At 41.5% G+C, this 72089-nt stretch overlaps 2 protein-coding genes, 1 long non-coding RNA gene and 1 pseudogene across 3 annotated transcripts; all 4 read left to right on the forward strand.

The window, feature by feature from the left end:
- The first annotated feature begins 274 nt into the window (after positions 1 to 274).
- On the forward strand, positions 275 to 820 carry LOC122656433 (annotated as a pseudogene).
- Positions 821 to 9409: 8589 nt separating this feature from the next.
- LOC122656652 lies at positions 9410 to 25994 on the forward strand. Its single transcript, XR_006332134.1, has 3 exons — positions 9410 to 9419; positions 16235 to 16239; positions 25818 to 25994. It is a non-coding gene; the product is annotated as an uncharacterized LOC122656652 (long non-coding RNA).
- A 9681-nt stretch (positions 25995 to 35675) lies between these two features.
- Positions 35676 to 36326, forward strand: LOC122656684 (uncharacterized protein At1g08160-like). The gene has a single exon (XM_043851298.1). The coding sequence runs from the start codon at positions 35699 to 35701 to the stop codon at positions 36299 to 36301; it is 603 nt and encodes a 200-aa protein (XP_043707233.1). The 5' UTR covers positions 35676 to 35698; the 3' UTR covers positions 36302 to 36326.
- Positions 36327 to 58114: 21788 nt separating this feature from the next.
- LOC122655523 lies at positions 58115 to 70033 on the forward strand. Its single transcript, XM_043849713.1, has 7 exons — positions 58115 to 59752; positions 60813 to 60931; positions 66594 to 67217; positions 67334 to 67637; positions 68604 to 68766; positions 69698 to 69797; positions 69896 to 70033. Exons 1-7 carry the CDS (start codon positions 58595 to 58597, stop codon positions 70011 to 70013), a joined length of 2586 nt encoding a protein of 861 aa, XP_043705648.1. The 5' UTR covers positions 58115 to 58594; the 3' UTR covers positions 70014 to 70033.
- The last annotated feature ends 2056 nt before the right edge of the window (positions 70034 to 72089 follow it).

The following is a 72089-nucleotide window of genomic DNA, read 5'->3' on the forward strand; positions in this document are numbered from 1 at the left end:
TCAGCAGGAAGGCACAACATTTGGGTGCAACAGCGATAGAAGGCAGTGACCAGGGGGTCGCGTTTGAGTGCAAAAGCGGCAACGTAGGCGACAGGGAGTCGTTGTGGTGAGTTGCAGTTACCATGGGAGTTACAGCGATAGGCGGTAACAAAGGGTAACGACCAACAACCTTGTTTGAGTCGTTTCTCAAATCAAAACACTACTACCGTCGGCATCAGAAAATCGAGCTTCATGGCTGAACCCACCAGATACTTAATAAAGTTAAATGGCAAAATTTTTAGTCCTCTTTTGGAACAAAATATCAGAACTGAATCTTGTTCCTCTCTCTCGGAGGAAAAGGAAAAGAAAAAGTAAAAAGGAGAGAACGAAGGAAGATCTCAGACATGGATGCGCTAGATTCCGTCGTCGATCCATTGAGAGAGTTTGCTAAGGATAGGGTATCGCCTCGTCAAGTGCTGCCACTAGCCAGATTGAAAAGAATTCACAAAGGTCGCCTTTCGTATGGCTGCTAGCTTCGTCATGATGGGATTCGTTAGGTTCTTAGTGAAGCTAATCCTCATCCCCATCAACAACATCATCGTCGGATCTGTTAGGTAAATGTGGGGTTGTAAAGGTAGAATGCAGGGAGTATTCCATTCACATAGATGATCATGTAGGGGAAGGATGTTGAACACTTTAGGCACTTGTTCTATGTATGCATCTCATTTGCTTAGCTAGAAAGAGTTTGAGTTTTATGGATTAGGGATTGGTTTCTCTTAAAGCATTATTTTTGTTCTTAATGAAGATCTACAACCTTGCGTAGAAGTTACCTTTAGTTGTATTTTGTGCAAGGTCAGTCCACTCATTTTTGTAACTATTTTAACCAATTGGTTTTGATAACCTGCTTTATGCTATAAAAAAAAGTTAAATGAGGGAAGAAGAAGAACCCAATTCAGATCTCACTCTCTTAATTAAATGAAAAAGAGCCTACTTCAGATCTCACTCTCTTAATCCCCAAATGCTCATTAAATGATAAAGCGATGGAGACACTGACCATTTCCCTTTCCCCTCTCTTGTACAGCCCCTGCAAATCTCAGATCTGCTCTTGGGGATTATTAAGAAAGATACGAGGAGTGATTCTTCTTCTTCAACACCGCCCTGTGCTCATCTCAGATGTGTTCTTGGGTTCAAGCCGCTCCATTCTTTGTACCTGGAAGAAGCCTGGAGTTGCAGGGTTGGCTGGAATGGCGGCCATGAAAGCAACGATGGCAACACAAAGGAGGAGAAGAAGCCAGAAAAAAAAAAAAAAGTCAAGAAGAAGAAAGAGAAAGGTTAGAGAGGAAAGAGGATTTGAAGAGGGCAAGGTTGGCATTTTACATTGTATTATTTAACAATTTTTGGTTAATGATATTAGAAGAGGGCAAAGTTGATATTTTACATTGTATTATTTAACACCGTCCACTCAAGGGGTGCGACTGTGTATTTTTAAAACACAAGGGGTTGCTCTATATTTAGGATAAACCTTAGGGGGTCACAGTGTAATTATCCCTTATTAAAATCATCCTCCTCAATATGAAGGAGAGAAAAATCAATATAAGCGGAATCAATACTAGCATTAACAAAATTCTCTAGAAGTTCTTGAAATGAAACTGACACTTTGGAAGAAATAGAAATCCTAAACCTAACCTAGACTTGTATTCTAGTGATGACGAGGACAACGATGATGACTCTGGCCTGGATGATGACAACAACTTGGGTGACGAATCGAATTCCAACTCGACTTTCTCGTTCTCTCCATCTGTGACTATGCCTAACTTCATTTTGATGTTGCAATTTGGTATCATTCCTTCAGCTGGATGGATCAGATCTTGAGGTATTGGAACCTTTTCTGTAGGGCTATAAATGGATAACCGAAAATCTGAATTCGATCCGCATCCGTATCTGTTTAGGGGCATTCGTATTCTATTAGAGATATCCGGAAAAAAATCCGAATACTCCGATAAAAATCTGAATCCGAATACTTAATTATAAAAAATTAAGTAAATAACGATCTTGAGGGTTTTTGAAGATTCAACAGGTTCTACAATATGAGGAAAAGAGAATCATGATAAAAACTATGGATTGAGAGTGAATTGTATCCACTAGGGGGAGGAAGGTTCGGGTTACACAAGGCAGAGGTATAAACGGATGGTCGAAAATTCGAATTCGATCTGCATCCGATTACATCCGATCCGTATCCGAGCCGAATCCAATCCGTTGAGTCCAACATTGTCCTTAGCTAGCATGGTTATGTTTTCTTCAAAAATATCTCTAACTCCAAGGTATTTTTCTTCTGTCCAGGCAATGTTGGACTCAACTTCTTCAAGTTCTACAAGTTTCAACCAATCAAAATTATTTACAAAGAAAAAAAATAAAATTTTGGTATTAGATTTTTGGCATTCTCTTCAAACCAAGGTTCGTGGAACCCACAATAGGGGAGATTTTCTCCCTCTTTTACAAATTACCCATTGAGAGTCTTTTCGTATGGGGTAATGTTGATTACCTTTTCCACCTGTTTCTTGTTGAACTTGGGTCATGTGCTTGTTCTTGTGACCCTTCTTTCCTTGATGAGGGATTAGGTACTTGCCCTTTCACCCATATTCTTCTTGTCCTTTCTTTGGAGATTGTGTAGACACCTCATTTTGTCATCCCAGAGTGACCTAGACAATGATGAGTTTGGAATTTTTTGAAATGTGAAGTGATCTTCTAGTTATACTCAATAGTGTTCCCCCTTTGCCTTGGGCATTGTTCTTAGTTCTCATGATCAATTAATTTTCAAAACAATGGATACAGGTTTTGACATGTTTAGGCAGACCCAAACTAACCCTAGAGACCAAGACCATAGCCGGCTCATATTTAAACCTTTGTTGAAACCCTCCCCTTAGTGTCATTTCATACCAGATTAATGCTGGCTAGAAACGACACGGCATCGTTTGTTTTCAAACGACACCATTTTCTTTCACTTTATGTTGTTCAAAGAACATTCTATGTCATTTTGGCAACATTTCAGGGATTTGCATATAACCAGCTTGGAATTTGATTGAGCTTCATGCTTTGTGACCTTAGCTCCCCACTAGACACATTTTAGGACTTAAAAGACTTATCCAAGAAGATCATAGATACCTAGCTTTTGTGGGTGAGAATGATCTCCTTCCATCCAAAGCCAAGATAGACCCTTCTTCTTAAAGAAAAAAGATCCCTTAAGAATAGAAACTAAAAACACATGTTTATACGGTTTTTGAACCCTAAGGCTATAAATATGTGACCCCTCTCATATTTTAGGGGGATTCTGACAATTAGATACAAAAGAGACACATATTATGCCAATTTGGAGTATTTTTTGAGCTAGAGTTGCTAGTTTGCTACGCTAAGTCCGGCTTGAGCCCGTTATAACCAAAGTCTAGGCCTCTCTAACCACTTCAGCTTCTTCACGAAAGTTGTAGATAAGTAAGTGTTCCTCCTTTTACTTTTCATTTAGTTTAATTCTGTTACTTTCGTGGTTTTTAATCCCTGTTCTACTGAACACACATCACTACTGTCCTTAGTGGGGCAGTGGTGCAATGAACAGTTATATGAACTTTTAGTAGGGTTTTGTAAGAGATCCTTTACACCAAGTTTTCCTTTAGCTCTTTAGCTTCCTACAGCGATTTTTCTTTATTTTTTCTGCCCTTTTTGTCTTTCTTTTTTTTGTTATTTTTCTCTTTGTTTAGGATAGATTTCTGCCTTTTTTCTATTACCTCGAATTGCTGGTTTCATCATTTTAATTTGGGTGTCCTAGTTTATTTAGGACTATTTAGATGTTTTAATTGCTCTTTCATTGGGTTTTCCTCCTATTTTAGGTGTTAGATCCATCTCCCACCCCATTTATCGTGTTTCTCCCCTCTTAAGTAGAGTGTAGACATATGGGTATTTTTATGCATAATTTTTTGTATTTATTTTCTTATTTTCTATAATTGAATATCCATGTTAATCATGCCTAGACTTCTTGATAGATGTATGAAATAATGTTCATGCTTATTACATGATTTGATTGCCATATGTGATGGCATGAGTGTTGACGACAAATCTGTAATTTTAAACTGTATATGAAGTATCCCAAGCATGTTTAGCTTAGGATTTTCACTGTTTATGTTCCTTCATTTTCTAAGAACTTATTATGGATCTCTATGTTGACACCATATGGTTTTAATTTTTAGTTTGTTGGAACAATGTTTGAGAATATTAAGAACAATTTAGTTGTTGGTTCTGGATCTTTTATGGATGGATTATATTTAATTCATTTAGATTCCACGTATAAAAGTAATCTTCTACCTTCTTCACATAATATTGGCATTAAGAGATGTTGGACAAGTGTGTGTCCATCAAACCCGGTTCGATCCGGTTCAACCCGGTTCACCTTTGTATTGAACATTTATACATTTTAGTTTAATATTGTCACATGCGATATAAACTTTTTGAGCATTACGTGTCCGTAAGTTATACTTAAAATGGTAGTCACGACTAGGGTTTGGGCTGGGCACCCTTATCATATGGTCGTCGCATTGGGTATGCCTAGACATGTGATGTCAGGGTACGAATGCGAGTGCTCACATGTTTGATGTGTGCATTGGCGAAGAATCTACTTTGTCAATTCCCTCATGTATTCTTGCCGGATGTAGGAAGGGATAGACATGTGTCACCGGCACCCGTACTGAGGGAACCTGTCCTTTGCAAAGTGTGATCGCATTCTTTGGTTCATCAATGACTGAGACTCAAGCGAGTCAAAGCCGATGTTCTGGGAATGCGTGAACACTTTGTGAGTGAAGGAGTTATCCAACACGGTCACCACTGCCCGATTGGGGAACACCAAGATAGAGACTGCTCGTGCATGGTCGGATGAATCGGATCGAGTACCATTTTGGAAATGGTTTTGCAAAATTTATTTTACATAAAATGATACATTATTTATAGTTATTTCAAATAAAGTGTTTTATCGAGTTTTGCGGACCCGATCGGATGCACGATGCTCTTATATGGACATGTACTATGGATTGGGGTTTGGCAAGTACATGTGTACATGCCCTAGATTCCATAATGATGGTGTTGATTAGTGGGGGGTTGTATATGATAAATTGTTATCATATAGGGAGTTATTTGGAATTTACTAATTTAATTGGCTCTTTATTTAATTAATGGATTTGGTGCTAATTGTAATTATCCATTAATAATTAAATAAAGAATCTAATTAATACTTTCCCTATTAGATTCTACTTTTTCACCTGTGTAGCACTTTGAGTTTAAACAGAACTGCCAGACTGAGAAAGAGAGAGTCAGACTCTCACTAGGGCTCTATTAAATCTATCTAGGATTTAATTAAACCCAATTATTATAAATAGGGGACCAAAAATACGCAGAAGAGAAGCTCTCCATGTTTTTGGAGCAGACACTCTCTCTCCTGCGTTTTTGGTTTCTCTCTCTCCCTCTTGTGATCTCTCTTCTTCTTCTTGCTTCTCTCACTGTGTTTGAGAGTTAGGGTTTGTGAAACCCTAGATCGTGGCCGAGGAGTTTGAGGGCATCGGGATTGGCGTGTAGAACCTTGGTAGCACCATTGGAGGTTCGAATCTGTTTGCTTGGAGCGCTCATTGGAGGAAGAACCACTGTCTATTGGAGGAGCAACACTTGAGGCTCACCAGGTTAGCAGTTCTTTATTAATTCCTTCTGTTCATTGATTATTAATATTTATGGGATGCGAAAGAAACTCGAATCGATTATTTTCCGCTGCGCATTCGAGTATGGGATGGATCCCTCTTGCCATGTGATGGATTAGAGACGAGTTTCTCCGTCCCTATTGTGATAATTAATTTTATGAAATGCAATAGGGAAGGAGAAACCCTAATAGGGATGCACCAGGGTTCCCATGGGCGACCATGGAAAACCCTAAAATTAAAATGGGACACCATGGGCTAACCTAGGGCATGCAAAACCCTAAAGATAAATATCTTGGTCTCCCTAGGGAACCATGGTTTGATCCCTGGACCGTTGTTTAGCCAACAGTGTGGTATCAGAGCCACCTTTCCCACCCATGAATATTAGATAATTAATGGTTAATATGATTATCATGAGTGGGATGCAAGTTGGTACATGGGTGGTTAGGATATGGTTGTTGTAACAATCTTCCCATGTGCACATGGGTAGTTACAAGGTTGTTAGTGTAACAACCTACCCATGTGATGATGGATTTGGTTTGTTTTGTTTATTCCAATTATTGAAGCATGTATCCAATTAGGTTGTGATTACTAATTTTTATTTTAAAATTTTTTAATCATGTTCTATATGTGGGGGAGCGCACGCTGCCAAGCCTCGTGCACGCCCTTCCCCATGAACCTACCCTTGTGCGCATCCCCTTGTGGGCTCTGCTGCGGGCGCAAGCTTGCGGGCTGCGGGCCTGCAGCTGCTGTCCGTGGGCTTTAGCCTATGGGCGAGGCTGCGGCCTACAACCCAAGGCTGCGTCCGTGGGCCCTGTGCCTATGGGCTGCGCAGGAGTGCTGCGACTGCGCAAGTGGGTGCATGCACCCCCCTTGTTTTCCCTCCAGTTTAACCAAAAAAAAAAAAAAATTAGTTTTTTTCAAAACAGAATTTTCTTATTTTGTTTTGTTTTTGAAGGATGATGATGGGTGAAGAGATTCCCTCTTTACCCACTTGCAATTAAAATGTGATTTTAATTTTATGGGCTTAGATACATAATATCACATGCGATGTGGTGGTTCAATAATTGAAGGAATCCATGTTTTGAAATTTTGGTTCACTTGCTTTAATGCCCATGCATGAAATTATATTATGATGTGATTATGGGAATGACATTCTAATAAATGGATGGATTGTTTATGTATGTGATACATGGGGTTATGGGTGGATGTGATGTTTCTCTCTCTTTCTCTCTCTCCCCTTTCTTTTTATAAACAAATGTACTCCACCCCATGGGCAACCCAAATGGTGGGTTGGTTTCTCCATGCGGGGTTTCTTTATTATTATGGAAAGAAAAGTGTATAGAATTTTTCTAGGTTTCCATTGTAATTTTAGAGGAGTTAGGACTCCCAGGACATGTAGATGGTGATCCACATGTGGTGCTCAAAGCTTATGGAGATGCAAGTCACCTACTTTGAAGACGTGATCGGGCGAAGGAGATGATCGGCGTGGCATCCATGGCATGATAAATGCACCCAAAGTTATTAGTTTTATTTTTATTGGGAGGGTTCTTTAATTGCATAAAAATGCCCCATCCCATAATCACTTTTAATTAATGTTGATTAATTATATTGTTTAAATCTATCCATGTATGTGAGAGTTAATTAATCCCTCTTTATTCACAATACATGTATGATATGGACTAGTCTTAATCGGTAGACATGTCCATGGCCTCCTATTGAAGATAAATGTAGAAAATGTGTGACATGACCCCGCATAAGCCGACAGGACATTGCCAGGACTTCGTCACGCATTTATCTATATTTACCTCCATCTAGATACGTTAGGGTATGGATAGTGAGAGGGCACCTGCGACGTGGGCCATCTTTCATGATTCCATGATTCTAACTAATGCGAAGGTAAGTACATGACTTGGGTGTATGTCAGCCGATAGGATCTGGACATGACACCCAGGTGGCCGAAAATATTGGAAGCCCATGAGACGGACAGCTTAGTCCACACTACCATTGTGTGTATAATGACTCCCGACAGGGTAATTTATGCATGCAAGGGTTGTAGGTATCCAATTCATCTTTTGGGTTATGAGGGAAACCCAAATCATGAAAGACCATTGATGTGTATGTGCTCAATTTATTATTTTCAATGGTCATTAATTAGCATGTGGTTATTTACTTGTGCATGTGTAGATTAATATACGATGGCTGTCGTTAATTCCAACCTGTTAACAATCATTAGCGAATACAAACTTAATGGTACAAACTATGTCGATTGGTACCGAGCATTAAGTTGCTCTGATCTTGAAGGATGTACACAATTCTAGATGAACAAGTTCCTCCTCAACCCGACCCGAACGATTTTAAGGCAAATGAAGAGATGCAAGGGTTCCTCATGAGGGATTCCAAGGCATCACTCTATATCCTAGGATCGTTGGAAAAATCAGTTGTAGACTCAGTCAAGGATATACGCACTGCTAGGGGTAAAATGGATAAGCTTGCTGAATTGTTCAACAGGCAGTTGACACACGCACATTCTGATGCGGTGAGTCAAATCCATAACTCCAAGATGTCTCAGGGGACTCCAGTGATGGATCATATAATGAAAATGATCAATCTGTTTGAAAAACTGGAATCCATGGGGACTGATTTCAGCCTGTGATACAAGACTGATGTGATCTTAGCTTCACTAACTTCTGCCTACGCACCTTTTAGGATGTCCTACAAGATGTCCGAGAAGGAGATGGAGCTCACCGAGCTTGCTAATGCACTGGTAGAGGCTGAAGCGTCCTTGCAAAAGGACAAGGCTGAGGTCAATGCAACTGAGGTAAAACCTTCTTCAAATGGGAAGAAGAAGAAAAAGGGAAGTAAGGGCAAGACCCTGAAAGCCAAGGGTGGGAAGTCTGGTAATAAAGGCAAAGGCAAGTGCTTCTATTGCAAGAAGGAGGGTCACTGGAAAAGAAACTGTCGTGCTTACCTGGCAACTTTGAAAGACAAGAAGCCGGATGAAACAGAGGCTGCTAAAGAAGGTACATATGATGTTCACGTTCTTTATGAGTCTAATTTGTCTTTTGAACCGACCAATTCTTGATTGGTGGATAGTGGATCCACTGTTCACATTTGCAATGATTTGCAGGGGTTCAAGGAGACAAGGAACCTAGAAAGAAATGAAGTGCGTCTTCGGATGGGCTCTGGAGCTGAGACCATGGCTTTGGCTGTGGGAACTTTTATTTTAAATTTTAGTTCTGCTAGTTTAGTTTTAAAGGATTGCTATTATGTACCCTCTTTCAAGAGGAAGATAATTTCAGTTTCAAAACTTGTTTTGGACGGATATAGATTTTCCTTTAATTCTAAATTGATTATTCGTTTCAATAATTCCTTTGTGGCATCCGGATATATGCAAAGTGGTTTGTATTTTCTAGATTGCCCTATTAAAACGAATGTTGTTTCAAATGTTGATTTGAAACGGAAAGCAGCTCCAGTGAACTCAACATATCTGTGGCATCTAAGATTGGGTCACATTAATGTGGACCGAATTAGTAGATTGGTGAGGGATGGGTCCTTAGAGAGTCTGAGGGTGGAACCATTCCCCACCTGTGAGTCATGCCTTCAGGGCAAAATGACCAAGAAATCCTTTAGCAATAAAGGTGCTAGAGCCACAGATCTGTTGGAGTTGATACACACTGACGTGTGTGGACCCGTAAACATACAAGCAAGATATGAGTATGAGTACTTTATCACGTTCACCGATGATTACTCTAGATATGGTTACATATACTTGATGCGTAGAAAATCGGAAGCCTTTGATAAATTCAAAGAATTCCAAGCCGAGGTCGAAAGATAGCTCGATAAACTCATCAAGTCCTTACAATCAGATCGTGGAGGGGAGTATCCATCGGATGAGTTTAAAGAACATCTCATATCCCAAGGGATAGTTAGTCAACTAACTAATCCAGGCACACCACAACAAAATGGTGTATCCGAACGACGCAATCGGACCCTATTGGATATGGTCAGGACGATGCTCACTTATAGTGAGCTGCCTCTTTCTTTCTGGGGGTACGCTTTAGAGACGGCGATATATATCTTGAATAGGGTTCCATCTAAGTCTGTAGCCAAAACACCCTTTGAGTTGTGGAAAGGGCGAAAGCCCAGTATTCAACACTTTAGGGTATGGGGTTGCATAGCACATGTGCGAAAGCAACAGACAGACAAGTTAGAATCCAGGACTTCGAGATGCTATTTCTTAGGCTACCCCAAAGGCACGATAGGCTATTATTTCTATGACCTAGTTGACCAAAAGGTCATTGTAAGTAAACATGTCACATTTTTGGAGGAAGAAATGATGACCCAGAGGTCCAAACCAGTAGTCATAAAAGAGCTATCAGATGGCTCAGAAACGTCACTTCCAGAAGTGAGACCAACTGACATACCCGCTGAAATACCAACACCTGAGGAACCTCGACGCAGTGGGAGGACTGTTAGACCACCCACCAGGCTAACTCTTCTAACCGAAGAGGAAACAGTGGAAGAGTTCCACATGGTATCGGTTGAATCGGATGATGATCCGATGACATACTCTGAGGCTCTAAAGGATGTTGATGCCACTAGGTGGCTGGAAGCAATGCGCTCTGAAATCGATTCGATGCATTCCAACAAGGTCTGGACTCTAGTCGATCCACCACTTGGCGTCAAGCCGATTGGATGTAAATGGATCTTCAAGAGGAAGAAGGGCGCAGATGGAAAGGTCGAGAGATTCAAAGTGAGACTGGTGGCAAAGGGTTATACCCAGAAAGAGGGTATAGACTATGAGGAAACCTTTTCACCAGTAGCGATGATGAAATCCATCAGGATTTTAGTGGCTATCGCAGCACACTTTGATTATGAGATCGCGAGATGGATGTGCGTCGCATTTCTAAATGGGTTCCTTCAAGAGGAAATCTACATGGAACAGCCGAGGGGTTCTCCTCCTTGGAGGAAGAAAGAAAGGTGTGCAAATTGCAGAGGTCCATTTATGGGCTGAAGCAGGCTTTCAGGAGCTAGAACATTAGGTTTGATCAATCAATCAAATCATTTGGTTTTGATCAAAACATGGATGAACCATGCGTTTACAAGAAGATCAGTGGGAGGGCAGTATGTTTTCTTGTTTTATACGTAGATGACATATTGCTGATTAGTAACGATGTAGGATTCCTTTCATCGAGATCCGGTGGTTATCCACAACGTTTTCGATGAAAGACCTTGGTGAAGCTAGCTATATCCTTGGGATCAAACTCGTAAGAGATCGCCGGAAAAGGATGCTAGGCTTGTCACAGGCTACCTATATAGACAAAGTCCTGGCCAGATTTAGTATGGAGAACTCCAAGAGGGGAAGTGTTCCCTTCAGACATGGAGTCAGTCTTTCCAGATCTCAATGTCCTCAGTCTCAGACAGACATTGAAGAGATGAAGAGGATTCCCTATGCCTCAGCAGTAGGAAGTCTAATGTACGCTATATTATGCACGAGGCCGGACGTCTGCTATGCAGTAGGTATTGTGAGTCATTACGAGTTTAATGAGTGGAGGTGCCATTGTATAGAGGAGTACAAAATAGAAATCTATAGTCGATCCCTATTTTTATGAACACCTTGCATCATGTGATCGGCTAATAAGGTGTTTGGGTTAGGAAGTTCCTAACATTTGAGTAGTCCCCGATCTTGTCAAGGGCCCTATTCCTGTTATGTGACAACAGAGGGGCCATTGCACAAGCTAAGGAGCCTAGGGCTCATCAGAGGAACAAGCACATGCAGCGGAAGTATCACCTCATCAGAGAGATTATCCAGCAGAGTGACGTGAGTATCTCCAAAGTGGACACAACTGAAAATGTATCTGATGCCATGACAAAGGGTTTGTCACCAGGAGTGTTTGAGAAACACATGGAGGGCATGGGTTTAAAATGTATGGGGAATTGGCTTTGATGTACAAGTGGGAGATTGTTGGACAAGTGTGTGTCCATCAAACCCGGTTCGATCCGGTTCAACCCGGTTCACCTTTGTATTGAACATTTATACATTTTAGTTTAATATTGTCACATGCGATATAAACTTTTTGAAAGATCATGGGAAACCCTAAAATTAGGGAAGGAGAAACCCTAATAGGGATGCACCAGGGTTCCCATGGGCGACCATGGGAAACCCTAAAATTAAAATGGGGCACCCATGGGACACCATGGGCTAACCCAGGGCGTGCAAAACCCTAAAGATAAATATCTTGGTCTCCCTAGGGAACCATGGTTTGATCCCTGGACCGTTGTTTAGCCAACAAGAGAAATATTAATAATGAAAGATCCTCTAAGTTATGACACCAGAAATTATCACATATTTTTGTTGTAAGGATCCAAAGGTTTTTGAATAAATGGGTTTTTGAACCTCTAGATTTCTCTGACATTGTGTAAAGGGTAAACAAACAAACAAATATAAAAAGAGTACAACGAGGAGCAGTGATATGTTAGAAATCATGCACACAGATATATGTGGTCCATTTCCCACACCGTGTCCGAATGGTCAGAGATATTTTATCTCTTTTATTGATGACCATATGAGATCTATGTATCTTCATCTAATAGATCATAAGGATGAGACATTAGACATCTTTAAGAACTATAAAGTAGAGGTAGAAAAACAATCAAAAAATATATCAAAGTCGTTAAACCAGACAAAGGTAGTGAGTACTACAATAAATACACAGAGCCTAGACAAAAACTTGATCCATTTACCCGGTTCTTACAAGAGCAAGGTATCATTTATATAATCCCCGACACGCTAAGTCAAAATGGTGTTGCTAAAAGAAGAAACCAAACTCTTATGGATATGGTAAGAAGTATGATTAGTAACTCTAATCTTTCTTTGTCATTTTGGAGTGAAGCTCTAAAGAAGGCTGTATATGTTTTGAATCGAGTTCCTTCAAAAATTGTTTCAAAGATACCTTTTGAACTTTGGACAGGAAGGAAACCTAGTTTAAGACACATACGGATTTGGAAATGCCCAGCTGAAGTCAGAGCATATAACCCATATGAAAGAAAATTAGATGAAATAACAGTTAGTGGATATTTTATAGTATTGGATCTTTAATAATATAATGTGTTTAGGATATGAACACCATTGTGTGATGTATGTTTGGGTGTACTAACATGTGTGTTAATGTGCTAAGAGTTTGATGTTACCCAAGTATTTGAGGATTAATCATTGAAGACAAAGGTGTTATGTTGGTTGGAAGAAGAACTGTTGAGGACGGACTTTCGGGAGTTGAAGTCGGTCGTTCATGGTATTGACAGATTGAAGAGCTGAAAGCTACATCAAGTTAAAGAATCTTTCAAGACAAGATATTAGGATTGAGCTTAATTGGTTTATCTCTATAATCCTAATATACATGAATCATAAGATGTGAAAAGCCCAAAGAAAATGACATCAAAAGAACCTAAACGGGAAAACCCAAGAAACTAGGTGTTTTGACTTAAAAAAAATGCCTTAGTTACTAATCACAGTCTTCCATGAGAAGTGATGGACAAACGTGCCTAAATGAGAAATTGTAGAAAATTCTATGTCACTTCTGATCTCAAGACAGACGATCCCATAGTCTTCTGTAACCAGCTTTTGTTTGAATCTAAGAGCATTAGTCTAGTCCTTGCAGCCACTGTCTTCTGTGATAACTGTACAGTCTTCCGTGTGATAGAAGTTAATGCTATATCGTTAAGCTTTAACTGGGCTTTGGCTTGTTATTAATCAGCCACAAGGACTCTAACCACTTGTGTGAGATTCTTAAACATCTTCACTGATGTTGAGGAGCTCTAACGGCTAGTTTTTCTTAGTAAATACATATTGAATATTGGAGACCAAAATGATTTAATATTTCCAACAAACTTAAAATAGAAGTGGATCTCCAATAACTAGTTTTCCTTGGAAATACAAGGATGAATCAAAATCATTTGAATGGAAAAATTAGTTTTGACTTTAACAGCTAGTTTGTTGACTCCAATAGCTAGTTTGTTGCCTATAAATAAGCAGAGTTGTTTGATATTAAGAGAACAGATACACATAACAACAACAAAAAAACAAGAATGACCAAGCTTAAATCAATCCATCATCTTGAGAAGCTGTTGTGTCTGAGCTACAATGTTTACACCATTTTGAAAGAGCTATGAACAAGTGTTGCATCGGATTCTACATCTTTAGGGTATCTTGTGCTAATCAACTGGGCTGAAAGTGTGATAATTACAGGCTTGAAAAGAAGAAGCCATTTTGTTTTAAAGTGATCTTGTGTAGCTTATATTGTACTTCACGTACTTATGGAAAGGAAATCTTTGACTTGTGTTGTCAAGCCCCTATCCCAAGCTTAGTCCATAAGCACAGTCAAGAGGGTGATTAGGATGACACGCGTTACCCCAATTCTTACCAGGATCAACGACATAGTGTCCCAAGCCATAGTTAACAACCAAGAGCCCACCCAAATGATTACATTTGCGTAAAAGAGAGAAATATTCCATTAAACATCAGAGATAATATGAGCGGAAGCAATATTTACATAAAACAGTTACAATATGTTCAGCTAGCTAGGTGATACAGTAATAGTTTAACACCGACTACCACTGACCATGACATAACTACTCAGAATAATAATATATTATTACAAAAAGTGTTCATACTAGGCTCAAAGCCCCAAAAGAGTCAAAAGGTGGGGAAAATCCCCAAGCAACATTAGTGCCCGTAAGCACAATCATCACAGGGGCAACCGTTGCAGTGTTCATCTGACACAAACTCAGGCTCCTCTACACCAATACTGTCATACTCTGCCGGCTGAGCTTCTAAGCCAGCCAAGTAGCTACCATCTGCATCAAAATCTAAAAAATTATGTACACAGGGGGTTAGCTCCACTGAGCCAGTGAGGGGAAAGGGGAGTGCACATATACACAATCACACATAGTTTATGATGCATGAAATGTTAAATATATTTTTCACCTAACAAACAGTCTAAGTCATGGTGTATGCTACTGTGATAACTCGGGAGACACTGAAGGTCACTTAACCTATCACCCCAGTGAAACCTTAATTATCATAAGGGAGCCTACGCTGGTAGAAGCCATCAAACCACCCAATGACAGACCCCAATAGTCATCATTACCCCTGACCTGGCCTCTCCCACCTCCACAGGCAATAGGTGCTCAGACTATCCAACACATAAATCCCTGTTGGCAAGGATCATAGCATAAGGGAGCATAAATCCTAGCCACAGATATACTACATGCAAGTCCTATCGTCCCGAGAGGTATTCTGGGTGCATCAACGTCCCATTCCATCTAGTACCCGGGTACCAGCACAGCACGGCGCACACAGGTCAGCATGGCAAACAATAAATATAATAAGAATTTCTGGGGTTCTGGCTCTGGCATACCCAACACCGTAACCCGATATAATGAAGTAAAGTAAACATATCCACGTTTCACCAATTTGTATCCAACATGATTTTATATGCAAAGATGCAACATAGCAAGAATGAATGCAGGCATAAAAATCATCATGTAATCTATATAGTTATTTGTATATTATATATCAAGCCCAAACATGACCCAAAGCTCACTCACAGTTTGCTTGCTTGTCATTCGGTGTGTTTGGTAAGGTTTGCTTTGGTGTACGCACTCCCATACAGATTTCGAAGTCTGAGGACGCGTGAGAACAATGTTAGAAGTGTATAGGTGGGTCCCATGAAGGGTCCCAACAATTTATTTGAAGTTTGGGTCAAGACAGCAAGGGTGGATGCAGGAACGGAGGCAGCCAGGTGAGTCTGCTAGTAGATCCGTCCAAGCCAAACCCTGAAAATATATGGAACGGACTCATGGGCGGATGTGGAACATGAATCCGCTTGTGCATCCGTCCAAACCCTGAGACATTCCCAAGAGCGAACTAAGCTACAAGAAGATTTACCAAGTGAGTCCACTCGTGGCTCCGCCCAAGCTAGACAACTAGGTTATACCGGACGGACTGATGGGCGGAAACACGACAGTGGATCCGCTCGTTGATCCATCGACTTTCCTTTGAAATTCGAGAAGATTTCCACCTTCAGCCCTTCATCCATGGAACCACAAGGGTCCTAGGGTTAGGGAGGTGAGTCCAAACCTCCGTTGGAGGTCCAAAACACATAGTACTTTAAAGAACTTGGAGGATTCAAGGGATTGAATCCATCTCCAAGGTTTTCCCCAAACTTAAACTAGGTCTTTAATGCTTGAACGACAATTAGGTCATCACAGCCATGAAGGCAGCAAGGAAAAGGGATGTGGCTCTCAAAGGGAGCATTCATTAGGGATTATTGGGTTCCCAAGGGAAACCCCAAGCTTGGAATCGATCCCAAGGGGATCCCCAACTCGAAAATGGAAAAGAGAGGGAGAATGGTGAAGACATTCACCTCAAGGATGGATTAATGGGTGGTTTCCACCTCCACAACTCCCTTCAAGCTTCCCTCCTCCAAAGTCTTCAATGCTCCATGTCTCCAACATTCTTGGGTTGGTAGGAGAAGTAATGAGCCTCAAAGGCCAAGTCTTGCCCTTAAAACTAATCACCACTTAGGGCCTGTTTGGCTTAAGACTTTAAGGGTTAAAACTCATTTAAAAGCCTAAAATGCAATTGGGTCCACCTATATGGCACACCCACAAGCCAAGGAGACCAAGGGTGGAGCCCACCTTATCTAGGTGCCTAGATAGGATGCCCGGGGCATGGGATGTGGGTCCCACATAAGGAAAACACCCAAAAGCATAAAACAACACGAGCGGACTAACGGACGGATGTGGTCCTTATGAGTCCGTTCGTGTGTCCGTTGCTGCTGTTAAGGGTAGAACCCTAAAGGAATTGGCTAGGTTGTAGCCCACACTTCAAGGCCAACAAGGGGAAGGTATACTAACATTCACAAGGGTAGTGTCTTACCCCTCGATCGTCACGACGTATCCTTCGTGATCCAGAAGAGTTTTTCGATCGTGATGCTAAGCTCATCGCCAAAAGAGGTGTCTAGGTGTGGGGACACAGGGAACACATTCCGATACTCTTCACTCCGGGGACTCATGCTAGGAGGATGGTCGACGAAATCACCATCGATAAATCTTCCCCACTGCCGGTTAAGGAACCTCTCCTCCACAGACAGACCCGTGAACTGGTCAACTATCTTGTGGCTAGGTTTGACCACAAGTGAAAACAGCTCACCAGCGTACACAGCAGCAGAATCTACACGTCACAAGTGAGAGAAATTATAATTAATAGCAAATCCGGGCGCGGATGTAATATGTGTGGTCCGGGTGAAAATCCTTGGCATGTGTGACCTGAATAAGGAAATCCTTAGCCTATATAGCTCGGGTCCTCAATTGGAGGGGTTGAGATTGAGTGTAGAAGGGCTTGATTCCTGCTAGATAGGGATCCATGCTGGAGTAAAGCCTTGGTTCGTGATCAAACTATTGGACATAGGGTCATTTGGGTTCGAACCACTCTAAGATTGGTTGTGTGCATTCCACCCCCTCTCTCTGTACACACACACACACACACACACACACATTCACACATTAATCTCTTCCTTGCACACAATTTATCTTGAGCATTTGACAACATCTTCCATGACACTTATATGTTTGCTGTTTATTTGTTTCTTTTATTTGTCATCATGTGATAATTTGATTAATTATGGGTGCATGTTACATTGTGTTAAACTGGTCACAACCCTAATTCACTCATCTCTTGGGTTGCATTCGATCATACTCATAGAATATCCAGACTGGTCCAAGGGTTACAGATTTTATTGCCAACATACAAATAAGGGTGTCAAACGGTGCGGTTTTGGTTATTCGGTTCGGTTGCGGTGTGGTTTAGATTTTGATAAGGTGAAATCAAAACCGAACCGGATTGGAATCAGTCAAAATCAGAATCGTTTTACATATGGTCCGGTTTTACCGATTTCTATTCGATTTTCGTTATCCGATTCACAACCGGTTTACATGCGGTTTGTGTAGTATCGTTTTGGGAATCAGTAATGAAGACAACCTTGGTTTTCAAGGGCTTTATATTCCTGTGTTTCCCCATTCTCACCCGGTCTCCCTCATTCATCATATTTCCGATGCCTATGTGATAAAAATAAAAAACTTCCCTTCTTCACCTACCTTTTTCCTTTCCTACTCTTTGTTTTTCCATTTTTTTTTCTTCTCTACTCTCACATGATGAACAAACTATTTCTTCTATTAAAAAGTAGGATTGTGTTAATCCATTTTAATATCATCCATAATTTTCAATTCATACTTGAACAAATATAATATATAGTTAACACATGGCATTTTACTTATTTTATGTTTCTTGTTGATGCAATAATTATATTTATTAAATTAATTATATGTTATTAATTAATCCAACTGATGCATGGGTTAGTATTAAAGTAAGAGGTATCGGTTTCTATTCGATTTTTTTGGTTTATTATTCGGTTTAGAACCACGGTTTTATGGTGAAAATCAAAACCAAACCGGGAAGAGAACCTATAAAATCAAAACCGGATCATTTTTCTGCGGTGTGATTTGGTTCGATTCGGTTCGATCGTAGACGGTTGGTTTCGGTTCCGATTCCATTTTGACATCCTTACATACAAACCTACCATTATAGAGTCAAATAACACCAAATTTCGGGAGGATATTGAAATCAATAGAAGTTCATAGACACAAGATATAGAATTCATTACCAAAGGAAATTTCCACATGCGAGTGTGAAGGATCCATGATTCTTCCTTTACCTATGATATTTGATCCATTACATGTGGATCATGAGGAACTTCCTTATCAACAAATACCAAATCAAGATCAACTTGTTGATAAACCATTGGATCAATATGAAAATATTAATAATAATCCATTGGTTTTACAACGATCCTCAAGAGTAAAAACATCGGTGATTTCTTCGGATTATTTTGTTCACCTCCAACATTGTGGATTTGATATAGAATGGAAGAAGATCCAATATCGTTTTTCACAAGCCATAGATCTTAGTTTGCCACATGAAACCAAAAAATTCTTGACAAATAATTTCTATATGAAGGACATGGGATATGCTTTTTATGTTTTAGCCATAGAAATCCATAAAGATAGGTCAAATAAGTAGGGCTATCCTAAAAAGGTTATATAGATAACGTTTTGGAATGGCTCAATATGGACAATTCCAAACCAATTGTAGCACCATTGTTAAACGAGACAAACTTTGTCTTCAACAATGTCCCGTGAAGGCGTGAATGAATTAGAGCAGAATGAGACGCAAAATATCCCATATGTGTTTGCAGTAGGCGGCTTGATTTATGCTCAAGTCTATACAAGACCTGATATCTCCTTTGTAGTGGAAGCATTAAGAAGATTCCAACAGAATCCTTGTATGTCACATTGGATCGCGACAAAGAAGGTGCTAAGATATCTAAAGGGTACCAAGGATCATATGCTAACTTATAGATGCATTAGATGTGGATTATATTGGGTGAGAAAGTCTACTTTGGGACACAATTGCTTACTTGCTAGAGGAGCGGTCTCTTGGAAGGGTGTAAAGCGGAAAAGAAAAGAAAAAAAAAAAAAAAAAAAAAACCTTCCTCTACAATACAAGCAGAAGTTGTGGGATGCTATAAGGCAATATCTCAAGCCTCATGATTGAAGCACTTCGTTTTAAGGTTGTTCCTTGTATTGAGAAACCAATATGGGTATTCTGTGCTAGTACATCAATATGATTTTCCAACAACACATGTTCGACTCAATGTAAACACATTGAGATCAAATACTGTGTTGTTAAAGAATTTGTTCGAAATCATCAAGTGATTATAGAAGATATTAGCACTGATATAAAATGATTGCAAATCCTTTTCCAAAGGGCTTCTACCCAAGGTATTTTACATCATGTAGGCCAGGCTTCCACTCAAGGTATTTTTACATTATGTAGGTCATATGAGTCACACTATGAAACTTTGAGAGAAGGTTATTGAAGTCCGTTAAGAAGAAAGACTCATATTTCGGTGAATCAATTTGGTTTTATATTAGGTAGATCCCTAGTTATTTAATTCTCCGATTAATTCACGAATAATTCGGCCGAATCGAATTATTCCGAATAATACGATTATTTCTTGCCGAATTCGAATTAAAAATACAAATCGAAAAAAGTCGCGACTTATTAGAATTATTTAAAAACTCGCGTTATATTCGGCCGAACCGAATTGTATCCGAATAATTCGGTTAATTAAAAAAACTCAAAAAAAATCCCGTTACGTATTCCCCTAGGGTTGCACTTTCACCCCTTTAACAGTTTAACCCTTTTACAGTGACTCTGTGTCTGTGAGAGAGACAAAGAGTCAAAGAATCGACCAAGTCTGCCGTCTGGGACTCTAGGGCGCTTCTTCTTCTCCAACTCCGGCCACCGCTGCAAGCAACAACCTTGCTACCTGCAAGGCTGCAACAGCTATCTCGTACTTTCGTGACTTCCATCCCACATTCCCACATCCCATCTTCAAATTTGCTGCCTCGTTCAAAGATTGGAACACTCCATCTGAAGCTATCTTCTTCTTTTCCGTCTCTATTCAGATTTCAGCCAGCGAGACTGTCTCTCTTCTCCGTCTGCCTCTGTAAGTATTTTCTAATTTCTTAACCTTAGTGACTCAATGTTATTGATGGATTTTAATTTTACTTTAAAAATATTTTCTTCCAAAATCGAGATCAAGATCCATCGAAGAATTGGAAAAAAAAAATAAAGATAAATGGAAAGAGTCTTTCTCACTTGGATTATGTGTTTGGAACTTTGGACTATAGGTATAGGAGCCGTGGGGAGTTGGGGATAGCAAGATTCACATTAAAGAAAGAAAGGAGTTAGTAAGAAAGAGACTTTTTTTAACAAAAAAAAAACAACAACTACAGTATTCTCTATAGGAGGAATTTACCTAATGATGGAATTAGTAGATTATAAATGCTTGTATTCCCAATTTTATGTTACTTGTAATTTATGTAGATATGTTAATTGATTGATAAATAATGTCCGAATTTTTTGCCCGACTTTTATTTTGGTAAACGAATAATTCCCGAATCCGAATCCGAATCTGAATCCGAATTTTATTATGTCTGCTTTTTTGACCGAAATCTTAAATTAACAAAAAGAATCATTCCGAATAATTCTTTATTCGAATAATTCCCGAATCCGAATTTGCTAACTAGGGGTAGATCCACGACATAAGCTATCTATTTATTGTAGAGGCTTATGAAAAGCTATAGAGATAGCAAGAAGAATCTTCATATGGTCTTTATTGACCTTGAAAAAGCCTATGACCGAGTTCCTAGCGATTTAATCTGGCATGTTTTAGTGAAGAGAGGTATCGTGTAAATATTTGGATGTAATTAAAGATATGTATGAGAGTGTGGCGACTAGTGTGAGATCTATGGGAGGTCAGGGCAAGGAATTCCCAATTACGATTGGGTTATATCTGGGATTAGTCTTAAGCCCTTATCTATTTGCGCTTATCAGGGACGACCTAACCAAGAGTCAAGACAATGTCCAGTGGTGTATGCTCTTCACCAATGATATAATTTTGGTGGATGAGACAAAAACAAGGATTAACGCTAAGTTAGAGCTATGTAAATCAACCTTGGAAACAAGAGGCTTTAAGATTAGTAAAACAAAGACAGAGTATTTGATGTGTAATTTTAGTCACGCTTTGATGGATACTGATATGGTGTGAATTGGGGAAAGGGAGATACCGCAAAGTGACTATTTTAGATATTTGGGGTCAATCATAAATAAGGAAGGTGGCTGTTTGAGTTAAAACAAAACCGCAAGCGTACGGGTCAATCGTAGCTACTCGAACACGAGGAGATATACGCCACTCTATTTAACTAACTTAAAAGTAATGCAAAATGAACCAAATTAAAGTGTTAAATTAAACTAATTAAACTAACGAAAATCAATGCATCCTAACTCATAAGCATCTAACAAAATTAAGGGATTAAATCGGCGTCCTAACACATGAGCATCTAACCTATCAATCTAAAGCGAATTGAAAGGAATAAAAATGCAGCCACACATACTATCCACATAAAAAGAAATAAGGGAATAAAAATGTATCCATAAACCACAACCATATAAAATTAAAATAAAAGAAATAGAGGGGGAAGAAGAAGAAGATAGAGAGAGATAGAGGAGATGGAGAATGAGATTGAGAGTTTAGATAGTAAAACCTGGATGTGCTTCGTGAATGTAAATGAAAAGCTTGAATACTTGCATAAACTTGTGGCCTCCTCTTACTAAATCTTCAAGTCATGTCATCAACTTAAGAACTTAGACTAGAAGGCTTAAAACCTAAACTAGAATTAAGAAATTACAACCCAATTGAAGACTTAAATTGAAATTAAAGCATAAACTAAACCTATTATAAGCATTAACTAAAAATTATAAAAGCAAACTAGAACTTAGAAAAGCCAAAAATCACAAATTAGAAGGAGAAGAAGAGAAGAAATTTCACTAAGTGAATGAGCAAATTTTTACAAGAGAGGTAGGGGGTATTTATAGGTGGAAGAGAGGAGAAGAGAGAAGATGGAAGTGTAGGAGAAATATTCCTAAGAAAAGAGAATATTCTCTTCTCTTTCCTCTTTTACAATGCCTTGAATCCTAAGAAAAAAAAAAAATAGAAAGAAAAGAAGAAGAGAAGATTGTTTACATAGGCCTTCTATTTACAGAAAAATAAACTTAGATTCTAACAAGTCTTCCTTTCTTTGTAGATATCTTCTCAAGCAATAAAATCAAAGCATCTTTGATTTTTCAACCTTCCATAGATGAGAAAATATAAATCTATCCCAAGTAGAATTCGAAGTGCCCTTGAGAAGTTGGAGGAGAGAGAGAGTAAGGGTGATGACTAGGATTCCTTGAGAATAAATAAAATACCCATTCTGTCCTTGAAAACGTGGAGCATGGGGTGCTTATATAGGTCTCACCATTGTGTTCCTTGCGAAAAATCACACAAAATGGACCCAAATTTCATCCATTCGGAGTGGGGAGCCCAAGATATCTCAAGTTGAAGTTGAACTGTCCGAGATCCTTCCAAATGGAATCTTTCGGGTACAGTAAAGTAACTTCTGATAATTGCATTAAGGCCCCTAAAATCTGAACTTCCACTTCACTTTGTCCCCATCCGACTGTCAATAATTATAAATAAACCCCTGAGACCATTTTCACGCGCGTCGTTTAAACGGCCATAACTTCTTCGTTCAACTCGAATTAAGTGTCGTTTGAACCATTGCGAAGCGACTCGATGGGCTATGCATCTATTTACACTTTTAAAAAGCTTAAAACATCTCCTTAGCATCATCTCCTTCATTTTTACAAGAATTCACCTAAACCCCGAAAAGCACAAGAAAGCAAGTAACTCTCCAATGTGGTAAAATGTATAATTTATGCCTAAAATTTCACACATAAATGTGCTCATCTGGCAAAGAGGATGATGTTTCACAGAGAACTAAATTGGGATGGATGAAGTGGAGAGGTGCGTCTAGAGTGCTGTGTGACTGACGTATTCCTTTAAAGCTTAAACGAAAAGTTCTATAGGACTGTTGCACGACCGGCTATGATGTATGGGGCAGAATGTTTGGCAGTTAAGAAGGGTCATATTGAGAAGCTATGTGTAGCAGAGATGAGGATCTTAAGATGGATGTGCAGAAAAACTAGGAATGATAAAGTAAGGAATGAGAGTATTAGAGCTGACTTGGGAGTTGCCCCGATCAATGACAAGCTTCGAGAGACTCGTTTGAGGTGTTATGGTCATGTTCAATGGAGGCCTAGAAATGCCCCAATAAGGAGGAATGATATGATCCCGATTGAAGGAGTTAAAAGAAATAGGGACAAGCCTAAAATGACCATAGGAGAAATTGTGAGGAAAGACATGCATAGCCTAGATCTTGTAACAAGTATGGCCTCGGATAGAGCCTATTAGAGGGCAAGGATCCATGTAATAAACCCCATTTAGCTGAGATTCTCCTGGGTTGCTAGGCTATGCCTCGTTTCTCTTACTTCCATAGTCCATTTTTTTTTTTTTTTCAATCTTTCATTTGTCATTTTCCAATTTTCATTTCTCGTCTAATTTCTCATCCCTCTTTTCCCCATCTATTCATGCCCCTTTGTTGTTTAGACCTCAGTTTTCCCTATTTTGTTTTGTTTGGTTCCATGTAGCCGACCCCATTAAGTTGGGATAAGGCTGAGTTTGTTGTTGTTGTAGGTCATGTAGGATTGTTGAATTCATCATGTGACTAATTGGTTATGGATTCAAATTAAAGTAATATTGTCATGTTATTTGTCAATCTCATAATTTTTATGCACATATATTAGAGAATGACAATGACTATTAAGTTAAAGGACATTTAAAATTTGCATCAAGAGTTAACCATGGAGTTAATTCTATTAAGTTGTCAAATAAAGGTACATTTTGGGAATGACAATTCATTGTCATACATGGAAGGAATTAAATTTTGAGAACTTGGACCACCATGATCCATGAGTTTAAGTTTTCATTGTGAACGTAAAGTCATCGACATTTTGAATATACATAATTGAAATGGTCATATATAGTTTATAACTCTAAACACTACTTGGCATGTAGCAATTTTGTCCAAGTGGGAGAATGTTGGCTTATGTGGACATAATTGCCACTACTTTAAACGGCTATATAGGTAGGAGTTGTAACTCCCTCAACTACTTATCCCTTGATGGTGAGAAATATAAGTAGAGATTGAGTGCATATCTCTTCGGTTGATGGAACACAAAGAGAACCATCATCTTAGTGTTATTGAGAGAGAGAGAGAGAGAGAGAGAGAGAGAGACACAGAAGAGACAGAAGACAGGTCAATCACATACATCAAAGAGGAAACACATTGTTGTTGCAGTCATTCAAAAGGAAAGACAAGCTTCAACTATGAGCAACTTGGGATGCAATCTTGGACCTAATGAAGGTATGTATCTTAATCTCTATTGATATAATTCCACATTGTTTCCCCTCACCCCCCCTCTCTCTCTCTCCTCCTTTTCTTCTTATAGGCAGAAAAATAGAACAGAAATTGGTGACTATTCTTCAAGAGCCAAGGATGAAACTTTGACTATCCAATTGAATATTTGTGAGAAAAGAGAAGTGGGGTTGCAGGTTGTTGCAACACCAACCCCAACCCCAACCCCAACCCCCCCCCCCTCCCCTAAAAAAAGGGGGGTTTCTGCTTTGGTTCTCCTTTTCTAAATCCTTGAGTTTGAACTAAATCTCACGTGCTACACAGGCAGAAGTTAAAGAATGAGAAATATTTTACCCAAAATATTATCAAGTTACTAACTATTATTTTAGGTGGAACTCACTTATCTATCTGGATAATGCATGCAATTATTAGACCACTAAACATTAATTAAACACTTTGAAATCACTAAACATTTTCGTCTTCCTTATAATCCCTGCCCCCAATCCCCATCTTCAACAGATCCCTATTTACCACTGCACAAGTCTACAAGGAGAAACCATTAAAAGGAAGAGTGTGGGAAACACAAAGGTAGAACTACAGAAACCTCAATAATTCTCTCCTTAACTATTAACCATAATTATTAAGAACTCCTCCATAGAAAACCAAGAAATCATAACCTCCTTTCTCTCTAATATCTCAATTAACCATGGCCACTAACTACCATATTAATAAAGAGATCCATCCAGTACTAAGCCTTTAAATGAGTACAGAAAGTACTCCATATGTACATGCAATCAAGTGGAAAGCTGATTCCCCCAACATCAATAACAAGAAGACAAGCACAGAAACACAGATAAGAGAGAGATCGACAGAGAAGAGAAGAAATTATTCTTTGGCCCTTCATTCACTCTCATTGAAGAATGTTTACTCACACCAGAAATCATAAATGGCTAAATACAAAAGAAGATAGATATTGATAATTCACAAGGAACCCATCTCAAAATGACTAAATTATGTAGTTAAAAGGTTCAATTATCACTCAAAAGTTCCAGCAAAAGCTGGATTATTTCACAGAGTTACACACATATAGTAAAGAAAGGGAAGAAAGGGGAAACCAGAAGAAGAAACAAGAAAAGCAGAATCTGACTCGCCTTCACCTGACGTACATTAACTCGAAAGCACCTCCAAATCACTTAAGCCATTAAGACAATTGAAGAGGAAGAGCTTCCGATCGAGGAAATGAAAAAATGCCAAAGGATCCAAAGTTGCCCTATTGGAGAGAAACCACCTTCACCCCATAAGACTCAGAGAGAGAGGTGGCGATTCAGTTCCAATAATCCCCCAAGAAAGCCCTCCTCCACTTGCCGCTGAAGCAATCCACAATCCACATCGAAGAAGCAGGAGGGTTACAACTTGGGTTTGTTACAAACATAAAAAGGCTAGCTATGCCCATAGCCATCGACAACCTTACAGGCCACAACGATGCCTGGCCGGTCGACAAAAACAGAGATGTGATTGTGGAAACAGAGGCGACATGCGACCACCGGTAGACAGTAACCCCTCCCCCACCTCATCGAAACCAAATCATCGGTGGAGGATTTATAGCCATTAAAGGGAGGTGGGTTTGGGAGTAGTTAGGAAGAGAGGAGAGGGAGTGAGGTTGCTTGGCTTTGTTTTATAAAGGGACAGGGAAGGCAAGTAGGCAAAGCTCCTCAGGTGATGGTCATGGGGCTCATGGGAGCAATTTGAGAAGTTGGAGCTTGGAGGTGACATAAATAGTCAGCGATGTGACATTTAGTAGTAATTGTGGGGACCCTTAAGGAAAAGTTGAGAGCCAGTGAAAATAGGTTTGGGAGATCGCATCTTCCATGGGATATTCGGCGAGCACCTTCTCCTTTCTCCCCTCTTTTGCGTTACACCTCTTCAACATTTGCTGACACACTACCTTTCCGTCGTCCTTTCCACCCTTTCCCCTCTCTTTCTCTTAAGGGCAAGTGAATGCACTGAGCATAGGGGTGCAAGCTATGGGGGTGCAAGCTATGGGCTGTGTTTGGTCTATATTATTGGAGTAGATTTTCGGTTTAAAATTCATTTTAAAATCTGATTTTTTTTATTTTATTATTTCAGAATGGATTCTAGACTCAAAATCTATTCTAAAAGGCGAATACCAAGCACAGCCTTAAAGGTTATGCTTGGCTTTATTAAAAGTTCAATTAGGGGTCCATGAGGTGCTTTAGGAGTTAGTACTCTTACCTATTTAACAGTGATGGAATGGAGATTGGGTTGTTGTGTTCTATTCTTATAGGGTAACCTCAGACAACAAATAATGCCGGTGGTTGTTTTGAGTTTTTCTATGTTTTTTTTGGGTGAATAGTTTTTCTTTGTTATTGTTGCACCAAGATTATGAACTTGACTACTATAGGCACTAATGATCTTTTAGATATGTAAACACAGGAGGTGAGATTGCGAATTGACTGAATAGATTTGTGGTCGTTTGTGAACTGAGAAGAGCTATCGACATGTGTTGGTATCTTTGGAACAAATAGAAGCATATTATTTGATGCCAAAAGGGTATTTTGCTAGTGAGATGTTCACCATATCATGTTCTTTTGATGTGTACTTATTTATTATTGGAGAAAGTTTTTTTCAGTCATAGAGGATGGTTCACTCACCATCCGGGTTCACCCACCCATATAAGGTTTTAGTATCTTTTCAAAATGCTCTTCTGATGCCTTTTCCTGTCCTTCTCACCCTGCAATAAATGGATTGGTGAAGGAAAAATCATTAAACTACTCATTTTTTTAAAGAAAATTTTCCTTCACCGTGAGTGAAGGGTTCAACCCCATCATTCGAAGGTCTTAATTAAACATCTCTCTATTTACGAATGGTCGAACGTATCTCAACTATTGCACGTTACCCTCTCCTATCCATTCGAAAGCCATGGTCAATATATTTCCTTCACCATGGCTTAAGGAAAACTTGGTCCTTCTTTTTTTTGTTTGTTGGTTGGCTGATATCCATGTTCCAAAACAAGTGAAACACAAAAAAAGTGAGACAACAAATTATAAAACAAACAAGGTCGCATATATTGATTAGATTTGAATTTGGTTACTAGTATATCCTATTTGAATTCTATCCTTTATGGTCCTACTCATCAAAGCTGACCAGATGTATCTAAGGGTGCAAGTTTGGCCCAGCGAGCCCGAGTCCTCCAAAACCATTCAAAATTTTCAGAACTTGGTCTGAGGTTAGTAGTCAGGCCACATGGTGGGCTAGGGTTGAGATTTCAAAGCCTAAGGTTGGACCGGATCAGATTTGCTTTAAGGCCTTAGGTGGAGCTTGGCTTGACCTACATTACCGTACATATATACATAGGTAAAAATATGTATTATATATGTATAGATGAAATAATGTACTCAATACCTATAGTACACATCCTTTTTTTCTTCCTGACACTCTCTCCACCTTAACTATGTGGATCCCTTATATACAAATCGATCGTGAGGCACTCCCTATCATTAATTGGAATTGTGATTGATCGATTCCAAGTTGAATTATAAGTTTTAAAACCTTGGTTATAATTAAGATGGTACCTGCTTCAAAAGTTGCTGTTTAGCTAGAGAATTTACATGATTAGGAATTGCATTTTGGACCTCTTGGTGCCACAACTGTTAGTTGGTGAAGATCATCTATGAAAATCTAAGCCATGGAAACCATCGGATCACTTAAATTGGCTACCTTAAACATTAGGGTGGATTTTTCTAAATAATAATATTCAAAAGCAACAAATGGCATTTTGTGAGATAGCCTTTTCAGTAGATGATCTTGATCTTATGTCAGGACAAATTGTCATACTATCTTCAAACGGTGTATCTAGTGCACGAGGCTTTAGCTACTGTAACACATTGCATGTATGTCATGATTATTTTATTAATATTTAGATGAAATTGAATATTTTTATACTTCTGTGAATTAATATTTGTATTATGGTGAGAATGCCTTATTATTCTTTGATATCATTTATATGATGTTGTTATATTATTTTATTGAGTAGGATAATATTTTATATTATAATAATGTATTTGATATTGTTTTATAATATACTATTACAATAATGATTATTTTAATGATATTTATAATATTTGAAATGTTTTATTATTATAGTATTATGTGAGTTGTATGCTTTTATAATGATTTATATGAATTCATATGATTTATATTAGTAATTAATTTGTATTTAGGTGAATAGTAAAACATGAGGTGGCAAGGTTAATAGTAACTAAGTTTAATTAAGAGCTAAAATATATTAGTAAATTTAAGTGTTATTAATTAAGATTAATGGGGACTATGATTTGGAAGCATTCTATTGGAACATGTGTGTGCTTGTATGGCAGCCACCTTGTTCAGCCTAAGGAGGAGGTGGTTTAGTGGAAAAGCCACCTAACACGTGGAAGGAGGAGCTAGCCTTGGTTGGGATTTAGTGGCAAGTTAAAGGACAGCCACCTAATGATGCATAGTCTATGAGGTGTCAAACAAAAGGGTTGGTAATAAGGGTCTAGTAAGGATTTGGCTATGGTAATAAGGATTAAGAAATTAATTAGTATATGTTAATCAAATGGGTTAGTAAAGTTCAAATAGAATATATAGTTGGGTTAGTTTTTGTTTTAAGTAATGTTTTATTAGGGGATATAAATAGGTTAATTCAGTTTGGAGATTAGCCTACGCAGCTCATCAGAACCGACTCTGAATTTAGAAGGAAAAGAAGAAGAAGAGGAAAATGAAGCTGGGTATTATTAATTAAAACAATTAGTGGATGAAATTATAGAAGAAGAAGAATGGAGAAGGAGAAAAGAATGAGATTTGGGAAGGAGCTGCAATGAACTAATGAAATTAGTAAGAGAATTATGATATGGGGTTGTTGAACCATAGGGAATTTGTCTTACCAAGAAAAAAAAAAAAACAACCATAGGAGATTTTGAAGGAAATCAAAGTCTGAAAAGGGTACCTGGAAGTTGGAGCTGGGACTACAAGAGAAATATTACACAACAGCATGGACTTAACAGGAACATTTGAAATCAAAATTCTCAATTGAATTAGCATTTAATTATGAAAGATGAGTGGGTAATTGAAAGGGGTTTTGAAAAATAAATAAAGGTAATAAACTAATAAGCAACTTTGGAGAAGATGCAATTGCATCCGTTGTATATTGAGAATATTCTGGAGATTATATATATACAACGCCATTGAAAACCTACTAAAAGTGTTACAATGTACAAGGCTGTAATAGGGAATAGATACAAAGAAATAGAAAAAGAAGGTGCGGTCAATCTTTCTCAATCCCGCTAATGAATTGAAAACGTGTAACATGCTAAGGCTCCCCCTCAAGTTGGAGCGTGAAACTTCTGAACGTCCAACTTGGATGTGAGATGAAGATACTGTTCACGACCATGTACCAAGTGGTTTGGTAAATAAGTCCGCTAATTGGGATGTGGTGGAGATCTTTGTAGGATGAATAAGGCCTTGCTGCAATTTATCGCGAACGAGATGACAATCTAATTCGATATGCTTGGTTCGCTCGTGAAAGACTAGATTTGCAACAATATGAAGTGTCGCTTGATTGTTACAAAACAATGGAATGGGTTGCTGTATCGGAATACCAATGTCATGCAGAAGGTAGGATAACCAGGTGAGCTCAAAAGGGGCCACCGCCATTGCCCGATACTCGGGTTCCGTAGAGGAACAAGAAATTGTATTTTGTTTCTTTGTTTTCCATGAGATGAGACTGTCCCCAAGGAAGACATAGTATCCTGTTGTGGAACGAGGTGTCATAGGGCAGCTGGCCCAATCAGAATCACAATATGCACGCAAAGTCAATGAAGAAGACGTTGGGTAGTAGAGTCCCTGGCCGACGGATGATTTGAGATAGCGCAGAAAACGATGAACAACATCAAGGTGCGGTTGTCAGGGTTGATGCATGAACTGGATTAAAATGTTGATAGTGTGAGCGATGTCTGGCCGGGTCACTATGAGGTAAATCAGACGGCCGACTAGGCGTCGATAAGTGGATGGAACGGATAACAGAGTACCTGTATCATCTGTCAATTGAAGATTCTGTTCCATAGGTGTGGCAGTCAGACGTGCTTCAGTGAGTCCATAATTAGTGAGAATATCAAGGACATATTTTCATTGACAGAGGTACAATCCCTTGGATGATCTAGCAACCTCGATGCCAAGAAAATATTTCAAGGATCCAAGATCTTTAATTTGAAATTTGGTACAGAGCATTGCCTTGGTAGAGTATATTAAAGCATTATCAGAGCCAGTGATTGCAATGTCATCAACATATAACACCACAAACACAAAAGCATGATCCCGACAAAGAATAAATAGAGAGTGATCTGCAGCGGAGTGGGCAAAACCAAACTCACATAAGGTGGTGGAGAACTTGGAATACCATTGACGAGAAACCTGTTTAAGGCCATAAAGAGACTTGTGGAGATGGCAAACCAATGTCTCCCCCTTATGACGATAACCAAGAGGTGGGGTCATGTAAACATCTTCGTCTAAGTCGCCATGAAGAAAGGCGTTGGTGACATCCAATTGTGCAAGAGGCCAATGACTGGCAGCGGCAAGAGCAAGGAGAACACGAACAGTAACCAACTTTGCAACAGGAGCAAATGTGTCATGATAGTCAATGCCCTCAACCTGGGTGTACCCCTTGGCGACTAAACGGGCCTTGTACCTTTCAATGGACCCATCGGAGTTCCTCTTAATTTTGTAGACCCATTTGGACCTAATCGGTTTCTTGCCCGCAGGTAATGGGACAAGAGTCAAGGTGTTGTTGAGAGTTAAGACCTGAATCTCAGATTGCATCGCATCACGCAATTCCTAGTGTTTCATAGCCTCAGTAAAAGTAGCAGGTTCAGTCTCAGTAGATAAAGAGGTAAGAAATGCCTTATGGGTTTTATGAAAATGATTATAACACAAGGAAGCATGTAAAGGATGAGAAGTACCTGAACCAACACTCATGCTAGATTCATGCGATGGTATAAGAGAACAGTGGTAATTACTTAAATAACTGGATGGCCATCGAGTGCGCAGTGGAAGAGGAGAGGGGGAAACAATGGGTGGGGATGGTGCTGGTGGAATCAGAGGCGGGGGAAGTTCAGACATGGGTGGAACGTTGGGTATGTCATCATCAAGGAGGGGCAATGGCAAGACAGGGTGGGTAACCTGTGGCGGGTCTTGTAACTGAGAATATGGGAAAACATGTTCATGAAAAATGATATCTCGGGTAACATAGGTATGTTTAGTCATGAGATCAAAAACACGGTATCCCTTCTGGCCATGCGGATAGCCAATGAAAATTCCAGGGGAGGCACATTGGTCAAACTTATGTTTGGGGAACATATTGCGTCCAAAACACAAGCTACCAAAAACATGGAGATGAGAAAGATGAGGGGGTTTACCATGTAAAACCTCAAAAGGTGTTTTCCCGTGGAGAACTTTAGTAGGCAAACGATTAATTAAATAAGCAGCCGTTAAGACACATTCTCCCCAAAATTGGATAGGTAGGCTGGCTTGAAAACGAATGGCGCGGGCAACATCAAGAAGATGTCGGTGCTTGCGTTCCACTACCCCATTTTGTTAAGGGGTGGAAACACAACTAGATTGGTGTTGGACACCAAGATTCTGCAAAAAACGGTTTGTTTGATCATTAAAAAAATTCTGTTCCATTGTCAGAACAAATGCCACAAATAGATTTTTTAAACTGAGTCTGTGTCATGGCAAAAAAAAATGTGTAATAAGTGTGGGAACTTCAGCTTTGGAAGACATTAAATATAGCCATGTACTACGTGAAAAATCGTCAACAATGGTGAGAAAATAACGAGCACCTGATAGAGATGTGGTGCGATACGATCCCCAAACATCCAAATGAATTAAATCAAAATAAGAATCAGTAGTAATTAAAGTAGTAGTAAAAAGCAACCTAGTCTGCTTAGTCAAAGGACAAACAGTACATGAACAATTATTGGGAAAAGAAATATTAGAGTCAAGAACTCGCAAACAAGAAAGGGGAATGGGTCCGAGATGGCCCAAACGCCAATGCTATAAATCAAAGGGAGCACCCGGTAAAACAGCAAAAGCCAAAGAAGATGGCAGCACCACATCAAGTAAGTAAAAACCACCGTGTCTCTTATCCGTCGCTAAAATCCTCTTCAAGCATAAGTCTTGAAAAATGCAAGAATCAGAGGTGAAAATAATAGAACAGTTAGTGGTGGAGGTACGTTTACTAATAGATAAAAGGTTGAATCAGGTTGAGTGGAAGCCGCAAGAGCCCATGGAGCATTAGAGGAAGATCCACGTGGAGTATTAGAGGAACCAGCATTGGAACCATCACATTTGGAGGTGGAGCGGTGCTGCCATGATTCAGGATAAGCATGTTTTTTAAAACAGCGACTCTCAGAATACCCATCTCTGTGGCAAAAATTGCAATGATAAGCGGGATTGGAACCCAAGCGAGACGAGCGGTCAATAGACTGGTGAGAGACAGCCATGGCAGCTTGTTCCGGAATCGGTGAACGAGTGTCATGCAAAGAACGTTGACGCTCTTCTTGAAGAAGTAACAAATATGCCTTATTAATCGTAGGTAGAGGATCCATTAATAAGATTTGGCTGCGAATAGCAGTGTATGAATCATTCAGACCTTGAGGATTGTTCAATTGAGGAAGGAGTTGGTTTTATGAAGTAACTTGAGTATCAAATTTGGAGAAGGAATTTAAGAAGAGTTTTAAGAGAAGAAATAAGTTAAAATTGGTAAGTTTTTTTTTTGATGAAGTTAAAATTGGTAAGTTAATTATCTCTTTTGATTGATAAGTTGAGGTGATGCATCATTGTTAATTGGAGGAAAATTGAATTAAGAAAAGGAATTAAGATTAATAGAGGCTATTAAACATTTGTAATCAAGTGGGGATTGAGTGTTGGATCGAGGCTGTTAAATCATAAGCTTTCCAAAGAGTTTTGTGTAATAAGAGGAAAATTCAGATTGGATTTAACAAGGAATCAAGAAGAATTGAAGAGAGGACTTGAGATCTTTGAACCTGGAACTGTGTTTTAAAGGGGATTTTCCTTATCAATTGGGATCTGGAATTGAGTGTAGAAGATTTGGAGTTCTAATTTGAAGAAGAACAGAAGAAGAGAAGTTGAATACCTAGGAATTGTTATGGAGCTGTTGTATTTCTGTAAAATCAAATGAAGAAGAATTTGGAAGGAATTGGAGCTGAAGGAATGTTTCCAAAAGGGTTCCAAAATTAGGAAGAAGAAGTTGGAAGAAAACTGATTTGGGTTGAAAAGAGAAGATAGGAGGTTACATCAAAACTGTTTTGGTTTCTAAGGAGTAATATCGTTTTGGAACTGGGATTGGGTGTATGAGTGGTTGAAACCTTAAGAGTTGCAAAAGAATTTTACGAATTACAGTGGAACAAGGTGTTAATTAACTGCCATTGTTGGAAGATACGCATTACAATTGATGAAACACACTAGCATCAAAGTGAGGATACATGACTATGTTTCTAATTGCAATGTACTTAACAACATTTATGAATAAAAGAGTACTTAATTATTATATAAGAAATGAATGATGTTTATGTATTTACAGATTGAATGATTGTTATGTTTTCACATGGATGTTTAATGATGCTAAACATATAATGATGTATTTATACAATGCTGAAATACCAAGAATGTTTCTACCCAAAAAAAAGGAAAAAAGAAATACCAAGTATATTGGAGTGTTTATTGACATTTTAGTACATGAATGAAATGATTTATGAACTTCATGCTATAATGCCAAGTATGATAAATAAATGTAAGAAAGAGATATTAAATGAAAAGGAAAGAAAGGGAATAAATGATGTTTGTGTATTTACTGGTTTAAATGAAAGTACATGGATGCTTGGTTTTGTATGCCATGAACCAATATATTAAATGTTGAAATGTTCAGTCTTGAGAAATGTGAATTAATATATTAATGTATATTGTGAAGAATGCTAAGAAATTGTCTTATGTCTTATGAGCTCCAAATGTTATCTTTATATGATGAATAAAAATGGAAAAGAAAAATTGAAGATATAAAATACACCTTTCAAATGTCTTATGAAACTCCAAATCTGAATTAATATATTAAAGTATGTGTGTTTGATTAATGGTTATTGTATTAAATATCCCTGTAGCTACCACCCCTAGCTATCCAGTAGGTGGTTATGTACTGTATAAGGGTCTTAAAGGAGAAAGTGAATAGACGAGGGATCCTCCCCTAGGGCTACGGTGCCTGAACACATGAAAGTACTAGAACGTGTTTATTATGATGTTTGATTAGACGATGGATACGGTCTTCCCTAGGACTATGGTGCCTGGACACAGGGAGTAGAACGCATCTACTAAGATGTTTATAGTAGATTGTCATGCAAGTATCTTTATACTTGCAGCTAATAATCTCCCTCCTGTACAACCTGAATCGGACCGAATTAGTCGAACCTAATAAATTCAGTTCAAATTGGATTATGGAAAGTTGGTTTCAAATTTGGCTCAGTTTTGATTCCAGCTTAGGAAAGTTGGTTCAAACCAAAAATGGAAACCAAATATGGATCGAAACCAAACCGAACCGAACCGATTGTTCACCCTAACACTCCCTTGGACCGAACCAATTGACAAGCTTAGCCAGTTTTCTTCTGACACTCCTTTACAAAGGTGTGGGTATAGAAAAAAGGGGGAAAAAAAACACAAATTTGTGGCTTTGTGATTGACTTTATGGGCCTACAAAGAGAATGACTTGAGATTGAGGTAAGAAATTAAGGGATCGCTTGCACCTTAATTGATTCCAGAAAAAGTATGAAAGAATCAGAAACCCAGAAATAGCTTTGAGTTACATAGAAGAAATCAAAAGCCAAAAGAATCTCTATCTCAACTGATAAATTACACTCTTACAGCAGTAATAGGCCAGCACCATACCCATGGCTAATCCAGCGAGAAGGCCCACGAACACAACTCCAACCAGGCGGTCGAAACTGATCAAATGCATTGCCACCACCATCATCACCCTTTGTGTCCTTATCGCCATTGCAATACTCATAGCTTGGGCGATCATAAGGCCTAAACGACTCGTCTACACCATAGAAAATGGTTCCGTTCATGGCTATGACCTCAAGTATAAACATCTGAACTCTTCGTTCAATTTTGTGCTTAAGGCTTACAATCCCAACAAAAAAGTCTCTGTTTTTTACAACTCTATGCAGGTGTCTGTACTTTATGATGATGAGCCGATTGCGTTTGATACCGTGGAACCTTTCTTCCAATCTCATCATAACGTTACCCTTCTCCAGCTCAAGCCTGTAGCGCATTCAGTTCCATTAATGGAGTCTGAAATCAAGGATTTGAAGCTTGAGAGATCTTCTGGAGTGATGGAATTAACCATTAAGGTGAAGGGTAAGGTTCGTCTCAAGGTAGGTTCTTGGAAATCGAAAGAACGGAAGTTAAGGGTTTCTTGTTACCCGGTGGACTTGCATTTTTCATCCTCGAAATCCTTCGAGAGAACCAAATGCGTTTCACACATTTGAGCTTCCAAGCCAGTTTGAACTTTGAAGTTCCACCACCATAGTTTGCCTTGTGTGTGTTTGATTTCCTTCTTTTGTTTAATTCTCACTTGGTTAATTCCTTGTTTGTTTCTTTGTAAATAGATTTTAATTTTGAGTTTTTTTTGTTTTGTTTTGGGCCAATTCTGATTGTTACGTCCAGTGGATCTGTAAGTTTGGGTTAGTAGGATTTGAGTTTTTTTTTAATTTGAATACTTGTCTCTTACTCATGGTTTCGGTATTTTGAGGGACAAAACGGTCCGATCCTGCCTGATACAGCTGATCCGTATCGATATTGATAATAGATACTAATTAAAACCCTGGTCTTACTCATGATCAAGGTTATAGGAATGGGTATCGATGGCTGTATGGTTACTATGGTTGATATTGATATCGATACAATATGGATTGGGTCGTATCAGTCCGTATCGTGCCTAGATTCAAAAAAAGGAACCACATTTTTAGCCGATACTCCAGATCCGTATTAATAATGTACTGGTATCAAGTACTACTCGGGGATACCGATATGTACCGGCTAGTAGAGGGAGGTGGGGTGGCACCTAAATTAAGAAAGGTTTAGGCTGGTCGAATTAGAAACCAAGCTAGCCCAGGCCCCAGTCTAGATGAAATTCTGATTGGCCCCAGAAATTGGCTCAAATTAGGCTGGGCTTGGACCTAACACTTCAATGATGGGCTGGATCATGGATTCAATACTAGGCCTTCAGTAACCTTGAATCTAGAGTTGTGGAAACATGGAATAGGCTGGATTGGACTTACCTTTCCATGTAATGCATGTGAACTATAAAGATTGAACAATCTTCACAAGAAGGGGGTCATTAATATTTCCAGGGGTGTAAATCCATCGATTCAGTCTGGTTTTGGTTAGCTTGAATCAGTTCCGGTCCGTACTGAGCCAACCTAAAGCTGACCGATTTACACCAAATGTTTCACTTCTGGCCCGTTTTGGTTTTGGATCGATTCGGATTGATATTTTATCGAATTGGCCCAAGGGGCTGTTATATCGGGTTGTTGCCTGTCCTGTTTTGGTTTTCCATATATACATAAAAAGAATTGCAAACAACATTTATGTTTTGCCTTTTCAGTTGGCCCGATTTGAATTTGATTTTGATTTCTACCGATTTCCCAAACGCCCAATTGATAATGCTTCGGTTCAGCTTCAACCAGTCTGTTCAGTCGATCTGACCGGTTCAGCTGGAATTTGACACTCCTAAATATTTCAACCCATTTTAGACACCACTTCTACTGCTTAAAATTTTACCATTCACATGTATCTCCCTCTGCATAGAAAGCCATCGATCGAAACATAGCATATATTATATGGAGACAAATTTTCTATGTGAGGTGTATCATCATGCTAGACACAATAGGAAGTAAAATGACCATCCTACCCCTATGAAAGACGGAAATCTTGCCCCCATGACGGTTCTGCATGCCCTCTCCCCCACATAGAAAGCTCACTCATATTATATAAAATAGTAGTAAACTAAGTGAGCCCACCACCTCAATTAATAATACAAACTTGATGGGATCTTTTTGGATTCTCTATATAGTTTGTTCTGAGAGGGCTTATGATAATTGATAATCTCTCTCATCCTGTCGATACGTGTATGGCATTTTACTGGAAAGTAATGGTGATTGAATGAGTGAAGCCATTGGTTGCCTGCCAGTATTTAGATAACTCCATCATGTGAACCACGTGGGCGCCGTGTAGTAGCCGCAGATTTATGACTTCTCTGTTGTTTTGGGGTAAAGATTTATGACTTCTCTAATTGACTGGAGAAGAGAATGATATGATCAACAAGCTAGCTAGCTAGCTACTAGCTAGCGACACCCTAATGGAACAATTTTGTCTCCAATAGTATCCAATTCCATATAAAAATTAACATTTCTTCCATATAAAAATTAACATTTCTTAATATGTCGCCTTCTCATTAAAGATGCTATCGATATCATAGGATGCCCAACCATCAATCTATATAAAACATCTATCTCAATTGGTATGCCATTAATGGGCCCCTTAACAAGTTGGTGAGATAATTGATTGGATTAGGTTGAAAGTTGAAACTTGAAACTTGAAACCCCATACTTTTTAAAACAGCCCAAGTGGTTGTTGGAGATGACTAAACAACTATGAAGAAGAATTCAATTAAACAATTACACATGATAAAATTAAAGGAATTTAACATGATTTGACACGAATGTCTACATCCATTTGAGTGATTGAGAGATTTTTAGTTGAATCGGTAAAAATTATTTTAAAAAAAATCTCTACTTCATAAATTGATATTTTTTACTTGTGTCTAAGGTTTTCCCAAAAAGAAAGATACATGATACCTTAGATCTTAATCCCAACTCATTTGTAATTTTACCCCGTATATGTACTAGGCCCAGAACTCAATCCAATTATATGTACTGATCAATAATAATTATATGAACTTACATAATACAAGACACACCCAACCAAAACAGTGGTGACCCCGCCTAATGCTTTGGTTCTTATTCGATCATGATTCAATCCAATTTCTTACCCTTAGAGTTTCAAGTATGGAGATAGGATTGGAATTAGCCTCGGCTGATCCGACTCAGATGATCCTTCTACAGATTATAGGGTTAGACTATTAGAATATGTTTTGGCCGATTTTCAGTTAATTTGTCATCGATCCTAACCGATTCTAATTGAATCTGGGGATCAATCTGGACCTTGATTCTAGGTTTTAAAACCCTGCATCCCTTGCAACCAAAAGAAGATGAAAGGAAATTTCTTCCTTCTAGTTTCTCTCTCCGATTAAATCCAATTTTAAAAGATTTTAAGGGCATCAAATTAATCAAAGTCCTTGTTTCAAATGCAATCCAAACTATTCTTCTGAAACTTTATTTAGATCTTTTGACAGATTTTGATGACAAAAATAACCCTAAAAAGGCAATGTGGCCCCAGCGTCCAAACATAGATTGGTATGAAATGACCGCTCCACCCCATGAACGATAGAAATACCATTACTGTAGATGCTTTTATGCATACTCTCATTGGACCTTACACTAACGCAAGGACCATGCTGCCTTTTAAGAAACCCTTTCCCAATTTTGGTTCTATAGCCAAACGGGTCCAACTCGGGTGTGTTGGATAGTTGAAAAGTTGTTGAACTTTGAACGAAATCTAGCTTGAGCCCCACAAAATTTGGTCCAATTTGGATTGGGGTTGAGCCCGAATTTAACAACAACAACTACACTCCTATAGTCCTATATATCCACCTATGCCCTCTGCACTCAAATAGGTCATCTATCACCTAGGAAAACGTACATGACCCCGAGTAGTGAGTAGTGGACTAGTGACACGCAACCTAACACATTCCCTTGTCGCCCTTTTATAATCCCAATGTCATTGTTCGCCATACTTAGACCATTTCTAAACCAGGGTTCTTCAATTCATTCTCATTCTTCACAATTGCACATCAAAATCTCTATTCCCCCAAAAATAATTAGAGGAAGACAACCCTACCCAACAAGGGTTAGTCCGTTAGTGTACCACTGCAATTTTTTAGTTTTCACCAAATTATGCGGTGGCTTCTCCATTTTGTTACATCATTGGAAGTTAAGAGTCAGACGGGTCGGGTCGATGCCAATATAAAGCAACGACTACCTCCGCCTCCCTCTCCCCTCCAACCCACACCGCCATCGCCATCCACCTCTCACCTCTCGTTCACTCTCACTCAGTTTTCTTCCCTCCCATGCAAACCTCCCCCCTGTTGCGTGTGAAAACCTCCGGTACTTGGTTCGCCCGTGGATGAACCTGCAAAAACCAAGCAATGAGCGCAAGAGGGCCGGTGTGGCTCCGGCCTAGGACTCTCCGATGCTCAAGTCGGGTCTTCAACGCGACAGCGAAGCTGCGTAGTAAAAAGCAAGATGTCGAATAGAGCTCCATACAGGTATTTATAGAGTAAGGAGGAGATGAGACAGCCGGGAGAGTCCTAGTATGGTAGGAGTCCTTCTTTCGGAAGGTTCTCTCGCAGAGGCGGAGTGGAGAGTTATTTTTGGTCGGACTCTTATTAAGGTAAGAGTCCATGTAGAGCGTGATTCGTGTTGCGCCTGGGATCGTGGCTCGGTCCTTATCCCGTGATTCTCGGGATGTGCCGACGTGGCCGGAGATCCCGGTGGGGTGCTATGAGAGCCTCAATGGAGGAGGGCTCGGCCTACGAGGTCGGCCCGTGGGGTCGGCAATGGAGGTCGGCCCGGGAGGAGGTTGGTCTCGGCCATGAGGTCGGCTAGGAGTCTATGGCTGACCCGTATAATCTCGGCCTCTACCACCGGCCAGCTCGCTCAAACCAGGCTTTGTGGGTGACTTATCGGATATGGGGTCGCCCATTTCCCTGCTCGGCCCAACTCGATTCTCGGGACCGAGGTCGGGTCGGCCACGTGGCGCCTACGATAGGTGGGGTGTTTTATGCCTCATCACAGGCCCACCCCACTCATCAGTGTCGGCTCGGCGTTGATGAGTGAAATTTCCGGCGCTTGTGCGGAAGATTCTCGCGGTTGGCCGAGATTATTTATTGCCGCTGATTTGACGTTGCACAATCGGCGGTTGGGTGTCCGTGCCACGTCGGCCAGAAAGTCATTATGGCGGGCTCGGGGAATTCGAAACGCCCTTTGATCCGGGCCGTTGGATCATGCGCCGAGCTGCGTCGGCCGTTGGATCGGTGAAACCCAAGGATTATAAATAGGCGACTCCTAACTATTCATTCTTCACGCTCTAAGTTATTGACTTCTCGCAAGTTTGGAACCGTCAACTCGGTAGATCTCGTCGCTTGCTCGCTCGTGATCAACTCGGCCGAAGCTTCGTTCGTGATCGACTCGACATCGCTTCGTTCCCGCTCGCTCTTCTTCAACCAGTAAGTCTTCTCCGCCCGGTATGTCGCTTGGTAGTAGTCCTATGGGCGAACCGCTCGCCAGTGGCGGCGGTGGGCGCGAGTCCGAGCCGAGAACTCCCGTCCGCTCTCTCACCATAGACTGTTGGGCTCGACCTCGAGGAGCCCGATGTAGTGGAGCTTCGTCAGCCGAGGTGGCCGAGCCCCGCGTTACCCATGCGGCTTTGACCACGCGGCCCAATCCATAGCCGCAGGGGGCCGAGAACTCCAGGTCGTCCTCATCCGATGAGGAATCAAGCGAGGGAGATTCGTCCGAGATGGGGTTGGCTCGGTAAGCTCGCCCACCGACGCCCGAGCCCGAGGAAGGCAAGTGTCGCACTGTTCCGAGCACCATCACGGAGGCCGACCTCGACTATCCGAGGACGACCTACGCCATCCCCGATGACATTCAGCTCCGAGTTCCTAATCCCGGGATATGGCCCGCTTCATCGAGGCCCGGTGAGGTGGCTCTGCACGAGACGCCTTCAAGTATGCATTTCAGCTCCCCGTTCTCGGCCGGTGGACAGATCTTGGACCACTTCCACTGTCTCTGGTCGGTGGTGCCGAACTCTTGGCTGGCCGTGTATGGCTTCTACGCCCGTTGCGAGATGGGCCGAGGTGCGAGCGTGGCGCTTTTCTCTCGCTCTTCTTCCTGAAGAAGTCTCCCTGAGAAGGGGTGGTATTATTTCGCCGCCGATCGGGAAGAGTGCGGCTCTAGGATCACAAGTTTCTCGGTCGGCACGCCGACCTTCAACAAGTATTGGAAGCCCCATTTTTCTTCGCTTCCATTCCCAAACCTCTCTCCGAACCGAGTGGAAGGAGATGAATCTGAACTATGTAAATAGAGTACTACCCCGACCGAGAACGAGATGACCTCGCTCGACCTGATCCCCAGCGTCCGCCCTTCGATGTTCTCGCTTCAGGACGAGGGGTTTCTTCGAGTTGGCATATGACCCCCGGTAGGAACCTTGCCGAGCTTATCTCGCTTGTCCGAGCCGACCCCTTTACTTAAGTTAGTTTTCTTTTCCTTTTCTAACTTGTTTCCTATGTTTTCGGTTTCTCTTGCAAATGGTCGGCCACATTCCTCCAATGGACACTCGGCTGAGGGCCGAGATTATGCGGATAGGAAGAAGAAGAATGCCGAGAAGAGACCCCGGGCGAGTCCTCCAAGGCCTCCAAGGGAAAGGGGGTGATGCCGGACCATCGGACGCGGTGGTCGGTCCGGGAGGCCGAGAAGAACACGGTCAAGCCGGGTCTCCAAAGAAGGGGAAAGGCCGAAAAGGCGAGAGGAGCCCGCCGAGAGACATCAAACGCCAAAAGCTCTCGGTAAACTCGACGAGTGGCGGCCTTCCGCCCGTGGCCTCTCCCACCAACATCTCCCGATACGTCCCGGGAGGGCCGGCCAACAACGCCTCGTGAGGCCGACTGGCGCCTCTTCCTGGGGATTCGGCCTTGACGTCGGCCGCTCACGCCAAGGAGTGGTGGATGCGGTCGGCTCCGGCCGACAAGGAGAAGGTCGAGGCGCCTGTCCGACCCTCGAGCTCCTCTCCACCCTATTTCAAGACTTCAATATGGTAAGTTTCCTTGTCGGCTCTTGCCTATGATCGATATGTGTAGTTTATCCCGATTTTTGTTCTCATGCTTTTTTGTAGGGTTCGCCAAAGCGAGGAGACCATGCTCCGCTTCGAGCGGCTCCCGACCGAGAACTATTCCTTGGACGTCCAGGCAAGAAGGCTTATCGAGCGCCTGGGATGCCGTCGAGGCGTCGGAGACCCAAGAGAAGCTCACCGCTGAGGCCGAAGTGGAGAGCTCTCAAAGCCGAGGTGGCCAGGCGGAGAGAGAAGGTCCAGGCTCGCAGCTCGGCTCACCAAGTGAAGGAGAAGGCCAAGGAAGATCCTGGCCACGGCTCGGAGCGCGGCGATCAGCGACTATCTCCAATCGGGAGAAAGCACGCCGGAGATCTCCGCCATGAGATCAGGAAGCCTCCCTTCGCCGAAGGTTTTGAAGCGTGCCGAGCCGAGCTTTTGGCCGAGATCAAGGCAACGTATCCCGATCTCAATCTCTCCCGCTTTGACGATGATGCGACTACTTTTGTGCGGGAGATGGGAGATGAGGAGGGAGCCGAGGTCACCTAAGCTCCCTTGAGGCTGCTCCCTCCCGACGCCTTCCCTACGGGAGCTGGACCTCAAGACCCTCCGCCGCCGAGCCAAATATCGTGGACGCCTCCGAGGGCGCCTCCAAGTCCCACGCCGAGGAGACGGAGATGTAATTTTTTTTTTTTTTTTTTTTGTGGGTGTGGGGCCGAGCTGCCTTTTGTAACCGTGCCGATCAGTGCTTACAATGAATAAAACAACTTATTTTTGTGAATTTGTCCGAGTATTTGAACTCGGCGCCTCGCATTCTTTTCCTTGCGTGATTCTCGCTTTTGTTTGTGGCCAAGCGCCGAGTCGTTTCGCTAACCGAGCTTAGGAACTCGCGTCTCTTTTTTATCCATGCCCAACGTTGTCGGCAGTTTCGGCCATTCAACGCCCGAGGTCAATGTGATATTCGCTTTGGTTGGTTAATTCGCCTTTCCCTTGATCCGATTGGAGAGGCTATCATATAAGCGGACGCGTGGCCGAATATCCTTCTTGGCCGAGCCTAATGCCTTAGCTTGGTTTTGTACTTTGTTAGGCTCGGCCAAATAGGGATGTCGGCCCCGAGAGGTCGGCCATGTCTATGTGGATAGGTCTTACGACTCTCGCTGCCGACCTATGAGGGTCGGTCTTTGATGTCGGCCTGGTCTATGAGGACCGGTCTTATGACTTGGCGCCGACCTATGAGGGTCGGTCTTTGATGTCGGCCTGGTCTATGAGGACCGGTCTTATGACTTGGCGCCGACCTATGAGGGTCGTTACGTGATGTCGGCCTGGTCTATGAGGGCGGAGTCTTACGACTCTTGCCGACCTATGAGGGTCGGTCTTTGATGTCGGCCTGGTCTATGAGGACCGGTCTTATGACTTGGCTGCCGACCTATGAGGGTCGGTCTTTGATGTCGGCACTGGTCTATGAGGACCGGTCTTATGACTTGGCTGCCGACCTATGAGGGTCGATCGTGATGTCGGCCTGGTCTATGAGGACCGGTCTTATGACTTGGTGCCGACCTATGAGGGTCGGTCTTTGATGTCGGCCTGGTCTATGAGGACCGGTCTTATGACTTGGCTGCCGACCTATGAGGGTCGGTCTTTGATGTCGGCCTGGTCCATGAGGACCGGTCTTATGACTTGGGAGCTTGCCAATATGTTGAGTGTTGGAGAAAAGACTTTATTGAATCAAATGTCGAATCAAGCCGAATACAAGTATGCTCAATTATTGAAAAAACTTTTTCAAATTTTCCGAGTTCCAAGGTCTCGGTACCTTCTTGCCGAGAGTCCGGCAGCGATATGTGCCAGGGCGAATTTGCTTGGAGACTATGTCGGGCCTTCCCAATTTGGTGCTAATTTTCCTTGTTGCCTCGGGGATGCGCTGAGTTTTTGAGAACAAGGTCCCCTTGACGAAAATGCCGCTCTTTGACCCTTGAATCATAGTAGCTTGCCGTCTTGTTGGTACGCCGCGTTTGGAGTAGGGCATTTTCTCGGACTTCATCGAGGAAGTCAAGATTGGCTCTCAGCCCATCTTCATAGGTCTTCTCATCGAAGTTGAGCACTCGACGATGAAGCCATAACTTCAACCGGTGCGAGGGCTTCGGTCCCATAAGCGAGGCGAACGGACTCTCCCCGGTTGGAGTTCTTACGATCGTCCGATATGCCCATAGGACGCTTGGGAGTTCTTCCACCCATCTCCCCTTGGCCTCATCCAACCTCCTCTTAATGTCGGCAAGTAATGTTCGGTTGGACACTTCTACTTGTCCATTTGCTTGTGGATGAGCTACCGAGATGGGTCAAGTCAATGCGGAAGTGCTCGCGAGAATTCTCGAAAGGCCGGGTTGTTGAATTGCGCGCCATTATCGGTGATGAGAACTTTCGGTAGCGAACGGTAGATGACCTTATCCCGGAAAAATTTTTCCATGTTCTTCTCAATGATGGTGGCAAGGGGCTCGGCCTCGACCCACTTGGTGAAGTAATCGATCGCCACTACTACGTATTTTACGTTTCCGATCTTTGGGTGAAATCTCCAGAATGTCCATTCCCACATAGCGAATGGGATTGGGCTCAGCATTGAGGTTAATTTTGTTGCTGGTCGGCTTGGGATTGGCGCGACAGTTGGCACTTCTCACATGTCTTCACGTATTTCATGGCCTCTTCTTGCATTCTTGGCCAATAGAATCCTTTGCCGAAGTATCTTGTATGCAAGAGCTCGGCCGCCCATGTGACTCCGCATATTCCCTCATGCACCTCGGCTAATGCATACTTGGCCCCCTTCGGTCCCGGACATCGGAGAAGAGGGGCCGAGATTGCCCTTTTGTAGAGTACTCCGTCGATCATCGAGTACTTGGAAGATCGGATCTTGACCTTCCTTGCTTCGTCTCGGTTCCCGGGAAGCGGGTCATTCTCCAAGTAGTTGACAATGGGGTCCAACCAGGTCGGCCCATCCTCTTCAATGTGCTTTATGCTTTCTTCTTGTAAGGATGGCTTCTCCAATATTTCTATGTATACCGACCGGCTCAGATATTGGAGGTCGGCCTCGGACAACCTAGATAAGGAGTCCGCCGCGGCATTCTCTTTTCTCTGGTATTCGAGTCATCTCAAAGTGTTCGAGCTCGGAGATCAGATCTCGGGCTCGACCGGTGTGCCATCATCCTTTCGTCTTTTGCTTTGTAGTCTCCGTTGACCTGGTTGACCACGGTTGGGAGTCTCCTCGCACCTTCAACCGCTTTATGCCCATAGCTTTGTCGACCAAGTCCGCCTAGAAGGGCTTCATACTCGCCTCGTTGTTTGAAGCGGGAAACTTGAACCTTAGGGCATATTGGACGAAGAAAGCCTTCGGGCTTACAAGTATTAGGCCGGCCCGCTCCCTCCGGAATTGCTTGAGCCGTCAACATTCATGGTCCAAATCGGGTCGGCCGTAGCCCCGACCTCCTCGTGTCTTTTCTTCTCCAACCTCATGCTCGGGCCCCGTGCATTCGGCGATGAAGTCGGCCGGGGTTTGTCCTTTTATCGCCGTCCTCCGATAGCGCTTATATCGTATTCACTTAGCTCAACCGCCAGAAATCAGCCGTCTCGAAACGTCGGGTTTGTGTAATATCTTTTTGAGTGGTGGTCGGTCGGACCACGATCGGGTGAGCTTGGAAGACGGACCTTAGTTTCCTTGCGGCCAAGTGATTAGAGCGAATGCTACTTTCTCGAACCCGGAGTACCTTGTCTCGCATCAACAAGAACGTGGCTGATATAGTATATCGCCTTTGAGTTCGACTCTCTTCCTCGATCAACACCGCCGGCCGCTACGGGAGTGGCAAGCTAAGTAGACTTGAAGCTCCTCTTTTGGTGCAGTTTGAGAAGAGGCGGGTTCTCCAAATATTTCTTCAGCTCTTCAAAAGCTTCTTGGCATTGGATGACCAGATAAAATCTTTTGGGTTCGGATATTCTTTAGGGCCTTAAAGAACGGGGCACTTATCGCCCGATCTCGACATGAATCGCGCCAACGCCGCCACACGTCCGTTTAGCCTTTGTACTTCTCGGATCGTCCTTGGAGGACTCATCTCTTGGATGGCTCTGATTTTTCCGGATTGGCTTCGATGCCTCGATAGAGACCATGAAGCCGAGGAATTTTCCGAGGTTACGCCGAATGCACACTTGGCGGGATTGACTTCATCTGGTTCTTCCTCAATACGCCGAAGGCTTCTTCCGAGTCGGCCAAGTGGTGCTCGGCCTTCAAACTTTTCACCAACATGTCGTCCACGTAGACTTCCATGTTCTTTCCGATCTGCTCGCGGAATATATAGTTCACGGGCGCTGGTATGTCGCTCCGGCGTTCTTCAATCCGAATGGCATGACCTTGTAGCAGAAATTATCTTGGTAAGTTCGGAAGGCCGTGTACGACTCGTCCTCCTCATGCATCATGATTTGGTTGTAGCCGGATGCACGCATCCATGAAACTCAGCATCTCGTGACTTGCTAGTGGCGTCGATCAAGAGGTCGATCCGAGGTAGTGGGTACTCATCTTTTGGGCAGGCCTTGTTGAGGTCGGTGTAGTCGACACACATTCTCCACTTCCCGTTCGGTTTAGGGACCATGACGACGTTAGCCAACTAGGTGGGAATTTCTCTTCTCGGATGAATCCCGATCGGCGAAGCTTCTCCACCTCTTCTTTAATTGCGTTTGTCGATCAAGTGCGTAGTTCCTTCTCTTCTTGCCGGATTGGTTTTCGACCGGATCCACATGGAGTCGGTGCTCGGCTATATGTCAGGTATGCCGACATGTCGGCCGACCAGGCGAAGACATCGGCGTTCGCTTTTAAGAAAACTCCGAGCCGCCTCCTTTGATCTTCATTTAGTAGTGATCCGAGCTGGACCACCTTGGCTGGGTCGTCTTTGAGATGAAGTGGGGTCAGGTCTTCCGGGGTCGCCCTCTTCTCTCGATAAACTCATCCCGCTGATCTTCGGGGAGATGTAGGACGCACATGGCCATTCCTCGAACATTACCCTTGTTTTGCTTGACAAAAGTAGCGTAGCACTCTCGTGCCTTCTTTTGGTCGCCTCGGACCTCGCCGACACCGTTCTCGGTGGGGAACTTTATCTTCAAGTGAGTCGGGAGATGATGGCTTGGAGGGCGGTCAATGAAGGGCGGCCGAGTATGGCGTTGAAAGCCACTACCGACCGTACCACCATGAATTTGACTTGGATCGTCGCTTTGGCATGGAGCTTGCCCAATTGTGACTAGTAGATCGATCGAGCCCTTGATGGTCGCGGCCGCTCCCGAGAACCCGTGAAGCGAGGTGCCTTCGGGCTTGAGCGCTTGTCGCGAAGCCAAATTGTCGGTACCCTTCCGGTGACATAAGGTCCACGGATGCGCCGGTATCGACCAATACACGGTGTACGGGTCTGTTCGCAATTTCTACTGCACCACTAAAGCGTCGTCATGAGGTAAACTTATACCTTCAAGGTCGGTTTCCGTGAAGGAGATCGTCACCGCCGGCTTTAGTTTCTTGGCGGGCATCTCGGCTACTCCAACGAAGCGGCGTTTGCCTTAGCCTTTGAGTACTCTCTTGCCGGGCCCTCCAAGGATAGTGTATATGGGGGCTCCCTTGTCATTGTTCGGCCGGATCCGTCCTCCTTCTTCTCGGCTCGGACCTTGTCATCATCTCTTTCAACTCTTTGTTTTCGGCCCTAGGCTCGGCTCTTCTTTGATCTCGATCATCAGGCCGCCCGACCTCCACGATCTTCTCGGCCTCCTTTGACATATCGCTTCAGTGGCCCGCCTTTATCAGCTCTTCGATTTCTCTTTTGGTGATAACAATCTTGATGTCGTGACCGATGTCCTTGTGGAATTGGCAATACTTGTTGGGATTCCGAGATGATCCCGCTTGCATCGATCGGGGTCGGCGGATGTACCCCCATCTTGTATTTGCATCAGGATCTCCTTGCGAGATGCATTCAATGGCGTGTAGTCGGGGCTCGGCTCGATCCGACCTATCGGTTCGGCGATCCGTCCTTGGCCTTTTGTCTTCTCTTCGATAACGTGCTGTTGTCGGCCTTTTCTTGTCGATACGACCCTCGTTGCCCTTCCCGGCTCCCCCAGGACTCGGCCATATTTGCGAACTCGTTGCACCTCTCCAAGAGCTCGGCCAGGTTTCTTGTCGGCTTCCGGGCCAAGTCCTTGATAAGGTCCATGTCGGCCAATCCGTTGCTCATAGCCGTATGGGCCGTGGCCTCATCCAAATCCTTGATATCTAAGGATTCCTTGTTGAAGCGGGAGACGAATGCTCGGATCGACTCATCGGGCCTTTGCTTCACGCTAAGGAGGTTGACCGTGGTCTTTTATGTTTCATACTACTCAAGCGCGTGACAAAGGCTCGACGAGTTGAGCTAAGCTTTTATGGAATTCGGCGGCAACCGGGAAAACCATGAGGTCGCCGTGCCCTTGAGGGATGCGAGGGAAGGCTCGGCAAGAAACGATCTCGGTTCCCCACATGGTCATCATCGCATTAAAGTAGTTGATGTGATCTGTTGGGTCGGTCGTCCCCGTCATACTGTCGAGCGGGGAGGTTTGAAACCGTGTGGTAGCGGCGCGGTCATAATCTCGGGAGGATAAGGGTGGCCCGACCAAAGAGTAGGCGTCCGAGGATGCTGTTCTTCAACCCTCCACATTCGGCCAAGTCTCGTAGTCGCTTCTCGGCTCGGTTCGGTGCTTGGCCAACCAGCTCCTCGGCCGAGGGCCGATAGGGTTAGTCATCCCGTTGTAGTCGGCCATTACGGTCAGCTCGGTCCTAGCCCTTCTTTGTTCTTTTTTCTTCTTGGAAGTTGGACCCTCGGGGCTCCTGTTGTTCTTCTCGGGGAGGTAGCTCGACCACGGGGAGTATGGACGCGATCCTTCTCCTTGTCTCGGCGCACGCCTTTCAACCGGGTCTTTTCTTTGTTCTCGGGAATCTCCTCCGGTTCGTCTCTCCTATCGTCCGAGGAAAATACCCGACCTCCTCGCTACCTGAGCAGTGGCTCAATTTCTGCCTGTTCGCGGGCTTGGCGATGCTCTTGTTCACCCCGCCGAGCGCCTCTCTGGGGCGCGGAGGTGGAGTCTTCGGCGAGGCGGGTGCGAGGCGCAGCCCGACTCGGCTCGGCCCTACGCCGGCCGCCATTTCTTTGCTGCCGGTTTCTTTCGGCGTGAACCGGGTGGGGCGTGGCAGTGGTGGCTGGCCCATCAGCCCGCCTGGGGCCATCCCGGTTCATGAAGGCGCGCGGCATCTCGTTGGTGTGGAGCATCTGCAGCTGCAAATCCATAACTTTGTCGATTATTGGCCGGGGCTTACGGGTCCAAACTCTCCGGCAAGGGTGGCGGTGCGGTAGGACATTCCCGTCCAAACTTGGCTCGGCTTTGTGCGGCTAGCCGCGGCCGTGGTTAGCGCACCTCCCCATTCCCGCTCTGGAGGTGGAATGGTGCCGTGATGGGTTGCGCACCACGCCCTAGGGGTCTTGTTTTATCCTGCCGAGAGGCTTCGGGGCGGTGATCGTCTCGTCGGCACTGGCGGGTTGCGGCTCCTCCGTGCGGGAAGTAGAGCCGTGTGGCCCCGACCTCGTATGCACCATTATTATTGTTCGGGAATTGGTAGAAGCGTGATGCTTGCCGATGTCGTTCCCACGACAGCGCCAAATGCATTGCGTGTGAAAACCTCCGGTACTTGGTTCGCCAGTGGATGAACCCGCAAAAACCAAGCAATGAGCGCAAGAGGCGGTGTGGCCCGCCTAGACTCTCCGATGCTCAAGTCAGGTCTTCACGCGACAGCAGAATCGAGTAGTAAAAAGCAAGATGTCGAATAGAGCTCCATGCACTCGGGTATTTATAGAGTAAGGAGGAGATGAGGCAGTGGGAGGAGTCCTAGTATGGTAGGAGTCCTTCTTTCGGAAGGTTCTCTGCGTAGAGCGGAGTAGAGAGTTATTTTTGGGTCGGACTCTTATTAAGGTAAGAGTCCATGTAGAGCGTGATTCGTGTTGCGCTGGGATCGTGGCTCGGTCTTATCCCCCATTCCCTCCCTGCTTATAGGGTCGGCCCGTGGGAGTCGGCAATGGAGGTCGGCCGGGAGGAGGTGGTCTCGGCCATGAGGTCGGCTAGGAGTCTATGGGTGAGCCGTATAATCTCGGCCTCGGCCACCCGGCCAGCTCGCTCAAACCAGGCTTTGTCGGGTGACTTATCGGATATGGGGTCCGGCCCAATTTCTGCTCGGCCCAACTCGGTTCTCGGGTGAGGTCGGGTCGGCCACGTGGCGACCTCGATAGTTTGGGTCATCCACTGCCCTATAGGGTGTTTGGGTCATTTCATAGGCGGACCCCCTATGAAATGATCAAACCCCCCTGTTTTGGCTGGGCTGGTCGGATCGTCCAACTCCTGACGTGGCTGGAGGAAAGCCAAGTTCTACCATGCTCCATTGCCCTTGCCCAGCTCACTCTGCTGTCTGCAAATCTCTGTATGACTTGCAACACTAGAATCACATAAATCAAGTTTTGAAAAGGATGAAACTATCAAGTTTTCTTTTCTCCTAAGACAAAAAACTACACGACATTTACAAGGCCTCATTCTTTACCAACTTCGCCACCGTCAGCTCTTTATTCTATCGCATTCACAAAGGTCTCTTGAGTTTGTCGGTTAAGATGGAAGATTATATGCCTCTCTCTCCATATTGAGGCTTCACAAGTTAGACTATTGTGACTTACCTGGTTTTCTCAAAGCCCCAGAACCTATCTTGCATACTTGGCTATGAAAATGAGTTAGTTTGACAACCTTCGCTTGACTGGATCTTCAACAACACTTTTAACGGTTTGGAGTTGCAACTCTCGGTAATTAACTGCATCATTTATTTTATTGATTGAGAACGGAAGAGGGAGGGAGGGAGGACGGTTGGGTGGCGGTGGTGGTGGTGGTGCGGGGTTGCAAGGGAAGGGGTGGGAGGCAAAAAAGATCCTGTGCAGCAATTTGCCCGGCCTGCACATGCAGCACCAGACTCAAGGCGGCGTGTATTGACCGCCTTACCCCTGCTCGGGCAAGGATAAGGCGCCGCCTTGAGTCTGGTGCTGCACGTGCAGCCCGGGCAAAGTGCTGCACCAAATCTGAGTCCGAGTGGGAGGAGAGAGTGGTTGCGGAGGTGTTTCTCATCAGAGAAAGAAGAAGGGTGGGGGTATTTTAGGTTATTCATTCGACATTTTGAGAGAGAGAAGGCCACTTGGTCGCGTCAGACACGCCGTCCCTGCGCCCTGACATAGGGGCACTCAAAATGACTGTCGCACCCTTGATCATTTTCAGGGTTCAAGGAGGTGCGGTGTCATTTCGTGCACCCCTTGTTAAGGCATAGGGGCGGTGTTTGTTACGTATCTAGTTAGTGTTCTTTTTTTCTAACATTTTTTACTGATCTGGGGGTTTAGTAAAGGAGAATGTTCTCTGTACTGCAACATAACCTACGCCTAGGCACATGGGCATTCTATGCAAGGGGTAGGGTGATCATTGCGCTCACCCCCATGTACCTGGGTGCAGCGCAACAAAGAACAGCAAAAATATGATAATCGTAAAAGATAAAAAATTTTATTTTGATACAAACTATTTACATCTATTAGTTTTGTTAATCTCTATCTCGTAGCAGTAGATCTAAGCAAAATTTTTCCGTACATTAAATTGAAATTGAAATCCAATAATGTGGGGTTATAACACCGACGGATTATCAAACCACATTAATGGCAACGACAAACCTTCCTTACACGGCCTCTCTTGCTATTTCTCACTCTCAAAATAGAAACAAAAAAAACAAAAAGCAGAAATGTTTTTGTCTCACTAGAAGGAAATAAACGCCCGAGTTTATCATTTTGCTCGAGGAGGGTGCACCGTATGTTCCCCGTTCACATGATGGCACGTGGCCTCCATTTCAGATCTGAGACAGACCCCACTTCTTTCTTCTTTAATAAGAGGATAAGTGGCTAAGGAGGACATATGAACACGCAAAACAATGACGTTTGACCTCTAAGAAGTGATCACTAATTATTCAAATTAAATTATAGATAAGGACAAATTATTTTGGTGAAATCTTCTATTTAAATTATGGGAACGGGTTCTTTGAACAAGTGGCATAAAGAATAAGACTACATTGCATATTATTTACATAGAAGGATAGTAAGGTCATTTCATATGAGGATCAGAGAGATAGACAATAAGGTCAATTGTACCTGCATCTGTGGCTCAGAGGATTCGGCTCCTCTCCAGCACAGCCCTGCACTACATCGTCCAACACAGGGGCAAATGGAGACACATGGATGGAATGGCACCCTCGAGCTGCAAATGGTGCACATCGCATGGACATGCACATATGATGGACATGCGATGTGCATCATTCCCAGCTCGGGGGTGCTATTCAATCGACACGCCCATCCTCGTGTCTCCATCTACCCCGCACTGAACGATGTCCAGCTCAAGGGTACACTGGAGAGGAGCCCAATCCTAACTCAGCTAAACGTTTCCCATTATAAATTAAAGGTGTATTATTGGAAAAATGACTTATTTTGCCACATGTCTTTATCCAAACATTTTGACTCTCTAATGGATAAAAAATGGATTGTTATATATATCACATGTCAAATTAAAAGCCTAACTCAACGTGTGTTTTACCACGTTCAGGATTTCCTCTCTGATCATGTACTACATGTACTACCAAATCAAATAAAAGAAAGGGTTCTTTAAGCTACTATCCATTCTCTTTCTCTCTCTCCTCTTTATAAGAAATAACCTCGTTTTCTTTTTGTGTACGAAACCATTCCAATCGCATCTCATTGCATTTTTCTTTATTATTAATATTACATTTGATAAATCAAATTGCTCTAAAATTAGAATCACAATTATATACTAACCTTATAACCTTCTATTCAGTTATAAGAATTCAGCCCAGCAAAAGGTAAGGGTTGAATAGATAATCAGATTTGGTTCGGCCAAATAGTAGAGTTTTACTATCAAATTTGGCATGCAACTAATCCAGATCACCTAAACATAATGTTTAGATAATCATCCACATGATACACATTGAATAGCCCAACTGATGACCATAAGGTTTTTTTAAACATGTGTTACCCAGGAAAATTATCTCCTCCAGTTACCTGTCCAGCCTAGTTCCCCTAGTGCCTGTAATAAGGGCGGGGGGGGGGGGGATTGGACCCCACATGGGCAATGTTCGGGTAGGAGTAGGATGGTCATTGTACCCCCCCTTATTACAGGCACTAGAGGAACTGGGTCGGGTAGGAACAAGAGGGGACAAAGATCTGTGTTATTCATAACCAATTTTTTTTTTGGTAACACAAACAAATTTAATGGTTAATAAATTTTAGATGTTGATAAATGAAAAAAAAAAAAGAGATAACCCCATACACCGAGTTCAGATCTACTACCCATATGGGGATGGGTGGGGACAGATCTGAACCCTCCATGGGGGTGTGGGACCTACATAGAAATGTATACATCTTAATTTTTTACCAAGACAAGGCACACATCCAATCCAACAAAGAAAGAAGTTCATATGAACTCTAGTCTCTACATAAAGAAACTGTTGAAATATCAGGTGCATTTAAAACTTGACATCTTTTTTAATTATTCTTTGTCTTATTCTCAAAAGTCTTTAAAGTTCTGTTTATAAAAAAATTTTAAAAGTGACTTATCATTATGTTATTATTAAAAATCGTCGTTGTCTTGCATATTTTTTTTCAAATATACATTTTAAATGATAATATATATCCTCATTGAAAAAAAATATTATGCACTAATTAAAAAAAGTAAAAAAAAAAAAAAAAATTACAAATAATTTTTAACACTTCAAGAGAATCAATAAAAAAAAATCCCATACATAAATGAAAGTTACTTACACTGTCCCATCTTTTGTTTTTCATATATGAAGAAGCTTCATCCACACAAGCAAACCCTTGTAGGCCAACTGAAAGAGGAATAGATAGAAAATTAATAAAGACAAAGTGGATCATGCTTAAGTTGCTTTATGAATGTGATAATAAGTACTAACTTTATATATATCATACCACTCTAAAAAGAAAAATGAAAATCATTCAAAGAGTTAAGAGAGGCAGAAAAGGGTACCAAGCAATGGCAACTTTTGACCTAATCCACCAATGCCCTTAACTGACTTTCGCAGTAATCCTTTGCTTATTCAGGTATTTAATTCGAATTTAATTTGCCCCTTATTTTTTTGTCACCAACTTTCAACTTACCTATTTATTTTTGAGGAAAAAGTTTGGTATTACGTTGGCTCAAAACTGAAATTGCATACCTCTTCCACATATCAATGTTCATGCATGTGAGGGGGTGATATATCATAAATGCCTCTTTCCTTTTTTCGACTGATTCATATTGGAATTGGAATCGGTCAAGACTGATCCTAATTCCTCCCATTCTGTAACACCTGAGTCACTCCTTGTTTGTTGTAGTTAGGCAGAATCCCATAGATTCTGGCTGATTCTAAATGGTCAGATCGGTTGATTTAGATCGGAATTGCTTGGGGTTGATTCAGATTTTTACCATTTTAGAATAGCCAATTAACGATCCGTTTCTAGGTTTCAGGCAAAATTTGATTGATTCTGACCGATTCCGACTAATTTGATTTGGAATGGAATCAAGCTGGCTGGACCCGATCCCAATACTGATATTGCGTTTATTAACCTTGTCTATGTGGAACCTGATCCAACAACATGCAAGAACTCGTCTAAGGCTTGGGATGTTTCCTGGGCAGCCAACCCTACTCGGACCAAATATATGTGTAATGCTCGTATTTTTTTTAATAGGGAAAAAAATGTTCCCTAGTCGCGGGTTTCTTATGCCCAAAGATAAAAGTGTGTGAAATTATCGATTCTATCCTTATGAAATAAAAAATCTCATCCATGTTGATGCTCTTGTGTGTGTTCTTATTGACTCCCGCATTGGTGTAGGGGTCATACGATCAGGCAATGATCTCTCATCTCTTACCTATTTTTAAAATACAAATTTGAAAGTGTATTATTACTTTTCCTAATATTTGAAGTCGATAATATCCTCACTGTTCCCCTATATCCATCCAAGGGAAACTTGATCCCTTATTTTATTATTATTATTATTTAAAGACAAAAGGACGTTTTGATAATTGATAATTTGATATGGTTGTAAGCTTTCATTCTCTTTACCTTTTTCTTATTTTTCATATTAAAAAAAAAGCAAAAAGATGAGAATAAGAGCTAGCTTAGGTACTTCAATGGAGAACCTCAACATCAAATGTTGAAATATGAAAAAGGCAGTTCAACCCACTTCCCAACTGGCGTAAGAGTAAGACAACCACTTTCACTTTTCTCGTGGCGAATCGATCAACAAATTTTGGTTCTCTATTTCTCTCCTCTTCTTCTTTCCAAATCTGGGACCCAATTTTAGTTTACCATTTTACCCTTCCTCATCGGCCTTTCTGGAGATATTGGTTTGACAACCCACCACCAGCCATGTATCCCGGTTCCCCACCTCCATAGCAATCTCAATTCTCATCTCCCAATCTACTAACGCAACTACTGATTGGTTGGTTCAGATCTCATGGCCCACTTATTTAATGGTCTCGATCAGTTGATTCCTGCTACTACCATAGTTTTAAATGCCGGAATAGGCAGATTCGGATCAGAATCAGTTCTAAAGAGACCGATTCGAAGCGGCTTGCGTCGGGACTGAGGTAGGCTGATTCATCGAATCTGATTCAATTGTTTTTAAAAACCCTGGTCAGGTACTCAGGTCTACCCCAAGTACCCAAATACAATATTGATAGTTTTCCATGAGAGTCACCACCAATCATGCGAATAGAAAAGGTAGCAGAACACTCAAAATGGTGAGAGACTAATGTAATTATTAGTATCACTAATAATGTTTATGTTCCCCATTAATATCCCCATTAACATGGGCGTTGAATTTGGAGCATGGATTATGTGGTCCACTCACTCTTTGAGGAAGCACTAGGGATTGGATCGACCTCCATAGATTAAGATTCTGACAGAATCTGCTAGAATCAATCTCAACTTGAAATTGTACCCCATCAAAAAAATGCTATCAGGTTGTGTGCGGTGCGCGGTCACTGCACTTACACATAGGGCTGTGCTAAATGATTGTCGTACCCCCAAGGATTTCTGTCTTTCCATAGGGACACAACATGTGGTCCTGTGCTTGGGCGTAGGGACCACGTGCTACATGCGAGTAGATAATGTTCTTTCTCCTATAAAATAAAATAAAATAAAACTTCAGTTCTAAACAAAATTCAATTCCTTATAATAGGAATCGATGATAAGTGAGAATGAGGTCCAACGGATTATAATCCAATTCAATTCGAATCAGTAGTGGTTATTCCATGTACCCCACCTCAATTGGGGGGGGGGGATCTTATATTAGTGAATTCTCTAGTTTTGCCTATGAGCCAAGCTTATCTAATATAATTTTCCTTAGGGAAAAGAGATTGATGTCTGGGCCTATGGTCTGCATGTACTGGCCAATGATAGTGTACATGCAACCATCGCCTTTGACGTGATTTCTGCCTTTCCATGGAAGAAATGCGATTGTTTCTCGTGTTTCTATGCCTAGGCATAGGATCCACGTGGCCCACTCGACTAGGTAGCATTCTCTTTTCAATTTGCATATTTACTTAAAATAATGAGTTGTCACACTGAAATATCTGGAATCAGGATCGGTCATAGGATCACAGTCGATTCCAATTTGAATCAACCGAATCGACCAATCCGATTCTGAATTTTGAAATCATATGCCTAAAAAAAGGAAAATAAATCTGATAGCTGGTAATTTTTTAATTCGTCGACCAAGGAATGTGATTCCACATGGCGCTTCCATACGGCTTGTAGAGAAATATGATGTGGATGTTAAGGAAAATAAAAAGATGCTGACGTATTTCACTCATCTCCTCTCTTCTCTGTCCTCTCTCTCCTCTCTCCTCTCTCCTCTCTCCTTTGGGGAGCATAGGCAGGCATTTCAGCAAGAAAAGAGGGGGGAAAGAAATTGAGAAAAATAAAAACGTCGTCCTGTCTCCCTTTCTATGCGCATCTGTTATGTATTTATATTTCTCATATCTTCGCCTCTTCGTCTCTTCGCTTCTTCGCTCTCTCCGTGTCTCTGGAGGAAATCTATCTTCAAAAGCTTTTCTCTGCAAAAGTTAGGGCTTTCTTGTTTCAATTATTTTGTTGTTTGTTGTATTAAGGAAGGGAAAGCGGTGAGCTTCAAAGGTACGTCCGTTTCATCCTTTGATCTCGGTTGCCCTAGAAGTTGGGATCTGTTCATAGTTCGGAATATTTGATCTTTCTCTGTTTTTCTTCGTTCTCGGATTGATCGTAACGGCTGTTGCGTTTCATTTCTTTGTTATTGATAAATTGGGTTGAACAATCCGTTTGCCAACTGTAATACAGTGAACATTTGTCGGTGTTTCTCTCTCTGTTTTAGGGTAGTGTTTTAGCGTTATTATAACGAAATTCAATGCTGACGGAGGAATTCTTTCTATTTCTATAATAAATTGAATAGCTCTAAGGTTACCGATCGTCCGCTGGTTGTTGTTGGTTGAGTTGCTTGATCTTTGTTACTCGGAATCCAGAACAGCGGGTTTTCCATGCCGTGTCGGTTTCATCTTCCAGGCGTAGGGGGTTAGCTGGGGATCTGGTGTTTTGGGTTGGGTGGAGAGGTGGGAGGTTAGGAACATGACTGATTTCCAACCACGGCAACAGAAGCAGGAAAGTAATGATGCCCGTGCTGAGTTCCATCTGGGATTGGAGGAGTTGATGCGGGGTCGTTTGGATGATTGTATGTCCTTGGCTTCCTGTAGCTCTACTCGCGATCAGGAAGATGATGGCGAAGAGGGCGATCAGCTAGTGCGACGGAGGAGACGTTCCGATCTCGAAGGGGATGACCTGGCTGAGTCTTCTGCTGCTCGAAGGCGACATTCTCGGATTTTGAGTAGGTGGGCTGCGCGGCAGGCCCAGGAGATGATTACCACAATTGAGAGGAGAAATCGTGAATCCGAACTCATGGCTCTTGCGGGTTTGCATACTGTCTCTACGCTTGATGCTTCGTTCCTGAGAGAGTCACACTCTCCGACTTCCAGAAGACAGGGGGTTGTTGAGAGGCCAAGAACCCAGGCATCCTCTCTCCTGCAAATGTGGCGGGAGCTGGAAGATGAGCATATGCTCCATCGTGCCCGAGAAAGTGTGAGGGAAAGGTTGAGTCAACAGAGGAGCATTGACTCTAATACCAACCTCTCTGGCACTATCATGTCTGAAAGCCGAGAGAGTGAGCCCCGAGGTAGTTCAGAGGATGCTAGTGAGAGCGAGAATGAGTATGGAGCATGGACCCAAGGGCAAATGGAGTCACAGAATGAACATGAGGACCACAACAATTCTAGCCGTGAGCAGTCTCCTGATTTGGGAGAAATTGAAAGGGAAAGGGTGAGACAAATTGCTCGGGGATGGATGGATAGTGGGGTTAGTGACCATGCATCTAGTGTTTCCCGGAGGAATAACAGCCCAAGGGCAGAATGGCTTGGTGAAACCGAACGTGAAAGGGTTAGGCTTGTCCGGGAGTGGGTCCAATTGACAAGTCAGCAGAGAGGTGGCCGGGGTGGCAGAAGGGAAGAACAAGCTATGGGACTGGGTGCTCAGAATGACCAGGTTCGTGATGGATTGGGGGTTGACCATGATGAAGGCCAACCTGAGCATATCCGACGGGATATGCTGAGATTTCGTGGAAGACAGGCTCTCATCGATTTGCTCATGAGGGTTGAGAGGGAGAGGCAAAGGGAACTGCAGGGGTTGTTAGAGCATCGGGCTGTTTCAGACTTTGCTCACCGCAACCGAATTCAGGTCAGTTGCTTATCAGAATGCCATTTATTTATTCAGTGGTTTATGGAATTTATTCCTGCTTCTGTTTTTTACATGCATAATTATTAAATGCTACTCATGGTAGTAATTATGTGTTCCCCTCATGATAAAGTTTTGACATACTGTACAAAATATGACATCATTAAATTTTTGATATCTTGGATCAGAAGTGCAAGAAATTCCACTAGGGACTTTATTTTTTCAGAGGTGTCAATTTAAAAAATACATATTTGGGCTCATAACTATTTCCCCCCATATGTTACTTTTCTATTCTCATGGTAATAAAACACATGTATATCTTTAGAGGTGACATTTCAATATAAGTAATAATTAACGTTTGTTTTTTTTTTAAATTTAATTTGTCAACATTAGAGACAAATAGAACAGTCTATTACCATTTATAAGACGATGTAAGTTTATTTAACGTGGTTTATGTTAAAAATTTGAGGAACACTTGCCCTATGTAGGGTTCCCTTACGAAGCCCAACAATGCTCCTATAGTTTGTACACGTTGGAGTTGGAAAGTGTAGAAGTTAAAAATTGAAATTCCATTGCTCATATGTACATCACAGGGGCATTTATAAGGGTTCACAAGAAACCTTAGTAACGATAGCATTTATAAAATATCTTTAAATGGAATAACAAGTCTCCAATGATAATTGGTGGGAGTTGTGTCAACTCTAAATTAAATCCTAGGTAATTAAGCTGTGACACATTCTGGAAATGAGTCAAAATGCTTTTATTTGCATTTTTGCATAGAGTTGAAGTAAATTCTATAATAAAATATTATCAATTTGGGATTAATTTCCTCCTGTTGATAAACCAATGATGTCTTTATTGTTTACCTTTTGTATCAATCTGCTTGGTTATCCGGAGTCCTGCTTGTGGTTCTTAGCCATGGTTCCACACATTTCTTATACTAGTATATTTCGTAAACTACTTACTACATCATCTGGTATATGAGAACCACAAATCTATATTGAAATGCTTTGGTTGCATTCAAGTCTATCATGTGGTAATCTGATGCTGTGGCATTTCTCAGTCACTACTGAGGGGTAGATTCTTACGAAATGAAAGACCTATTGAGGATGAGAGGCCACCTTCAATGGCGGCTAGGGAATTAGGTCAGTTAAGGCAGCGCCACACTGTATCCGGTTTAAGGTATGTGTTCTTTTCATGCCATATCTTCTATAATGTTTGTGTTATTTTTTACTTTTTCCGATAATGTTTATGTCAAATCAAATCTTTTTTCAGATAAGAATTTACCATGTTTTGGTTCTGGTTTACCTCTGTGGATGCTTATTATTCTGGAGATGAAGTTGATTGGCTGGACTTTCCATATTCTAGGAACTAATGAGAACATTATAAATACTATTATTTGTCCGTGTTATCAGGGATTTTTGGCTTTTCTTTATTAGTTTCAACATATAATTGGTATATCTCTGCAAGAACACTGAGTACAGGTGGCCAATTGGTTGTGAGAGTTTTGAAGGTGATTAGATGTGCTATTGATTTGGGGGGGGGGGGGATAAAGTGTTTGTTAAGTTTATGTGTAAAGAGGTATTTTGGGTATTTCTTTGTGCTACTTAGTAGGTCGTCGGTGGTGTATTATGTTTTAGGGCTGATGTTCTTCGTGCTGAGACATATGGGCTGGGTATTCAGGGAGGCAGGGTGGTTATTTCGCCCACCCCCATGTGTCTGGGTGCAGCCTGCGCCCCCCGGCACAGAGAAGATTTGGCCTATGTTTTAATATAAACTGCTTTCCCTAGCTCCCCGGTACAGAGAACATTTGGCCTATGTTTTAATATAAACTGCTTTCCCTAGCTCAAGGTTTAGGTAGATTGCTCATAGCTCAAACCGTGGGCAAGGTGTTTCTCTCTTCTCTTGTTCTATTGCCTCCATTAATCTCTGATCCTCTTCTCCTTTCTCTTCTCTACTGCTGCAAGTTCTTAAGGCCTTGATATTGTCACATGGTATCAGAGCATTAAGATCTTGTGGTTAACAATATTCTTCTAGTTTGAGAGTCCCTTTTGGAATTCTCAGTTGTGGTTAACAGCAACCAATGCTGTATATTTTTTTCTGGAACCCTAGTTGATAACGCAATGACGAACTAGGGTTTCCAATTGCTGTGAAGTGCTTACAATATCAACCACCGATGGCTTCCTTCAGCAAGAACATGCGGTACCTGCTTTTTGATTTTTTTTTTTAATTTTTCCAGATTTTGATGGTGAAATTAGTCTCAATCTATCCATGTGATCAGCCCAATATTCTAGGGCATATCCATGTGATCAGCCCAACATTCTAGGGCATTGAAGCTCTATCCTAATAAGTTTTTTGACTCCAATGTGATCCTGATCCAAACTACCATTGCAAAGTAATTTACAATATTCAGTTTCTGCAATTCGAGTTCTTGAATTTCTGGCAGAATTTAAATTTTTTAAGGGAAAAGGTTTTGTACAACGCCAGCTCAAAAATGAAATTGCACACCCCTCACATATCACTGTTCATGTGAGGGGGTGTTATGTTATAAAAGCCTATGTACCTTTTGTCAGATTCCAATGATGGTTCCTTTATTCAGTCAAAACTGCACTTAGGCAGTGTAGGGAACCCTCTCCCTTTTTTCAATTACTCAAGATCTAACCCTTGGATCTGGATGTAATTTGGGGTAGTTAAAGCCCTCCCAGCCATTTCCACTAGATCTTGATCTGCATGAGAGGGATGGCTTATGTTACTTTGACGTTGCTTCCTCCATGGCTGCGTCTGCTACTTCTACTGGCGTCTCACTTTTATATTGGCAGTATTGGCTGGGGCATCCTTCTCTTTCTAAGTTGCAGCATAGGGTCCCTTGTTGCAAGTCTTACCACCCGTCTGGAGTGTGAAGCTTGTGAGCTTGGCAAGCATCACCGTACTGTTTTTCCATCCCGTAACGAGTCTAGGAGTTGGAATTTATTTGATTTAGTTCATTTTGATATTTGGGGCCATGTAAAGTCAAGAGTTGGTCCGATTTTTATTATTTTGTTTCTTTCATTGATGACGATCATTCACATTTGACATGGTTGTTTCTTTTAAAGGATCGTTATGAGTTTGTGTTTGTCTTCAAACAATTTTATAATGAAATTAAATTTCAATTTGGTGTTTGTTTGAAAATTTGCGAATCGATAAATTTCTTCGTTTTGTTCTGACAATGGGATTATACATCAAACTGGCTGTTCTTATACACCTCAACAAAATGGTGTTGTCGAAAGGAAAAATTGTCATCTATTAGACATTGCTAGGTCCCTCATGTTCCATATGGACGTTCCAAAGATTTATTGGAGAGATGCTATGTTGACTGCCTGTTTGTTGATTAAGTGGATGCCGTCCTTTGTTCTTCATAATAAATCTCCGTTTTCTGTTGTTTTTCCCAACAGTTCTTTGTTTAGTTTACCTCGTCGTATTTTTGGCTATCAGTTCTTTGTCCATAAGCTTCGTCCTGGACTTGATAAACCATCTCCTTGGGCTACCAAATGCGTAATTCTAGGTTATTCCAGTACCCAAAAAGGCTATTGGTGTTTTGATCCTGTTACTTGTCAACAATTTGTTATTGCTGATGTTATCTTTTTTGAAAATTTGCCATACTTTGATAGCTCTATTCCTGATTTGGGTCCTATATTTCCTCATCCTCGTCCAATTCTTTGGATCATTCCTTTTGAGGTTTCAGAACCCAAATCTACAAAGTTGCCCTTGTAGATATACAAACACTGCCCTAAGCAACCACAACCTACGACAACCATTCCTCAGGTTCCCCAATCCGACTCTTTTCCTAGAGATTCTTCTTCTATTGTTGATCTATTGCTCTTCGGAAAGGTACATGCTCTTGCACTTAGAACTCCTTGGTTGCGTATCTGATTGTTAATTATGTCTCTTTTCTTATTTTCTTGCTTCTCTTCGTCAAATTACCTTATCTCTTACCTCTCAGTCTGTTCCTAACAATTACAAAGATTCTTTGTCTCACCTTGGGTGGAAAAACTGCAATGCATGTGGAAATGGATGCTTTGCTATCTCGCAAGACTTGGACATTGGTTGACTTCCCTTTTGGTAAGGACCTTGTACGGTGTCATTGGATATATACTATTAAGTATAACCATGATAGTTCAGTAGAGCAGTTGAAAGCTTGTTTGATTTCCAAGGGCTACACTCAGACCCATTGGGTTGGCTACTTCAAGAATTTTCCCCAGTTGCTCGGTTGAATTCTATGCGAACTCTTATTTCTTATGTTGTTAACCTCGATTGGCCTCTTTACCAGTTAAATATCAAGAATGCATTTTTGTATGGCGATTTGCAGGAAGAAGTCTATATGGAGCAACCTCTTGGGTATGTTGCTTAGGAGGAGAATACTTAGAAAATTTGTAGGTTGCACAAAGCCATTTATGGGTCGAAACAGTCCCCACAGACGTGGTTCGATAAATTCAGCAAAGTTTTTGCCGCATGTGGCATTTCTGAGTGTTACTCATAGTCTCAGATCACTTAGTTTTTGTTTGTCTTCAGGGCTCTAAAGTTATTGTGCTGATTGTTTATGTTGATGATATCATTGTTTCTGGTAATGATATGTCTAGGATTCTACAAGTTAAAACTTACTTACGACAACACTTTCAGATGAAGGATTTAGGTGTCCTCAACTATTTCCTTGGGATTGAGGTAATTCTTAGTAAGTAAGGGCTTAGTTTATCACAACGAAAATATTTTATTGATACCCTTACGGATCCTCATATCAAACTTGGAACATTTAATGACAAGGAGTTTGAAGATAAACATTAGCATCAGAGGTTAGTTGGCAAGCTTATATATCTCACTGGTACATGACTTGATATCTCCTTTGCTATTGGTGCCATTAGTCAATTTATGTAGAATCTTAAGCAAGTTCAATGGGAGAACTTTTTGTATATTGAGGTATCTTAAAGGTGCTCTAGGGAAAGGACATATATATCGCCATCATGGTCACATTCATGGAAAAAACATCTCGGTTTCGCCAGCTACCGAGACGAGATGGCCAACGACTCCATAAATCCCTGGTTTTGACTCATCTTGACTTGTTTCACCCAGGTTTCTACCGAAGCAGTACATATTTCGCAAGTTTCGATTAGATTACCTATATAAATTCACTTATCCCCATCGAAACTTGAGGAAACTTGGCTCGAAACCAGGACATGCACTTATTTATGCCAAATATCATTTAAGCAAATGTTTTCATTTCATTTACTTAAGATATTATTCATAAATAAGCAAATACCCCCTGTTTGAATTCAATAAAAATGTTACAAAAATAAAATTCCTAAAGGATAAAAAGTCAACCCCCAGTTCAAGAACAAAAAAACTAGATTTTCGGTGGTAGGTGCAATTTTCAACTTTTAAATGCTTGGGTTTTTCTCAAATCTAAAAATTCCATAAAAATCTTGGTATTACATTGCTAAAAACCAAACGTACGGAAAAATCAGGGGCAGTAAGTCTGTACATATCCATCTCCAGCTCATGTGAACTAGCAGAAAAGCTTCAAATGTGATGATGAGTCAATAGAGTTTTTTCTTCAGTTTTTCTCCCTCGGCTCTCATCTTAGAAAATCCAACAATGGTAGAAGGAGAGAGCCCGTCAACTTAGAAAATCCAACAATTCTGAGTTTCCCATTTTAGTTCCTTTTAATCTTTTTCCAATTTTTTAAGGTAAAAAAGTATTAAAAATAACAGAAGGCGGCGAAGCTCATGAGAAATATGGTAATTTACCCCCGCTTTTTTTCTTAATATTTTATTCAAGCTTGGGGCAGGTAAGAACATGGCCTCAAAGGGTAATTAAGTCATATTAATAAAAGAGGAGTGGCATATTCGACCAAGGTTGCTAAGGGCTTATTTTATTGGAAATAAGGCTTGGGTTGGGTTATGTAGATGTTGGGCCTTTGATCCCATGGGTATCGTGTATAGAAGATAACAGGGAAGAAGGAAGGAAAGTAAAATAAAGGGAGATGAAGGACTGTACCTGAGATGGGAAGAGAGTTCAGAGAAGAGGAGGTAGAGTAGCACGACCACAGCTCTTGGTAGCCAACGGTATCAACTCAAATTTGCACAGTCCAAATCTGTCTTTTGTTGGTTACAACCATGTATTAAAGACTTGCAACAAGAAAGGAACCTACTCAAACTCAAACACTGTAGTGGGTTGGAATCACCGAATCAGACTCCACAACCCTATCTTCTATGACTCCTATCGATAGACAAACAAGATAAAATAAAACTACAGGATTAACAAAAATAAGCTTAAGATATTCCTACGTTTAAGTGCATCATATATTCAAAGACAAAATGCCAACAACAGAACGTGTAAGAGATAGCAAAGTTAACCTTTTCTTTTGGTTTCCACTTTGATGTATCTTGCTGGGGTGAAATGTGTAACTTTCCTCCCAAAGGTGGGTTGAGTATTTGTAAGTATTAGAGGGAGTTTGCTGCTGCGCTTTGCTTCAGGTGTTAACCCTCTAATTTGTACTCAAGGATGCAATGTGTATAGTTTGTTGTGTACTGACATGCTAAGTATACAACCTTCATCGTTTTACTACTAACTAATCAATAACATGCATCCATCAAATGAGAAGAAGAAAAAATACAATATATTTGTATTCAGTTGTGTGAGGATGTTTCTGCATCTCTCGCTCAATGTCTGCCACACTTGGGCGTGCATCCTAGGTTCATAATCTCTGCTGCTATTATTTGTCTTTTCCAACTATTTTCGTGGATTATATAATGTTGGATGTTGGTTGTATTTGATCTGTTGATTTCTCTAATGATACAGTCCATGTTTTCAGGGATGGATTTCGCTCCAGGTTAGAAAATATTGTTCGTGGTCAAGTAACCAGTCATTCTGATACACTATCTAACAACAGTACCAACCCTCCTAGAAATGAACAAACTCAGTCAAGGACTTCACATGAGGTGGCAAATGAAAACCATGAGCAATCTCAACCGAGGAGTCAGGAAGGTGACATTCGCCATTTGCCAGAGCAAACAGGAGGCTTACAGAATGATGCAGCTCTTGAAGGTACAAATTGGCGGGAGCCAAATAGTCAAGGGGATTGGCTGGAACAAGTTACAGAAAATGAGAGAAGAGGCTTGCTACAGTCTGCTGAAGGTGAGCTTAATCAGTGGCAGGATGTTAATGGAGATGAAATGGATGGAAACTGGCATGAGAATACTGCTAGGGACTGGACCCAGGAAACTTCAGTGAATGAAGGTGGAGAAGATAGCCATCTAACAGAAACTAATGGGGAATGGCATGAGGATGGCTCTCAGGAGGCTGTGCAAAGTTGGGCAGAGGGGCCTTCTGATCCTCCAAGAACTCGGCGAGCTATTCCTGTTAGACGGATCAATAGATTCCATCCACCTGATGATGACAATGTGTACAGCATGGAACTGAGAGAACTCCTAAGCAGGTTTTGATCCTATTGTCTTTGACATTTGTCTTAATTTTGCATCATTTGTTGAGTTGTCAATTTGGTATTGTTGATAGTTCAGCAGTGTGCTTAGTAGAATTTTAACCGCCTTGTAGGAGAAGTGTATCCAATCTTCTTCGAAGTGGGTTCCGTGAGAGCCTGGACCAGTTGATACAGTCTTACGTAGAAAGACAAGGTCGTGCTCCCATTGACTGGGATCTGCATCGAACCTTGCCCACTCCTAACTCACCAGAACAAGATCAGGAGCAGCAGAGAGATCAGAATGAGGGTCAGGCAGATATTGTTGGTAGACCTCCACTTGCGATGCCTTCTCCACCAGTTCCCCCACCACAGCCACTTTGGCAGCAGGATATTCATCATGCAAACTGGCCTCGCCACAGCGTGCATCGTTCAGAAATTGTGCGCCATCTTTCCTCTATTGTCCATTAATTTGACTTATTCAACTTGAAGTTTGACACACTGGTTTTCCTTTCTGTATTCTATATTTTGTCAAACATAAGTTTCCTTTCTGAAAGTTTGATAAGCAAGTCATTTAAATCATTTAAGATTGTGCATACTAAGGTTTTGACTGGTGAGGTTCCTTTTTTTTTGTGGGTGGGTGGGTGGGGGGGGGGGGGGCGGTGCCACAATTGAGGTTCCAAGCTTGAATTACTTTTACTTTGATCAGGCATAAAATTGCATTGATCAGAATTTTGAGGGATATAGCATAGTGTTTCAGCTCTATAGTTTTGCATGCATTGATTCTGCTAGGAAGGTAGGATATGCTGAGAATTATCCTGTATTTAGCTGGTGCTTAGCTTGCTGTAAAAGCACTTGTTTCTGTTGTAACTGAGAAATTCAGGTAGTCAATGACTTGTGAATTACTCATCTTTTGCCCTCCAATTTGATGATCCATACTAGGTTGATCCAATTGCATCACTGTCTTGCTGCATGCAGTGTGATTGCAGTCTGTTTAGGTTTTGATCAATGTGTTAGTTTATGGTGGGGTTGCTTTTATTATCTTGTTCTACACAAAATGACAGATTAATTTGCTTTGCATGCCCTAAATGGGAAAAATGCTCTCTGCGCCTAAGACATACACTGTGCCTCCTCACATCCTTTATTATATTATTATTTTGAGGAGAGAGAAATAGTGATTTAAAAAAAGAATGTGAGAGGGTGCAGTGTACCCTGCTTGCTCAGAGAACCCTCCCCCATATTAGTATGTAGTATTATAGTGTGTGATTTCCTAAAGTGGAATTCTTCAATCACCAGATTGGAATAATAGGGAGAGTTGCTCCCATTTGGTCATATTCAGAATAACACATCTTGTTATTATGTGCCTGCTGCTTCATATTTGAGTCTGATTGTACTGATTTGGAACAGGAGTGGGATACTATTAATGATTTGAGAGCTGACATGGCTAGGCTTCAGCAAGGGATGAGCCACATGCAGAGGATGTTGGAAGCCTGCATGGATATGCAATTGGAGTTGCAGCGCTCAGTTAGACAGGAGGTTGCTGCTGCTTTGAATCGGTCTGCTGGTGAAGGTCTGTGCATAAAGTTTTGAAGCAGTTGATTCTTCTGATTGCTTTGCTGTAGAAGTATTCTCACAATTCTTCTCTTAGGCTCCATTTCTTTTCTTCTAACCTAAAATATTTTACAGGATTTGCTAAAAACCAATATAAAATTGCAATAGGATTAAGAAAGGGGGAAAATGTTTCTTTAAAATGCAGTACAAAAACTTGGAAAATAACGTCCATTTAAATTTCATGGTGATGTTCTTCAAAAAAGCGGTGGTATCTTAATCATTGATAAACATGGCACCAATGACTCGATCGCCATCATATGGCCCTGATTCTTCCCTCACTCAACCATGCCTAAACATCTTTTCTGGTCATGTCCAAAAAAAAAAAATGACAAATGACAAATGACAGAAAAATGTAAAATAATTTTAAATTTCCAAGAAAATATTTTAGTTTGAAACAAATGAAGCCTTATTATGTTTACTGCTTAATCTTTTACCATTTGATGGGCTTATGGAACAAGAACTCATGGTCTCTAGATTTTGTACTTTCATTTATATAATTCATTTTGTATTGCTTTGCCATTTGTTCCTTTTCTGATCAAGGAAGCAAGCATATTTAGGCTTGCATGTTGGGGGAAATAACCCATCCACATGATGGGTTGGTGTCGTCCATGGGTAGCAGTTGTATTCATGGACTAAGATTCCGCTGCTTTTCTGGAAAACAACATCCAGAAATTTAAATGCTAGCCATTTGCCAAAACTTGGTATTTCATTTCAGTAAAATAATATCAATATTTTTAGACAATACAATTTCTTTTGTTCTTAAGCAATTCCAGTAGAGTATTTTCCGTTGAAACAAACAGAGCGTCGTTTCATATACTTAGAACGTAACACATCAGTTTGTTGTTCCCCCTCTCAGTAATTGACTTGTACAAGTTTCCATTCTGTTGCAGAGGTGGGTGTTGAATCATCAGACGGATCAAAATGGGGTCATGTGAGGAAGGGTACTTGTTGTGTTTGTTGTGATAATCATATTGATTCTCTATTGTACAGGTAGGTCCACATAGTTGCAAAGCTATAAAGTTCTGATATGTCATATATTTTTTAAGTTCACTGTTGTTATTATTATTATTATTATTTTAATTTTGCAGATGTGGTCATATGTGTACTTGTTCAAAATGTGCAAATGAGTTGGTTCGAGGTGGAGGGAAGTGTCCATTGTGCCGGGCGCCGATTGTTGAGGTGATTCGAGCTTACTCCTTACTGTAAAAAGAAAAAGAGGGAACGAGAAGGGAAAAAAAAAACAAAGAATAAACTACGAAGGGAGGGAGAACACATTGAGGCTTTTATCCATTTTTTGGTTTGTTTCGGTCGCTTCAGAGTTCAGGCTCTTCCTCATCGTCGGCATCATCATCATCAGGTTGTTATCTGAAGATTGTTTAGTTCTTTACCTGCTGTTCTGATTATTTGTTGAATATATGCAGAATGTATCACTGAGAATAACAGGTTGACAGCTCCAATTCATCATTCACGTATCAATAAAAATCTTGAATCGGGAAATTTCTGTCCTCTTTCTGTTCTCCAGTTCCGTTCTCCTTCCGTTTTCCAGTGTATCTATCATTGGGAATAAACGTGTGGGTTTTTGTAAAATCCAGGACTGGTACTCCACCTTCCATGGACAAGTTTGTGTCAAGGTTATTGGTATCATCGATCGATGTGTTGGGCTATATCGAATGGTTTTTTTAGTTCTTAAACAAATTTATCTTTAACGAGAATCATTCCACCGATATAGGATTGGGTAGGTATCCGATACCGATATTTAAGTCCATTGTTGGTATAGGGTGCTCTTGGGAGTGACAAATCTTGAGCACTCGGTTTAGTAGACGAGCAACAAAAAATGCAAAAACGAAAAAGACGATGTTGCGAGTGTCGGTGTGCCCACTCCCAGAATGCATGACGTTGGCATATTTTTTAAAATGGTGATCGAAAACTTTGAAACTTAGAAACTTTCACCTTAGACGTTTCACAGTTCCTATCAATTCTCTCTAGTTATTTTTTTGATGAAAACTGAAAAGAAATCAATAAATCAATTCTCTCTATCCTTTTAAGTTAATGAACCACAAAGTTTAATCATATAACAAAGTAAATGACCCATCACCCTAGTGTGAATCCTCTAAATCAGAAAATCTATTATGTGCTTAATGTTGGATTTATGTGTCCATTAAACCCGGTTCGGTCTGGTTTAATCCGATTTTATTTTGTATTGAACTATTATATATTTTGGTTTAATATTTGTTGAAAAATGTACCACGATAAGGGGAGTGTCCCTACTGTGGTTGAGTCTATTATGGTTTTCTTTATTATTTTATGTCTTTAATTGTTAGGAGTTAGGAGTCACTTTCTTAGGTTAAGTTAGCTATCTGTTTTAGATTAGGTTTAGTTTCCTTTTCCTTTTATGATTGTAATGGTTTTATTATAAAGAAGACACTTGAGGGAGGAAGCAAACTAACACATTCGGCTCCTCCCCTTGCAGCTATTCTTCTGTCTTTTCTCCACTCTAAGGTTACTGGTTAAAGGTCCTAGGTTTTCTACATGGTATCAGAGATAGGTTACCAGTGATAGATTCTCTCCAAGATTGCTGTTTTGAGAGTCGATTTTAAATTCTGGTTTGAAGAAGGAAACCCTAGTTCATAGAGGAAGAAGAGGAACTAGGGTTTCACATACTGGTTTTTATGACAGCTGAAATAGTGTCTGAAGACCATATCTGAAGTTGGATGCGCATCGATTCATCAATGGCTGCTATTAATTTCTTGAAGAACTAATGTTGTGCTCCATTGATATGTATTTTGCTCTATTCACGCTATTCTCGCTATTACAAATGAGTTGCGGACTAAATACCGATTTGTTGATCGATTAATGAAGAACCTGGTTCGGGCTATAGTTGCTTCTGAAGAACCTGCTTTCGTTGAAGGTGCAATCCATTTTTCTCGATTTTTGACGGTGATCGAGGGGCTGGAGTTCAGGACCTTCCCTATTTTTGCTCAGTTTCTCTTTGCTTAACGTGAGGAAGATCTCTGATTTTCGTGTTGCTGAGTGTTGCTTGGCTTAGTTGTTGGATGGGCTCTTGTTCTTTGTTGTTGACTATTGATTTTTGGTGGTATCGATTCTTTGCTGGTATTTTGTTGCTGCTGGTTTGATTGAAGTTGTTCTTCCACAGAGTCAAATATTTATCGCCGTTGTTCCTCTACCGCCAGATTGGAGTTGCAGGTTTTCTGTTTAATCTTCGAACTTCTATTTGGAGTTGCGTGGAAATCTTCCTTTGCTGGAATCATATCTTTTCTGGTT

Source organism: Telopea speciosissima, chromosome 3 (genome assembly GCF_018873765.1).
Source record: "Telopea speciosissima isolate NSW1024214 ecotype Mountain lineage chromosome 3, Tspe_v1, whole genome shotgun sequence".
Lineage (NCBI taxonomy): Eukaryota > Viridiplantae > Streptophyta > Magnoliopsida > Proteales > Proteaceae > Telopea > Telopea speciosissima.

Coding starts and splice junctions, on each gene's coding strand:
- LOC122656684 (XM_043851298.1), top strand. CDS start 35,699: ATGGCTAATCCAGCGAGAAGGCCCACGAACACAACTCCAACCAGGCGG.
- LOC122655523 (XM_043849713.1), top strand. CDS start 58,595: ATGACTGATTTCCAACCACGGCAACAGAAGCAGGAAAGTAATGATGCC. Junction 59,753..60,812: donor CTCACCGCAACCGAATTCAG/GTCAGTTGCTTA, acceptor GGCATTTCTCAG/TCACTACTGAGGGGTAGATT. Junction 69,798..69,895: donor ATTGATTCTCTATTGTACAG/GTAGGTCCACAT, acceptor TTAATTTTGCAG/ATGTGGTCATATGTGTACTT.